Source organism: Malaclemys terrapin, chromosome 13, assembly GCF_027887155.1.
Source record: "Malaclemys terrapin pileata isolate rMalTer1 chromosome 13, rMalTer1.hap1, whole genome shotgun sequence".
NCBI classification, from domain to species: domain Eukaryota; kingdom Metazoa; phylum Chordata; order Testudines; family Emydidae; genus Malaclemys; species Malaclemys terrapin.
In genome coordinates this window covers 14,169,192-14,230,139 of record NC_071517.1, presented here as the reverse complement: position 1 = coordinate 14,230,139, position 60,948 = coordinate 14,169,192, and the positions used below count along the sequence as shown (strand labels likewise).

General features: G+C 48.2%; 2 protein-coding genes across 3 annotated transcripts; one reads left to right on the top strand and one right to left on the bottom strand.

Moving 5' to 3' along the window:
• Positions 1-230: 230 nt before the first annotated feature.
• HID1 (HID1 domain containing) lies at positions 231-44,435 on the top strand. 2 transcript variants are annotated; one of them, XM_054047112.1, is made up of 19 exons: positions 231-502; positions 11,795-11,944; positions 15,076-15,246; positions 18,812-18,925; positions 24,488-24,594; positions 25,159-25,275; positions 26,901-27,123; positions 27,862-27,918; positions 28,027-28,167; positions 29,070-29,160; positions 29,730-29,881; positions 31,242-31,320; positions 32,082-32,246; positions 34,149-34,376; positions 35,585-35,718; positions 40,349-40,429; positions 40,871-40,962; positions 41,419-41,577; positions 42,080-44,435. In XM_054047112.1, exons 1-19 carry the CDS (start codon positions 437-439, stop codon positions 42,141-42,143), a joined length of 2,391 nt encoding a protein of 796 aa, XP_053903087.1. In that variant the 5' UTR covers positions 231-436; the 3' UTR covers positions 42,144-44,435. The 2 variants fall into 2 exon arrangements, with proteins under 2 accessions (XP_053903087.1, XP_053903086.1); XM_054047111.1 differs by having other exon boundaries at positions 35,585-35,751.
• A 4,399-nt stretch (positions 44,436-48,834) lies between these two features.
• On the bottom strand, positions 48,835-60,265 carry OTOP3 (otopetrin 3). Its single transcript, XM_054047604.1, has 6 exons — positions 59,869-60,265; positions 56,100-56,236; positions 54,139-54,197; positions 53,054-53,151; positions 51,186-52,108; positions 48,835-49,005 (listed from the first exon to the last, which is right to left on the bottom strand). Exons 1-6 carry the CDS (start codon positions 60,263-60,265, stop codon positions 48,835-48,837), a joined length of 1,785 nt encoding a protein of 594 aa, XP_053903579.1.
• Positions 60,266-60,948: the final 683 nt, after the last annotated feature.

Sequence of the window (60,948 nt, the reverse complement as noted above, 5' to 3'; positions counted from 1 at the left end):
GTGGCGGGGGGGGAAGGAGGGATGAAGGGGGGAAGGAGAGGAAGAGGGGCTGTGTGGCTGGGAGGGAAGGAAGGATGAAGGGGAGGAGGAAGAGGAGGGGCTGTGTGTGGAGGGGGGAGGAGCGGCTGTGGGCGTGTGGCAGGCGGGAGGGAAGGAGGGATGAAGGAGAGGAGGGGCTGTGGCAGGAGGGAGGGAAGGAAGGAAGGAAGGAGGGAGGGATGCCGGGAGCATCTGCGAGGCTGGGTTTGACAGGCGGGGAGCGCCGCGGCAGCAGGTGAGGGACGGGGGCATGGAGGCAGCGTAGGGAGAGGAGGAGGGCGGCGAACGGCGCTGTTCGCGCTGACGGAGGGGAGGAGACGGCCCTGCCCGCCGCAGGGACTCGCCGGGAGGAGCGGAGCGGAGCCGGAGCCGGGCTCGGGCAGGTCCGGCCGGGAGGATGGGCAACGCCGACTCCAAGCTCAACTTCAGGAAGGCGGTGATCCAGCTCACCACCAAGACCCAGGTGAGCGGCCGGGCCGGGCGAACGGAGCGGGGTCAGGTGTCCCGGGGAAACCGGGCCGGGGCCGGCGTGTGCCTGGAGATCCAGGCCGGGGGGGCGGCTCATCGGGCCCCGCTCCCTTAGCGCCTGGGCGGGGGGAGGCACCGGCAGAAGCGGCCGCAGCGATCTCCGTGTCAGATGGGAAAATAGGGGGGCCGGGGCCGCCCTGATCCGTGTGGGAGCCGCCTGGCCAGGGGGGCAGCTGACGGCCGGGCGGGTGGAGGGTTATTAAGGGAGGTCCCGGTGAGGTCAGGCTGGGGGGTTGGTTTAGGGGAGGAGGCCCTTGGGGGGCTGGTTGGGACCCCGAGGCTCCTGGGTGTTGGGGTGGCTAGTGGGGGCGGCCCCTGGCGGGTGTTGGTTTCGGGGGAGATTCGTAGGAGGTTCCTCTGTGTATTTCCAGGATCCCCTAGAAGGAGGTAACCCTGCCCTTTAATAACAGCTGCTGGGTTTCCTCAGAGCCCTGCATGGTGGCACCCCTCCTCCCTATGCCTTTAAATAGCTCCCACCAGAAGGAAAGCCAGTTGGGTGTGCCCAGATTCTAAAGCTGTCCCCCTTTGGGGCTTAGACTGGCAAGGGTGGGGGTTAAGGCAGGATCCTTGGGGACTGGGCCTTGCAGGTAGAGGGGGCCTGGCTGGAGCAGAGGGTAGCAGGGGGCAGTGCCAAGGAAGCCACTGCCCATGTGCCTGAGCCATTCCCATCACACACCTTTCACAATATCCCTACATCTGTGCAACCCTGCCCGGCAGCCTGGATAAATAATACGAATTTTATAACCTCCCCTAGTGCTTCTCCCCATAATAACTGCCTTCCAGGCACAGGTGAGAGTGACTGTAGGTGTAACAGCTGTTGGATGTCAGCACCATCCCACACAGAGCCATTTAGCTTGCAGTACTGCTTATGGACAGAGGTGGAGAGTAGTAGTGCCATGGGATCTTTAACTTGAACCTGGGCAAGCATGAAAACCTGAGTAAAGGGAAATTCTCTGTGGGAGAAAGGCACATTCACCAATTCACTGCTCCTTGCTATGCTGTGTAGTTAGAGTGTCTCCATTTTCTGAAGATTAGGATTGGAATTTGGGACCCGTGGTTTTAATGTATTGGTGCTAATCTACAGCCCTGCTGCTTCATATCTGCCGACTTGTAACAGCTAGGGGATTCTAGTTCTGAGGACCTAGTAACTATAGTTACAACCAGGCTGTACAAGTTTCCCTATGTTGCTCTGTCAATGCATTTCAGTCCTGACCACCAGCAGCCCATACTATTCCACTGCTGAGCCTTCCCTGTATTGAGATTGGCAATTATGTGCTAAATTGTGTGATGACTTTGTGACATGGATTAACATCCAGTCAGGACCCAATTTTAGCTGTGATGAAATCTGTATATGAACTCATATCTTTAGATGTTAGATGCATTTATTAAAATAAGGGAAATCACTGCTAATCAAATCTTATGCTTCAGGGCACCAGGTCATCATCATAGGGGTCAGTAAGGATGTTCACCCTATGCAACATCGCACAATTACATAGGTGCATTATGGTTTTCTTCATTGTCCTCTGATGCATCAGGCTTTGGCTACTGCCAGAGGCAGGTTACTAAGCTTGGTGGACCAATTTTCTGATCTGATAAGGCAGGTTCTGTCTTCTTAAAGCATTCAGCTGCTCAAGGGTTTAAATCAACAGAGGATTCCCCCACTTTTTCTCATGTCTATGCATTTTCGTATAGCCCCTTCAGGAGAATCCTGTCTGTTGGACAGGAGGTAGCTGAATGAAACTGATGTAGCTGGTGTGATTGTTGTTAGTTTCATTCTAATCCTGACATGCTGCTGGGGAAGAGCTAAGAGCCACTTGTATCAGAGGAGGATCACACCTGTGATGCTTCAGTAGGTGCTGTGTCTCCGTAGCTTTAAGGGGGAGAAGGAAGTAAAACAAAAATCAGAAGTGTATATTATAAGGAAGGTGGCTGCCCGGTGAAGTAGCAGCCGTGGATCTTAGTTTGGGACTAAGCTGAAGTCTTCTTTTCTGAGGACAGCAGATAATGGGAGTCTAATGGAGGCAGCCCATGTTACTCTTTGGACTCTAGCATTTCTGAGCTACAAAGGCAGCTGCCACCCTGAAGGATCTCTGATGGCAGGGGGATGATGGATCCTCTAAGACTAATTGGAGGTGGTAGTGGAAGGAAAGGTGACTGGAGAAGAAGAGAAACGAGGGAAGGGTGGGGGAAGAGAAAGACTTAATAAAGGGGTGCAGAGTAAAGGGAAACATGGGGTATAGGGACAAAGATTTGGTTTGAGGAATGAATAACAAAGAGAGAATAGCTTCATTTTAGTGGGGAGTGCTAATACTGTCATAGATGCCAAATCCGTACAATTTTGGATTCTCCGTCCACCATTTGAAAGTGTGTTTGTAGCAGGAGAGATTCAAAATGAATGAAACCCTTGCCCCTCCATCACCTAATCTTGTCATGTCTGGAGCTTACAAAGAAAACTCTAAGCATGGCAATCATCTGTACTGTAGGCCCAGAAGGCTGCGTGGCTCCTCTGGTTTGTTGATTTATGTAATGAGATAAAGTTCACGGTGACACTGAATAAAACAATCTATGTTCTTGGCTGGATTTGCTAGAGGTGTTTGTAGAAATGTAGGTGAGACGTATGAGGGTGGGGTAGTGAAACGCCCATATTTACATACCTGAGAAGGGCACTGGTGTTTGCATGTGCAATACGCAACGCTGGGCTTTCTTGCAATCTTCTGACCTTATAGAGGCAATGATCTTCATTTAACCTCCCAGTCCACTGAGTTGCTGGAGTTAAAAACAAAATGTTGGTTTGGTTTGGATAGTTTTCCGCACAGGTATTTACCCAAACTAAGTAATGCTCTCTCAGCAGCATATCTACTCTTTCTACTTTCTCTTCTAACACTGGGCAGCAGGACAAATGGAAGTTTACAATTCATTAAATCACTCGTAATGTAAAACCTTTAGCTGAGCAAGCAGGAAAGCACAACTGTGGTTTTCGAAGGCTTTGATAGCAGGAAATGGTCCAGCTAAGAACAATGTTCAGTCACTGGTTAAAAAGAGTCCAGATTTGGCCCAAGTTTAGATTTTTGTAAAAACAAGCTCTTCTAAACTGGAAACATTTCCATTCATTATAATGAACTTCCCATGGAGTCAGTTTTTTAAAAATCAACAAATAAACATTTCCTTTCAACCCAAACAATGTGGGGTCCGGAACCTGGAAGTGAAATTGACTGTAAACAAAAATGAAATTGACTTAATCAATTTTAATGGCAAGAAAAATGCTAAAAGCCAATAAAAGCATAAAGGCTGAAAAATACATTGGATTTTCAAAGTACTTTCAGTTCTAATTATATAAATTAGAGGTAGTCACATAGGAAAGATATTTGTTTATAATGCAGGTATACCTGCATTATAATCAGATCTATCCCCTGAGCCGTTTGGATAATTGGTATTTATCTAGATATGATTTTTAAGTTGTTAATGCCCATTTAATAATACTACTTGTGCCTTTCATCTGAGGATCTTGGGATGCTTTATCATCATGAATGAACTATCCTTCCCTTTCCCTGCCCCCGCAACACTCATGTTACTTAGATGGTATTTTACAGATGGATACTGTGAAGCACAGAGTGGTTGCGACCTGCCAGGGTATCAAAACAAGTCAGTTGCAGAGCTGGGAATCAAACTTAGGAGTGCTTTAATCATTAGACAAATTAACTCTCCCTCTCCCTAAATAGATTAGTGATAAAATCATCTTTAAAGTTTCAGGAAGTGACCAGTCGATAATATAAAATTCATGATCTTCTGACATTTTCTTGTCATGTTTTAATGCCAGCCACATGAATGTTTTTTTTCTTCCCATTTGCTCCTTCTCATCTCTTTAAAAACAGTTGAGTCTTTCGCACACTAGTGTGCATCTGCCATATCTTGATAAGGTGTTAATCTGAGCCTGATAAGATAATGCCTTGTGTCTAAAGAGAGAGCAGTTTAGTAATCTATTTACCTGGCTCTGAAAATTTCCAAGCAACTCAGTCTTGGCTTCATCAAAAGAAAATCTTGAATGCATGGGTTAGTCTTTCATCTGTCAGGTGCACCTGTGCTTTTAGGACTATATTTTTATACAGCTGGTGTTTATCCTGAGGTTTCTCTGTGTCCCTGCCAAAGTTCCATGACACCCCATTCCTCCTCTTCAAGAGCCTGTATTATGGCCACCATTCTTCTGGTAGTGGAGAACTGGTAAAGGGCTTGCTGTGGAATCTCTCCATGCTGTTTGATTGTTGACTGAAGGGGGCACTGTTGTGAAGCTCAAGGTGCTCTTCCCCCCACACTTACCCCCCCCAAATGAATGTGCAGCCTCTGGCCTGGGCAGCTAAAATCAAAGTGGGCTCTCTTACTTGGGAGATTTAGCACTAGGTCCATCCATAGACCTGTTTTAACCTTGTGTGTGCACCCTGGGTATTCGTTGTCACAAATTAACCATCGGGCTGTCCAGGCTACAGCAGGGGTGGATGGGGTCTCTGGAGCCCTTTTTCATGGAGCGCAATTAGGTGCTCCAGGGTGACTTTAATAGTCTTCACATTGCAGTTCTCCTTCATTTAATCTCTATGGGGTTGCATAGACTGTCCTCTCTTCGGTGTTTTTGTGGGTATGAGAGGAGAGGGTGGTGTCTACCCTTAGCATAAACAAGGCAAGTTTCTTCTTGGGGCCCTGGATTTTTGATATCCCCTGTATCCCCATCATGTCATGGCCTTATCTATCTTTTTGACAGTGGGATTGATGGGGGAGACTGTTCATGGACTAATTCCCTTCAACCCACCTCTGGACTTGAGGGGGGCGGTCAATTATTATGATTTATTTTATTATTTGTATTGCTGTTGCACTAAGGAGCCCCAGTCATGGGAGAGGACCCCACTGTGCTAGGTGCTGGACAAACACAGAACAAAACCATGGTCCCTATCCCAAAAAAGTTTATAATCTAAATAGACTGGATATTTGCGGGGGTGAGAGAGGAGACAGTGGACAAGAGACAACAGGTGGATACAGAAGTCAAGCAAGTGGTTGACTGAGCTTTCAGAGTACCCTCTGTAAGGGCTTGTCTACCCAGGGATACTCAGGGAAATTAATCTGAATTGAATTTAAAGTAGATTAGTTAAACTGCATTAAACCCCTGTGTGGGGACACACATTCAGAATTAAATTTGTGAATTAAACTAAACCAGATTAAGGCCACTTTAATTCTGAATGAGTGTCCACACAAAAAGCATCTTAACGAAGCCACATTAAATTCACATCTTTAGTTAGCAAGTCCTATATTTCTGCCTTACTTCTTGCAAATTGTAAGGCCAGTCCTGAGCTAAGCTGAATGGATTCTTGGGGACAAACATTTTATTTAAAGGAATAACCCCCCAGCAGAGCTGAGTACTGGCATTTGGGATAAGATGGTAAATGTTGACTGTGACTGAGGTCATGTATGACTGTGTCTGAGTGACAGCAAATTAGTATGTTAGCCAAATCAACACAATGATGACAATAACAGATGAGTGGGGCAGTACCCCAGGGCTTTCCTGTTTATAGGCCATTATTCGCACAGCTTTATTCTTCTGTTTCCTGTGACGTGTCCTGTTTGTACAGGGATCCTTTTCAGAGCTGTGATTCTGTGTTTGATAACTGGCAAGATCACTGACATCCAAGCTGCTTCCTCTTTGAATTCCCGCATTAAAAAAAAACAAACCCAAACTTTTAATGCAAAACTAAGACTGAGAAATAAGACAGAAAACATGCAGGAAACTTTCAATTAAGGTATAATCGATGCTCTAACCCTGTGCATTCATTTCCCCTTTCCCTCTCGCCACACCCTTCGTAATCACATTCACCCTCTGTATCTGTGTTGGAGATAGGGATCCTCTCCACCCCACCCCCATGTGCCACATCAGCCTTAACTCTGCCCACTGTACTCTCAACAACCACTTCAGGCTCCAGCAACCCTCTCTTTAGCACTTTACCCCGGAAAGCTCAGCTCAGACAGCTGCATATTTGTTCTGTTAGCTGTCTCCTTTTAGAGAATTGCAGCGGGGGCAGCCTGTGTATTGACTTCAGGCCTTTTCTGTCTGGATGACCTAAGGTTGAGCTCTCAGAGGATAGACCTGGCTGTTAGTCCTGTAATACTAGGTTTTTGCTGCAATGTGACCCCACTGATAATCGCCTGCTGCTCTTTGTCTCCCAGGAGCAACACAGCTCATTTGCAATGTGTTGGAGGCAAGTCTGGCTCTCTGTTGTTTGGTGCACGCTACAATGCTGTGTTACTGTTTGGGACCAAGAATGGCTTGATTGTTTTGAGCTGTGTGCTCATTCGGAAGAGTTAAGGCTGCTGAAGTTTATAGCAGCGCCAATGGGGATGCTGAGCCTTGTGAAGCAGGACTGCCCAAACGTCCTTTTACGAGGCCCCGTGTGCACACACAGGCCACCTTTGTGAGCCTAGCTGCAATGGTATTTGTTACTACATTCTGTGCCTAAATGTTTCTAATCAGGATTTCAGATGCTCCTGACAGGTGAGTGTATCAGCTTTCTGATCCTCCTCACCTCCTGACTTTAGAAACCAGATAGCAGGACACCTGGTGAACTCAATCACAGTTTGGGCCAATTGCTATTTAATCCCCCCTGAGACTCTGTGTGAGAAAACCGAAGTCTTTGTAAAGATCCAGTAGTGCTCTGTCAAGGGGATGAGCATATATATATGAGGAGTATTTGGAGGGGAGGCCCCGAAGAAAAAGCCAGGGGCTGCAGGAAATGGTGTTAATGACTCAGTAAAGTGAACTCTTTCTCCTGAGTCAGTATTGAACCAACGTCCGAGGATTGTACTAGTGAGTGCTATGGTGCTGGTGCCACCTGTTTTGAGGTGATGTAAAATTGAGCTCTTGTGATCATGAAGGAACCAGGAAATGGTGTGTTAATGTAACCCATTGGGCACGTTACCATTAGTGCTTTGATCAAAATTCCAGCTGCTATTCCGCCTCCATAAGTTTCCCTTGTAGTTTCAGTTGAATATGTTATTTTTCACTTCCTGTCTTAAACTGATCTGCACTATTGTTGTGCACTGTAAAACAGCAGCTGTGTGCCACCCCAGAGATGGCTGCATTTCAGTGCTAGATGAAGAGATTATATAGTTTGGAAAAGGTTTGGGATCCTTCCGCATGGAAGGTGCTATAGAAGTGTAAGATATTATGTGTGTTACACAATTAGGGCTCGAGATATTCAAGAGTTCAGAGCCAGAATTTCAAGTGCTCAGCTCCCTTTTAGGCATGTAAATAAGGCTCAGATTTCTGCACCCAGCAGCTCCCACTGAGACACTTGTGGGCAAATTTTCAAAACAGCGCAGCACCCACTGTGCACCTAATGAGCTGAGTTTTTTTGCAGATCTGGCCCTAAACTCACGAGCATTTACAGCGATCTCCTATGGGAGGCAGCATGCTGGATTCATTGGAAAAATCCCTTGAAAGGGGTCTGATGGGGACTTGCTGGGCTGTCCATTTGGTAAAATGAAAAGGGTTTCCGTACTAGAGCAGTCGGTCACCTGTGTCTAAGCACCTTCTTTCCTAGGCTGGAGAGAGCCTGGGGGATTCATTTCATGGCTGGCAAGAGCAAGGCAAGGGTAGTGATAATAGGAAGGTTCTTGGCATCAGTGTGTTAAGGAACAAAACCACAATGAAATGAACCTGCTCTACCAGTTTGGGCTCAGCCCGCCTGCTCCTCTTGCTTTCTGGCCTTTGGATTTTAATGACACATCACCTGTACAGAGCTCTTAAGTGCCTCTGAGGTTAGGGCTGCTAGTTCAAAAGGTGCTCCCTCCTCATATCTGGCTAGAAGAGTGTGAAACTGAGTGCTTCCCTCTGTCTCAGTGTCAGAGCTGTGAAGAAGGCAGCCTCTAATTGAGGATCCTTGCATGCACTTAGCAGCTTGTTGCAAAGGCGGACAAATTAACAAAAGAATGGTAGCAGATGTTGGGAAAATGTTTTAAATTAAACTCACATTAATCTCTCCCCCCTGCACTCCCAACACAATGGAACCACTCACTGCACCTAACAAGCAAGGTTAGGCAAGAGCTGTTGTTTGTCTTTGAGTTTTTATTACGTCAATTGCATGGGGCACCAAGCACCCTCTATTCCTAACCTAAGGGTCAGGAATGTTGAGCCAACCAGGCGTTCTGACTGACTGAGCACTCCTTAGTGTGTTTTAATGCTGGAAATTCCCCTTGGCTTCTGGTGATCCAGTAATATTGTACACTTGCATAGCATCTCCTGTTCAAGGAGCTCCCAATGCTTTACAACCTCACAACACTTACTTGCCCAGCAAGGGGCAGAAAAATGTATATTATCTTAATTTGACAGATGGGGAAACTGAAGCCCATTGGTTAAGTGTGTTGCTTCAAGGCACACAGTAAGTTGGTAGCAAAGCCAGGCATAGAATCTTAGAAATGTAGGAGTGTAAGGGGCCTCAAGAGGTCATCTAGTCTAGTGCATCCCCCCCACACTGAGGCAGGATTAAGTATACCTAGAGCAGGACAACATAGACCCCAGGAGTCCTGACAGTACCAAAATCCTGGTACTGAGTTCTTATGTCCATTGGCTGCAGCCACTCACATGCCTCTTATAGCTGGCTTTTGGGCACTTTTAAATGAGATGTTCCCATTTCTTTTTCATAGTGTGGATCATGTCTTGATAGGGGTGGCGTCTCCTGATATCACTGTTCCAATCTCCAGTCCCATGGACCATCTCCAATCTCAGTTGTCATCACATAACATCTTTGCGGCAACAATGGCAGCCGCTTACGTGGAAGAATAACATTAGCAAAGTGGTCAGTGTAATTTCAGCTTCTCTAATGTGACTTAGAAGCTGGGGGCGAGAACAAGAGCGACTACCATGGACCAGCCACCTCTCTATGGACCACAGCAAGTGCTCTGCAGTGGTCCATGGAGCAGTTTGAAAACTGTTGCTTTGCATCAAATAGAAACATGCTTTCCCAGATGGAGGTTCAGCAATGAGGACTCTGTGTCCGAGAAATACCTAGGTTCTGATCATGCAATTGGATCCACATGGATGGATCCAGGCACCTTCATGGAGCCCCATAGACTTTGGTGTGTTTCCATGGGTCCATGTGGTTCCAGTTGTAGGATCCAGGGCCTTTGTGTGCATTGGTCATGATCGTCACAGTTTTATCAAAGACTAACCCTGAATGGGGAGCAGGTTTGGGTGGGAGCCATCCATGGAGCCTCAAAACAATGGTGATGGTGCCATGTCAGGCAACAGGTACAACTGACTTATTTTTGGCTCATTTATTTGAATGTTTCTGTTGGGGTGTGGAGAGGTGGATATTTTTTTAAAGAATATTTTTAACCGAGTAAACCTTGACCAACCTCTTTCACACTGCGCAGTATAAATACACAAGTAGGTGAACATCGCATTTGTATTTAAACCTTGGAAGCATTGTTGAATTGGACGATCACTCCCAGGCCATGGGTTAGTTAAGGATGCCTGCACTTGTGGCGAGGCGTCTCTGCAGTGAGTGGCAGGGCTTCTGAGTGCTGAGCGATGTTTGGGTTTGAGGTGAATGAAATGTTGAGCCCTTTCTGAGCTCTTCAGAGCTCTGTGCTCACTTGCTTCCGATGCTCAGAAGAGTCCTGTGTAACGGTGGCACCTTCTTGCTCTACATATAATGCCTGCTCCCTGCAGGTCCAACCTTTCCACAGCTTGGTGAGTTCCTACAGACAAGACCTTGCACTGATTGCAGTGGGAAGGGCTGCACATCTGGGCCCAGTGCCGGCTCTAACTTTTTTGCCGCCCCAGGCAAAAAAGAAGAAAGCCGCCCTGCCGTTCCCCGCCCCCCCAGCACCACGCCACCCGAAGCCCTGCCCCCACAGCGCCGCACCGCCCGAAGCCCTTCCCCCCCCTCCGAGCACCGCACCGCGTCAGCCCCCACCCCCCCAAGACCCCGCCCCCCCGAGCACCATGCTGCCCGAAGCCCCGCCCCCTCGAGCACCGCCGGAAGCCCCCGCCCTCCCCTCCGAGCACCACACTGCCGGAAGCCCACACCTCCCCTACGGGCACCGTGCCGCCCGAAGCCCCTGGTCTGAGCACCACGCTGCCCGAAGTCCCCGCCCCCGCTCCAAGCGCCATGCCGCCGAATCTAAATAAATAAATAAATAAAAAATCGAGCGCTGCCCTGCCCCAAGGTGCCGTCCCAAGCACGTGCTTGGTCGGCTGGTGCCTGGAGCCGGCCCTGTCTGGGCCATGTCTCTCTGGTTCACTATTGAAAAACACGGCAGTTGTTTCACTGTTGACAATTATCCCCGTTAGCCCTGTAGATCCAGTACAGCTACAAGAGAGAGAAGTGGAGTCTAATCTGCTTTGTTCATCATCACTTAACCTGATCTGCAAATTTTAGCATCTCTATTAGTGGTAATGATGCAAGCGGCAGAGAGAACGCAGCTGGAAGAATCATTGTTCTGACTTATAAATTGAGGACACTTGGTTTGTAAGTGATTGGGAGGGAATAACATTGGAGCCCAACACTATCAGTTGCACAGAGTCACTTTTCTGGGTATAGATGGACATTAAGGGGAAACCTGACAAACTGCTCTTGTTTCCAAGGACGAGAACTCCTGTTCTAACCTCTGTAAAAGGACTTGGAGAAAAATATGTGCTCCCATCCTCTGAAAGGGAGACGACAGTGCTGGGAAGAGAGGAATGTCTCCCCCTTATAGAGCCTACAGACTGGATAAAGAGAAGTGTGTTTCCTCTTGGGGCAGGGAGCCATCAGACTGTGATAACTTGATTGTTTTGTACAGTAGTTTTACCCTCTTTACTGTTGCCGTATCCTTCCCCTCTCAGCCCCAGTGTCTCATCCACTTGTTGCACCTTGGTGTGACATAGATTGTAAGCTCTTTGGGGTGGGGGCTCTTGTTTTACCCTGTGTTTCTAGCCCAAAGGGCCCTGATCCCGCCCCTGAGGCATTACTGCAATACAGACAATAGCAGGTGAGTTCTCAGAGCTTCCTCTATACGTCCAGAAACTGGCAAAGTGCAAAGAGGCAGCTCCGCTCTCATGCTGTGAAAGTCATGGAACCTGCCATGTGCATCGTAGGTTGCAGATGCGCCGTTCTGTGCATGGACTCACGCTTGTGTACGGTAGAGTGATCTCTTCCTCTGTTGCCCTGCTATCCACATCTGTAACTCTGGGTTTGTCTCTTCACAGCCTGTGGAGGCAACGGATGATGCCTTCTGGGACCAGTTCTGGGCAGACACTGCAACTTCGGTGCAGGATGTCTTTGCCCTTGTGCCAGCTGCAGAAATCCGAGCAGTGAGGGAAGAATCTCCTTCTAACTTGGCCACTCTGTGTTATAAGGTAAGGTGCCGTCTTCTCACCTGGAATTAGTGAGAGCCATCCCTATGCAGAGTCCCAATGCTGAAGTGAATCATAGGCGTTGAGCTGATCTGCACAGGGGTTAGTTTCACCAATAGGCGCCTCTCGCTTGTATTACCGTCATGCTTAGGAATCACGGTCAAGAACCCCATTGTACTGGGCGCTGTACAAACACAGGACAACAAGACAGTCCATGGTGCTGCTTTCTATGATTAGCAGCTCCCCATATGCTTGCCAAGTCCAGACTTGGCATTTGTGAGTATCGGCCATATGAACAAGTAAATGGTTGCAGCAGAAATGCTTGTTGATTTTTGGAGAAGATACAAAAGCGATCCAAGTCCTTGCAAATTCCATTCCTTGCCCTACTCGCTGGGATCCTTTTCAGGGCTGCTTGCCCCTGTATCCTGCTGAGGTTTAACTGCAGCTCCCCTCTCTGCCCTGCAGGACATGGGTGGTTTGCTCACATTTCCTCTTTTGGTTTACCACAAACCACAGCTGGCATTTGATCAGTTCAGTCATCACTCATCACCTCCCCAACTCTTGGTTTAAACATGGGCTGCCATATACTTAAGGATCCTGGCATGCAAGCGTTGTGTATCCTTGGTAGAGCCAGTGCTCCTGTTTCCTCATCAGAGCATCTGATTGCTCCTCAAGGTTCAACAACAATCTTGGCTTCTAGAACACAGAAAGACCCCAAGGGCCTGAGCCAGCTATGGCGTTGGTCACCCTAAAAATGCCACAGATGGATAGATATGGGAAAGAGTCTTAAGCCTATTTCCCCATTTGACTGCCCTGTCTCCTTAGTGCTAATGCCAAGAGTTGGAGTGTTTTTTTTATTGGAAAACGCTGATTTGTCAAAACTGAAACCGTTCACGGGAAAGGGTCTGGAAAAAAAAGTTCTGAAATTGTCAAAGTGTCCCGGTTTTGACACTTTCAAAACAAAGTTTAGTTTTGCATAGATTCTAAAGCCAGAAGGGACCACTGGGATCCTGTAGTTTGACCTTCTACATAACACAGACCATGGAGGCCTTCCCTGAATCAATTCCTGTTTGAATTAGAGCAGATCTTTTACAAAACATCCAATCTGGATTTGAAAATTGTCTGCTTTGATTCCAAATGACTATTTGTTTTGAAATTTCAGTTAATTTACACTAAAAGTTCAAAAACAATAAGAAGATCAAAATTGATATGAAACATTTTGAATGACCCAGAATGAATTTTTATTTTCCTTCATTTTTCCCCCCAAAGATTTTGACTTTTCCCATCCCAAAATGGGACAACAAATTTTGAAATAGCAAATTCTTGCTGGACGGGAAAACCGTTTCCCACGCAGCTCCGATTAGCACTTCCCTTGATGCTTTTCTGTTGACCTTGCCCTCTTGGTGTGTGCAACACAAGGGACATCTATTCATATTTCTTTCAGTGCCAGAGCTTGTCAATTGTCAAGCCAGTAGGACATGGCTGGCTGCTGCTGCTTGGGGAACAGTCTGGTCAGCAAGACTTAGCCTGCCTAGCAAGGCCTTGGCACTAATAATGCTTCCAGCTCTTGCTGCACTATGGTGTGCACCATGCAAACAACCACCATGTTCAGAAATAATTGAATGTAGATCTAGCAGAGCAGCGCTCGGCAGACATTTCCCACCATGTCTGTTGCTAGCATGGTTTCCTTTTCCAGTGTAGACAGACTATAGACTTCTGAGAGAACCAAGCTGTGCTTTTGACGCCACACTTCGTTCCCCACAAAGCAACTCTATGGCCTCTTCTACCCAATAGAGGCTAATGTGTTGGGAGACCTGGTTCCAGCATGGTTGTCCCTCCAGATGGTTAAAGGATGGTTAGCTCTTGTGATGCAAATGGGAGCTAAGTGCATTATTTTAACCATGTTTCTGATCTACGCAACAGCGTGAATGTGGGTAGGGCTGTATCACAATTTGGGACTATGGTTTAGTGCTGCGAGGTAGAACCTATCTTACGCGTGGTGTTAGTGGATTTTGCAACACTATTGTTTCTTTGGTTTAGATGGGGCTATGGCACAATTGTAATGTCCTTTGCAGCTGTTGGTGCAGACTAGGGTTGTGTTACAACAGAACTGAGCGGTAACTGTACCTGGCAATAGAGTCAAACGCAGTCCCAAGGCGGAGCACAGTCAGGCCCCAGGTAGCACAAATATGCCCAATGAGGCAGTGATGCAAACTGACAAAGTCAGTGAACCAGAGACACCGCTGGGAACCTCAACAGAGAGGCACAGTCTGAGAATTAAAACCTACAAGTCAAATCCTTAGTAAATGTCCCCAGCTTTCATGCTGAGAGGGGAGGGGAAGGTCCAGGACAGGAGACCCAGGTAGGAGAGAAAAAGGGCTTCACCTTCTGTCATGCAAATAGTGGTTTGCCTTCGGCCCCAGTAAGCTGCAGTGGCTGTTTGGCAAGACAAGCGTCCCCATCCCAGAAAAACCAGCAGCGCAGTGTGACTGACGCCAATGCCCCCGTCGTCGGTGGTCTCAGCAGAGAAGCCAAGCACTGGATGGCCCTGGGGATTGAACCCCCCTCTTAGCCTGTGTCAGTGCTAAAGCACATGGGGGGTGGAGCTTGGGCTGCTTGGCCGCTGCCCTTGTCCTGTAAATACCAGAGGACTTTCAGTCTCCAGGGCTTTCAATCCAGCACCATCTACCAGCGCTAAATTCACTTCTTCTGGGAGAGGGCAGAGGAGGCGGGAGGCTCCATTTTGGAGATCTACACTTTCCAATTGGCAGATTCTAAGAAAGTGACTTCTTAGCATAGAAGCTTTTTGGGGCTAGCACAATGTTGCTCTGGGCTATGGCGGGGGCTCCCAAGTGCTATGCCAATATACATAATTAATAATAACAGGCATTCTCTTGGTTTCCACATCCCGCACAAGGAGAGATGCCTGCTGCGCTCACAGGAGCGTTTAGAATAATCGTACATTTCTGCTGCTTGTTTCTAACTGCAACATAGAGAGAGATTTTTCCCCAGAGGAACCATAGCGAGCCCTTGGGAAGTGGAACCAAATGCTGTTTGTAATTCTGTGGCAGTGGGGCCTGTGTGTCTGCAAACCATACGACTCCAGATTAATGCCGTTGTTTTGTTGCCATCAGGCCGTAGAGAAGCTGGTTCAGGGAGCGGAGAGCGGCTGCCACTCGGAGAAGGAGAAGCAAATCATCCTGAACTGCAGCCGGCTCCTCACCCGCATCCTGCCCTATATCTTTGAGGATCCTGACTGGAGAGGCTTCTTCTGGTCCACTGTCCCTGGGGCCGGCCGTGGAGGGGTCTGTATCTACTGGGTTAGACTGTTCCTCTTTGGGAGGGAGGGAGAAGCTGCAGGAGGCAGAGACCATGTAGGCCCAACATTAATCAATTGGGAACAACCTTGTTTCAGTGGGTTCAAACTTTGTGGGAAGGCTTGTAATGGAGTAAGGGATAGGATATAGCCTTGAAACATAAACGTGCTGATGGCAAAGCCCCCCCGCTTTCTCCACTGCCCCCAGCAAGCGGCAGCTTTGCGCTAGCTGCCTCCATACTGAGCATGCTGGGATGGGCTGAAATTAACAACACAGCCCATCTGTAGCGCCAGTTCTATTGCCTTCCTTCCCTTCTCAGCTCTGTTTGTTTAGCGCAGGCTGATGGGTTTATTGGAGCATTTCAATCACTTGGGTGTAGCTGTGGGTAAGGACTTGTTCATACAAGAAAGTTGCTCTGAAGTAACCTAAGTTGTCAATTTAAACGGAAAGAGCTTCACACGTGCAAAAGGCTGTGTGGACATTCTTATTTCACCTGAAGAGAGGCTTCTTTGGTTTAGCTTAAACTGATTGGAAACAGGTTCAATTAAAATGGACCTACGCCACTCTTAAATCAAAATAAGAGTGTCCCAGGCAGCCTTTTGCAGCGGCTTAACTGTATTGCTTTAAAAACAGATTCCAGCTTTACCAGCGCAACTTAATTGTGTAGAGAAGCCATAGGAGTCGTGGTCAGTGGCCCATTCATGAACTGAGCTTTACAGTTTTAAGCTGGGAGGATGGTCTAGTGGTTGGAACCAAGGACTGAGAATCGGATCCTAGCTTCTATTTCTGGCTCTGCCGCTGACTTGTTATGGAACTTTAGGCAAGTCACTGAACCTCCTGGTGTGCTTCTGTTTGTCCCTATCTGTAAAATAGGAATAATAACGTTTCCCTTCATCACAGGGGGAGTTGAGGTGGAATGTTTATGAAGCACTTTGGGATCCTTGGCTGAAGTGCGAAGTATCATTACTGCTGTGAAAATTGACATGTCCGGAGGGGAACAGTTACTGTGCCTTGCCCACTTGCTGGTACAGCAGCCGGTTCTTAACGTATCAGCAGCGCTGTCCTTGTGGACTCTGCATCTGCAGACTAGTCCTTTTGTGTTCAGCTGCTCCCACCATAAGCGGAGTGTTCTGCAGCGCTTTTCGTTGAGGTTTAACAGAGACTGGCAAAGGGTGGCGGGGGGGGGCGCGATATTGGTGCAGCCGGAACTTTGCACTGTCTCAGCCTGTCCCGTCTAATCTTTTTTGCCTATGGCCACTTCAGTGGGAAGTTCTGGGCAGCAGGAGGAGGCAGGTTTGATGCCCTTTTTCTCTGCTGTGGGTCTGGGCAGGTGTCTGGGGATCCAGTCTCCCCTATGGGGGCCTGAGTCTGCGTGTGCTGGGTGATTAGACTTACTTTTGGAAGGACAACACAATGTGCTGCATGTGGGGATACAGCCAGGCCATTGTTAGGAACTGAATTTGCACCTTACTCAGCAGCTGCCTGGGCTAGCAGTGATTGACCCTAGGCATTCTGGCTTCTTGGGAGGGTGGGGACTGGGTATGGCAAGGACTGACTGTACAGTTGACCTTTTCCTGGCCCATTTGTCATGTGCTCGTGCCTCATGCATACTGCGTTTGGGCCCCTCCAGTGAGTCAAGGCCCCTCAATGGTGAATGAACTAACACTGTAGTTTTAGCAGTTCAAACCGATCTAATCTTACCCCGCAGCAGCTGAATAAGGCTGGCCAGAGCGTGAGGCAGGAGATCCTTGTTCAAGGCTGGGACGCTGTGGGGAAGCCAACAACTTGATCTAGTAGTCATACCTCATCTCCACCTCACCCACCAATTTGGGAGCAGCCCCGATGCATGTCGAAGGGCGGCTCCACCCTCTCAACTGGGGGGAAGGAGGGGAGAGGAGTTGCTGGGATGCTTGGCTCATTACCAGAGAGGACAGAAATGAACATGTCCCCCACCTTTTCATTGAGGTGAAGGTCATCAACATGTGGTGGAGAAAGCCCCTTTACCTGGGCCCCGAGTACTGTCCTCCTGGCCAGCCTTGCCACCTGGAAGGGGCTATGGTCTGTGTGTGGCTGAGGCAGAAGGGGTGGCAGAGATCAGTTTTGGGAGGAGGGAGTGGATGGTAGACCCCCAGTTTGTTGGGGTTGTGATTGGAAGTAGGGAAGATCCCGGAGGGGTTGTGGATGACAGATATAAGTTCTGGGGGTTAGGGGGAGGGGATGGGGAAGGAGGCAGACCACAGTTTTGTGGAGGTGATAAGAGACTCCTGGAGATCTCTTTGGGAGCCAGGGAGCTTCCCCCGCTTCCAGGGTGGGTGGGAACTCCTGGCTTGTTCTATTTTGTCTGAATCACAGCTGCCTGCAGGGCAGATACCCCCAGTGGGGAGGTGATTTGTCTGGAAGCCCAGGCTGAGGTGGTGCAGATTGTCCTTTTTATATCCATTTTGACCTCAAGGCTCCTCTGTTTCATCTCTGATTTCAAAGCCGGAATAGAAGCGTCTCTGCTGATTGCTGGCTCCCCACCCCCGGCCTTGTTCCTGCGTCTGGGATCCTGTTATTGGCCTCCCCAATGTCGCATTAAAAGACGTCAATGCAGTGCAGGCTATTATCTCCCTTCGGCTTGCCTGCTGTTATTTAAGGGCTTTGTGTATCTGCGCACTGACGGCGGCCTGGCTGTCACCGATAAGCTGCCGTTGCGCCTCGCCCCCTCCTGGCAGAAGCCTGGATTTAGCCATACCGGGGAAGACATGACATCCAGGATGCTCTTTGAATGGCAGGGCTGGTGGCTTACTGGAGACGTTCCCCTGGCAACGGCTGCAGAGGAGTAACCACGTGTGATGCTAGCAGCTGTCTCTGGATAGACTGGGGTTTGCTTTGAATGCCAGAGAGAGCAAAATCCACTCTGCAGGCAGCTGCTCGCTCTGCCATGGCTGACTGAGACGCCCCCCTAGCTGAGTGTTAGTGTCTCCATAGCAGCCCCTCAGTTCTGGACAGGACATGCTGCTCTGAAAGGCTTTTGTTGCCTGCTAGGTGACTCCAATCCCTGCGCCCCATTGTACATGATCTGATCACCTGCCTGGTCATGGTGGGGTGACTCCTTGCTCCCCTAACAGCTGTGGTCCCTCTTCTAGGTAAATGGTTCCCTTTCCTCTGTATTAACTGGAGCATCCCAAGAAGACGAATAGCTCTCTGATGACTTCTTGTAACCCCCAACAAAGCCCAAAGAAGCAACTCCATGTCCCCCATCATCTGTAGGCCTTGAGTCCTTTTCCTTCCCACAGTTGTTTGATTGGCCCATCCTCACTGAAACCGCTCCCTCTCCGACTACATCTGTCACCTGCCTGCTCTCAGGAGTGGCTTCTCACTCCTCCTTACCATGCCCTCCCAACGGGTGGGTTGCCTACCTCTCCCTGTTTCCTTTCCCTCGCCCCATCTCTCTTTCCTGCCTGCTCTTGGGGAAAGTGCTCCTTCCCCTGCTGCCATGTTCTATTAATATTACTGTGCACTGACTCTCAAGCTTGGGCTGAGAATATTCTACCATATTTATCATTTTCAGGGTGATGAAGAGGATGAAAATGCCCGGCCCCTGGCTGAGTCATTGCTCCTGGCAATCGCAGACCTACTCTTCTGTCCAGATTTCACTGTCCAGAGCCACCGGAAGAGCACTGTGGTAAGCTGGGGGATTTGCTATTTAGCTCCAGGTTGCTGAGCAGGGGGCCTGGCTTTGGTTCAGTTTCTAATAAGGCAGCCATCTTTTCTCTATACCAGTCCAGGTTATGTTTCCCTCCTGTCCATCTGGGTAAAGCTGGATAGCCCTTCCCTTGCACACGGTGGGGATGGGCTGACGAGATGCAGAGGAAAGGTGCCAAGCTGAAGATCCCCCAGTTAAAATTGAAATGGAATGGATTCTGAGAAATGAGGAGATGGTTCTTAACTAGGCATGTCGACCTGATTACTCTGTGAGGGAGGCGTGACAGAATGCCAGTGTGCTGGTACCTGACAGGGATGAATTGTGAAACATGCTGCTCTGTAAAGAGCTCTGAAGAAAAGCTAACTGGTTTATTGCCCTGTGGCCAGTGACGTATTGCCCTGTAGTCTGAAATAAGTCTACTCTGGGCAGCATTGTCCTGTTAAACAAGAGGAGCTCACACATGACATTGGTGGGAGCCATATAAGAACTTAGATCATGGAGCACCAGCAACGATACAACTGAGCTAGGCCTGAGGTTGAGGCCTCTTCCACTGAAATCCACAAAACGTCATAGTGGTCTCCAAATTGGTGAGCAACATCTGGGGCTAAGGTGGGATTACACTACAACATTTAAATAGAATTGGATAAGGAGTTCCTGATTCTGCCAACCTAAAAATAGAGGTGCTCACCCAAGGGGCCAAATGTCTTCTCATATCTTTGCCACTTTGTAACAAAAATCCCTCTGAAAAATAAAAGGGCATTTCCTGGGTTTCCCTAGCTGAGATCTAGTGAGCAGCCCCACATTTCTGAAGTTGAAATCTTATTTCAAAAGGAACTCCTTTCTTAACTTTAGTATTTCCTGGGTTTCTAACATTTGAAGTTTTATTTGAATGGTAACATTCTTGAAAGGCCACTGATCTGTGCTTGTAACCTTCATTCCACCTCCACAATGTGTTCTGTGTGGCAATAATGCTACTGACCTTCATTGTAAAGCACTTTGACATCTAAAGATGAAAAGCTTTATGTAAGAGCTAAGGATTATTATTATTATGTTACCCAGTGGAGGCCATTAGGACTGTGACATTCAAACTTTGCCCCATTGAGGTCTGCATTGTCATCTTGTCAGGAGCCAAACGAATGGAGCAAATTGCAGATGCTGTTATCTCTGATACAGATGAGAGAGCCTGTGGAGATTACTGTTTCATTTGCTAATGTTTGTACAGCGCTTTGAAAACATAAAGCAGTACATAAGCACTGAGCATTACAAATCCGGCCTTGCAGCGTGCAGGCATGATCCAAGCCACCTTCATAAATCACATGTAATGCTCCATCCTAATTCAACCATCTCTATCATTAAGATGGAGTCTTACAACCTGGACCTATAGTATCCACGAACCCTGCTGCCATGTTAAAGAGGGATGCAGTTGTGTCTGGGAATTCGGAGATACCTCTGAAGTAGGATATCCAGGAAAACCGAGACCAAATCTGTATGAGATGGGCTGGGATGAAAGGGCTCTTGTGTCACTTGCTAAGTCATCCTGAAGGGTCTCAGGGCTGTTCTGCACAGCTGTAGGCAGCAGAATGGTGCGCCACTGTGAAATGAACTTGCTGTGACTAATGATGGAACTGCCCTGTGTGTCCTTCTGCAGTACTCAGCACTCACTCCACGGTGTCCATTTGTTATAAAGGGGCATTGATTAAAACAACCCATCATGATATCTTAAAAGATCAACCTGGTGTTGTCCCAGGGTAGTAGTCAGCTAGAAGCCACTGGATGGGATCCAGAAATAATGGAATTGTATACCTAACCATGTAGCCAACTTGCAGTGCTGGGGGGTTCAGTTCTTTGGTATCCATAACATTTTTTGTAACCTCATTCTCATGGTTCAACTTTTAAAATCAGACGAATCTATGAAATTCCAAGTGATCCTGCCAGGCCCCTCTGGAACTGGAGGTAAATATGAGGCTGAAATAAGGGACTCCTGAGTGGAATGTGAGGTACTGGAGTAGTAAAAGCAGCTGGAACCTTGGTGCTATACACTTCCACATTTGGAGCCTGATTTTCAAAGGTGCTAGATAGCAGGAGGTACCACTGAGTTTCACTGGAGTTGGGTGAACTCAGCATCTCTTAGAATTAGGCCCTTGGCTTGGAGGCCAATGTTAGACACTGTTGTAATTAGCTGGTATTAATTTAATCCCTACCTTTTCCACGCTTCCTAGATCACAAAAGGTGTTATTGCATCATTTGTGCCTGGCTTGGTTTGTGCTCACATACTAGATCTTGCTAAGATCCTATTCCTTCCCCCATCAGACTAGATACAACAGTCAATTCATTTTCTGGGTCAGTGTCAGTGGAGTGATGAGATCCAAGAGCCTTGATTTTCTAAGAAGCCCTACTCTGAAAAGGGAGGAGTTGACTTGCATATCTCTTCATTTTGCCTTGAAGGAGCACCTGAGCAGCATGTTGACTCTGACATGCAGCTGGGGATATCTAATGTTGGCTTTTTGAGGAAATATCAGTGCAGTCTAGTAAGGTATAGAAGAAATTCTCATGTTTTTGGTCTCTGGATTCAGTACTGCCTGAATGGAGGAATGATGATCTTGTGCCTAAGATGATATAGGTCTGGGAGACAGGGACCCAGGGCTGGCACAACCCATTAGGTGACCTAGGTGGTTGCCTAGGGCGCTAACATTTGGGGGGCGGTGACCGCGGCGGCCGGATCTTCGGCTGCCCCGGTCGGAGGCGGCATTTTGGGGGCGGGACCTTCCGCTGCCTAGGGCGGCAAAAAAGCTGGCGGCGCTCCTGCAGGGACCTGGTTCTAGTCCTGGCTCTGCCACAGACCCTTGGACAAGTCACTCTTCCAGACCCACAAGTGGTGTACATCAGCAAAACTCCATTGAAATCAGTGAACCCGCACTCATTTAGAGCAGCTGAAGATCCCTTGTCTGTAAAGTAGGGATAAAGTAGGCCTGTGCCACAGAGGAGCTATAAATTACTGGATGTCCCTAAAGTGTGCTGAGGTCCTCACGTGGAAGGTGCTATAGAAATACTGTGAAATATTGTGAGTCTGCTTCTGCTTGATGCTGTGGCTGCAGAGGGATAACAGCACTGATCTTCTGCACTCTGGCTGGCAGCATGTTTAAGGGTTAACCCCTGAATTCTCTGCAGGTCCATCTTGGAAGTTTTCAGAGTAAGAAAACTCTAAAATTACTAACCCTCCCCTCTTCTCACTGGGTAACAAAGAAAGTCTGTGGCATGAAGAAGGAGATAGACTTCAAGCTGCAGGCCAAGTATGTATAATGACACCGGAAGTTTCTCTCCTATATGATTGGCCTGTGATACCATTACTGAGCTCAGAGCTGAGTTGCCTGGTACAGGGTTGTGAAGAGCAGCAATAGCCGAGTGGTCTGATACGGCTGGGTAAGTACCAGCTAGAACGGCTGGCACCATTCCATCGTTACAGATCAACCCCTCCAGAAAATGCAGTCATCCTGGCAAACGCACACTCTTCCATTGTTCCCTCAAGAGTGGAGAACTTTAGTATCTTGTTCCTTTCACCAGCATGTGTTACAAACCGGGAACAGCATTAACCCCGTGTTAGCACAACCGCAGGGCTCTTTCATTGGGATTGTAACTCCAGTGAGGAGAAGGAGCCTGTCAAGTCTCAGCTTCCTCTTCATAAAGTTGTATTGTCGCAGCAATTGAGCTGCAGGCCCGATGGCCTGACCGTCAGAGCACCTGCAGCTTCCATGAAATTCAAAGGCATGTATAGGTGCTCTTCATTGTTGGAAGTCCGACCTTGGGCTACTATGTTTGGTTTTAGCCTCTCCCATGTTGAATATTTTTTCTAAAAACTGCAGTATTTATTCCAGGCTCTGCCTGTAAAGACAGCAAAGTGGAACCCTCCTTTAAAAATATACCTACGAAGGAGCATCAACATCACATCAAACTAGGGTGTGTTTGATGACTGCAAAATTCACTGAGAGATGGGGGTTTCCAAAGAACCCATGACTTGCACTTCGTGCTGTCTCTTGTTAGAATAACGACAGTAATGGGGCAATAATATCACTTAAAACGTCCCAAAATGTTAAACAGCAAACAGTGTAGCATGGACTCAGATGAATAGGCAGAGGCGTGAAATAACCCCTGGGGTTTAGATCCCCACTGGGCCTAAGTGCGGGGAGAATTCTTTATGGCTGGGTGGTTGTCTGTGTGGCCTCTCTCACTGCATATGGCTCCTGTGCTCAACTCCCCAACTGACTGCAGTTTAATCATCAGAGGGCAGGGATGGAATTCTCTGTCTCTCACATCCACACGCACATGAGATTGTATGTGCAGGGGATCGCAGGGGAGCTCATGACTGTTCCAGTCCCAGCAGGAGTTGTTGTGAGGGGTCATGCAGGAATTCCGGCAGCAAGGGAGTTCCAGTCTGTGTCAGCAGGAGGCGCCGAAGGGGTGGTACAGGAGTCGTGGCGGCACGGGGAGCTTGCAGTTGCTCCAGTCCTAGCAGGAGCAGGTGTCTGTGCGCTAGCTTTGTGGGAGCTCGTGGTTGGGAATGAAGGGATGGTGGTTTGATTGCACTTGAACTTCTCCGTACTGAGAGCAGTCCTGGTGTGTGGGAGAGAATGTTGCATAATGGATCGCTTGATGATTACCAGTTCTGTTAATTCCCTCTGAAGCACCTGGCATTGGCCACCGTCAGAAGACAGGATGCTGGGATAGATGGACCTTTGGTCTGAGCCAGTATGGCCGTTCTTAAGGGAATCCAGAGTAATTAGGCAAGAGTTGTCCTGTGAACTGAACTCCTGCTCCTGCGTGGACCAGGAAGAAGGCAGCACAGAGAATTTGCTTAATTAAAGCACTGAAAGGGACAGTTTAAATGTGCCAAAAGCCCTTGATGTAAATGCATTCATCTGGGCCCTTTTACCCTGGCTCCTACTTTTACCCTACTCCTGAAGAGTAAACATGCTCCTTTCAATGGCCGTTTGTCTCCACAAAGTTCCTGTGTGGGGGATCCAGTTTGATCCAGTTCTGAACAAACAACTGACTACAGCAAAGAAAGATGGGCCGGGGCTGCTACCAGGGGGCTCGGAGTTCATCCCCTAGTGTTACAAGAGTGCCTGTGGGGGAGGGCAGAGGCTGTAGATCCATGCTGGGAACAATACCAGGAGCTGCCAGTGGGGGAGAAGTTGCTTGGATAATAGTGATGTTATTTGTATTGTGATAGGGCCTATGGGCCCAAGCAGGGATTGGGGCCCCATTGTGCCCGGTGCTGTACATGCACATAATGAAAAGACAGTCCCTGCCCCAAGGAGCTAACAGTGCTGGAAGCTGGACTGTGCACTGTTGGGTTTTGGGGGGGGGTGAGACGGTGGGAGCGTGTGTTGGGGAGGGGATAATACTTCAAACAATTAAGAGTAACGTATGTTTTGACTCGTTAGCACCATGGCTCCCCCAGTACAGGCATCTTACAGCATTCCCCAGTGGGCTGTTGACTCAAGCCTCTGCATGCTGGAGCTCTGACCTCTCTCCTCTCCACAGGACACGGCGGAGGATATCCACTCTATTGACAGCTGTGAGTACATCTGGGAGGCTGGGGTGGGCTTTGCTCACTCCCCCCAGCCCAACTACAACCATGATTTAAACCGGTAAGACAGTCCAGAGGTTCAGGGCAATGTGCTAAGGCTGTGTGTGGTGGGGCCCTGATGGAGATTCTCATGGAATTGGGATCTGCTCATTCACTTCCCAGGTGTTCAGGGTTGTCATTTGCTATGGCAAGGGGGGCAGTTGTCCCACCAGAGCTCGGTTTGCCCATGCCCTAGACTTTTCATAAGTTTATGTCTTCCACTCTCTCCCTCCCCCGCCACTCCCCTCTGCGACTGGGGCTGCTGAGTGGCGTAAAGCTGTTGAGGGGAGTTGGTGGGGATGCATGGAGGGCAGGGGCAGGTTCTGTTCTGTGCAGTGGGGGCGGTTACCTGGATTCCAGTGTGTTAGCTGCTGGGTGGCCCAATTCACTGCAGACCCACCGAGAAGGGTTCTGTGTTGCTGAGGATGAGACTCCCTTAAGTGTCTGTTGCTGGTGAGAATGGTGGTTGTGTGTCTGGGGTCTTAAAAGGGTGTTTCCGCCTGACTTGGAAATAGCTGTCCAAGGATGCAACTGAGGACTCTCTACCCAAAGGACTCCAGGACTTGTCCTGCTTTTCCTCTTTCAGGACAGAGCTGCTGAAACTCCTGCTGACATGTTTCTCGGAGGCCATGTACCTCCCCCCCTCCTCGGACAGCAGCAATGCCAATCCCTGGGTGCAGTTCTTTTGCTCCACAGAGAACAGGTGAGAGGGAGAGAGGGCAGGTAGCAGATGCTTTGGGGTGGGGGAAGGGGATGTGTTCTGCTCCCGGCTCCTCTCCCCAATACACAGGGTAGTTTAAGCCTGCTACGCTGCATAGAATTTGCTCCCCTAGGCTGGGCAGATGGTGGCTGTTTTCATGGCACATCCTTGTCATGTGACTCTGTTCCCTACCTCCTTCTCCATACTTGGCCCGCTTCATCTACCTTGCACACAATCACCAGTGTGAGTTAGGTCAGTATTATCCCTGTGTTACAAGTGGAGAAACGGAGGCACAGAGGGGTGATGTGCCTTGCCCCAGACCCTGGAGGGAGTCTGTTGCAGAGCTGATTGGGTAGGACTCAAGCATCCTTGGTTCTCAAGCCTGTCGCCAATGACTAAGCTGTCCTTTTCCCTGCCTTGATTCCCCACTTCCCCTCTTTGTTAATATGGGCACCTTGTTAGTTGTAATGAGTATAGTGCCTGGCTTGCTGCATTTGGTTGTAGGGGAACACTGCCCCCTACTGGCTGAGCAATGAATCTCTTGTGTGATTATCAATCCGCAAAATGACAGTTGGCTGTTTCTTTGATGCTACATTTCACAGGCCGAAGGAGTCCAGCTTCATCCCTCTGTCTGGAGTTCTTCAAGAGTTTCTTATGCTTTGTGTGTGTATTGCTTTAATTGGAGAAGGGTGCTGCATTGACAGCCCTGGAGGCTGAAGTCCTTTACTGGGCTACAGAACAGGCAACCCCCCTCCCGCCCCAGACAGGACCACCGCAAAAGTCCACCATCCAACACCACAGCTCTGACCTGGGAGGCCATTTAGGAATCAGACTGGAGATCAGTTTCCATGGCCTATTAAATCCTCAGCCTCTGCTGAAACTGACAACCCAGTTGTCAAATGCGGGGTGGAGGTGGGGGGTGATTGTTGTGATGTACACACTTGTCTCTGGGAACTAGACTGAGACCTCCAAACTCACTCCACATAGGCCTCCAAACAGCCATCAGTAATACCTTTTTATTTGCTGTGGTCTTGAGATGGATTTGAACCAATAATCTGCTGTAGAGGTGAAAGGCTCAGTAAGTCATGGCCAGATCTCTGAGCCAGTTGTCCTGCATGATAAGGACTTAAATTGAGAGCCTGCCCTGTCTTTCTTACCCACGCTCTGTCTGTGAGGCCCATATTCTGACTGCTGTGTATACACTGTTATAAGTGACTCCTCCCCCACCCCACACACCTGAATATGGCGGTGTAGATTCTCAAGCTAAGCTGGTGGTTGTGCTCCGCATAAGAAGCCTGCTTCCTTTTGGAAGGGCATTGATCAGGGTATTGTGTGTGCAGAGTAAGTACCTCCTGCAACCTCTCTCTGAGGCTATGTCTACACTACAGCAGCTACAGCGGCGTTGCTGTAGCACTTCTGGTGAAGACACTCTCCCATCGGTTTAATAACTCCAGCCTCTGTGAGAGGCAGTGGCTGTGTTGGTGGGAGAAGCTCTCCTGCTGACATAGCGCTGTCCACACCTGCGCTTAGGTCAGTGTAACTTGCGTTGCTCAGGGGTGTGGCTCATACGTTATACTGGAGTAGTTTGTAGTGTAGACGTAGCCTAAATCTCTGGAGTTCTCTTGCAGGCATGCATTGCCGCTCTTCACCTCTCTCTTGAATATCGTCTGTGCCTACGACCCAGTGGGTTATGGGATCCCCTACAACCACCTGCTCTTCTCCGACTACCGGGAACCCCTTGTGGAGGAGGCGGCCCAGGTGCTGATCGTCACTTTGGACTACGACACCTCCACCAGCTCAAGCCCCACAGTGGATGGCACCACTACCGGCACCGCCATGGATGATGTGGATGTAAGTTACACCAGGTTCCTCTCTTGCCCTTGCCCCCCGGCTTTAGTGTCTTTGCAGCAGATCTTTTTTCTAGGTCTTTCTGATGCTGCCTCCTCTCTACCAAGGGCTTCTCTAGACCCATGTTTGTGTCTCATCCCAGCTAGGACACTCTTTCTCATATCCTACAGTGCAGGTGTGTGGATGGGTAATGCTGGTGAGTGATGCCAGCAGCCTCAAGTCCCTGAAGGCTGCAGTCCTCTCTTTATATACAGTACAGGTCTCCCCATGCTGACCTGAAGAGGCCCTCTTTAAGGCTACAGAGAAGTCCAGTCCCTCCCCATGACCCCGTTTGGCCTTTCTGCTCCTCTCTGGGGCCAATTGAGGTGGGGTTTATGCTGTGCACACTTATCTACTAGGGCCCAGTCTGACACAGTCCAACCTATTTCCCATAGGTCACTGAACAGCCATCAGGTGGGAATGACTTTGGTCACAGTGGCTTGTAGGTGAAAGTCCTTTGCCCCGTTCCCAATCCCATGAGCCATCCGGTCTCCTGGCATTTAGAAATGGAAGTATTTGAGTCACTCACTGAGAAGCTGACAATTGGAGAGCTGATGCAAGTGTCACTAGCCCATGGCCCCAGTTGGTGGTGGTGGTTTGGCTGGTGGTGATGGTGAGCATCCACTTGCTGTGTGCTTACACTTGGCTTCCCGAGGAAATTCTGTTACTAATACAGGGTTCTTAAATTTTCTTTTAATGCAGCCTCCAGGGCCAGACAACCTGTTTGTGAATTATTTGTCTAGGATACACAGAGAGGAGGTAAGGAGCTCGTTCATTAAGACCCTTCCTGATTGATTTCCTCTATATTAGACTAATCCAGGCCACCACACATTGGTGTTTCTTTACCCTCTTGGTTGTGTGTCCCAGGACTTCCAGTTCATCCTCAAAGGAGTGGCACGTCTGCTTTCGAACCCACTGGTCCAGACCTACCTGCCAAACTCAGCCAAGAAAATCCAATTCCATCAGGAGCTCCTTGTTCTCTTCTGGAAACTCTGCGACTTTAATAAGGTGCAGATAAATTAGCATTGTGTGGGGAGGGAGACAGACATCATGAGTCAGTTTTGGAATCAGGAGGTGGGGATAGAAATGGGAGAGGGGCTTGGTGACCTCGGAATACAGAGGGTTTCCGGGGAGCCCCGAGCTTGTGCCCAAAGATGGGTCTTTTTACTAATGAAATTTCAAGTGTTTAGGAGTGAGCATGTGATGTACGTGATTGGTTGAGCTGGCCCCTGCTGAGAGATTAGGGGTGATCACGTGACACAGGAGCTCTGGCTGTGCTGACACCTGGAAAGTGGCTAGAGGTGATTACATGAAGCATGACCTCTGGTTGCATTTGCCCCTGCCCAGCAGTTAGTGGTGACTACATGGAGCTCTGGCTGCATTGGTCCCTGATGAGGAGGAAGACGTGAACATGTGGCTTGTTGTGCCGGTTTCTCTGAGGGGTTAAGGGTGATCTTATGACAGCTGGGCTCTGACTCCTCTGACCCAGGACTAGGGTGAAACCCAGAGCAGTGCGTAAAAAAATTCTAACAAGATTTTAAAAGTAAAAGGATTAAATCCCCATGAGACGGAAGGGCTGGATTGCTCCCACAGAAGCAGGACACATGCAGGCCTGGATGGCTCGACCCAGCAGAGAGGCTGCTCTGTTCCTTTCCTTTCTCATTAACTGGTGGCTGGGATCAGCGACTAAAGAGTCACATTTTAAAAAGCAGCCACTGATTTAGATGCCTCAGATTTTAGGTGCTCATCTTGAGACACCTAGAGCCTCCCAGTGGGACCTACAGATCCTCAGTCCCTCTGAAAATCAGGCCCTAGATAACTCAAACGAACAGCCACTTCTGGATACCAGGACCTCCTACAGCACAGTTTCTGGAGTCTGAGATCCTCTTACCTCCTTCCCTCTCTTTCAGAAATTCCTCTTCTTCGTGCTGAAGAGCAGCGATGTGCTTGACATCCTGGTTCCGATCCTCTACTTTCTCAATGATGCCAGAGCAGATCAATGTAAGTTCTATATCGGCTGTTCCAACGCCTTGGGCTGCAGATTCAAGTCTGGAAGGGTATCCCTGATCCTCTGGAGAGAGAGAGACAGACAGTGGGTCCCACTTCTGCTCTCACCCCCCAGTAAATCAAGAGTTTCTCCACTAAAATTACTATGGTTAAACTGGTGTAAGTGAGAGGAGGATGAGGGCAGGTGTCTGCAATTCAGAGACTTTAGGCCTCACACAAGAATTTTGTGGAGGAAAAAATGGGTCCATGCGAATCCTTCGCTATCCTGGGGTCGACCTCAGAAATGTTCTGGACCCCAGGCTGGTGGAAGCAGGAGAGATTTGTTACCTTCCTCTTCCAGCTCCATTCCTGAAGGCAGCAGGAGTTTCTGACAATAGGTTGTTTCCTTGCCCTCCTGTGCTGCTGCGGGAGATGGAGATAGGGTCCTCCCATGCAGAGCCCCTGTATGGGCAGTTCTGTTACGTTGTGGTTTCTCCTTTGGTCTCGCTCTGTTTCTTTTCTCTTCTCCCTGCCCTTCCTTCTCCATTGGCCAGCTGGCTTCAGCATTGTGCTTCTTTCTGCAGCTCGAGTGGGATTGATGCACATCGGCGTCTTCATTCTATTGCTGCTCAGTGGGGAACGTAACTTTGGTGTCCGCCTGAACAAGCCGTACTCCGTGCGAGTGCCCATGGACATCCCCGTCTTCACAGGGACGCACGCGGATCTTCTCATCATAGTGAGTATGGCTCTGGCTGGCACTGCCTGCCTCTGGTAGCTCCTGCTTCATCCAGCCACACTTCATCAATCCCCTTCCTGCTTTTACCCTCCGAATGCTGGTACACCCTAGGCTGCCAGCCAGTGAGGAGCCAGAAAGACCTGGATGCCTGTCACTGAAGTGTCTGAGCATTAGTGGGATCCTTGCATCCCACTAAGTAGGCAGATAAGTCTTGCAAGGAGCATGAGAGGAGAGGTTTTGCTAGAGGATGGTTATTCCAAAGGGCCGGGTACTGATGTGGCGGTGGACAGGCATCCCAAAGAAGTGGTGGGGTGGGGTTAGCACCACTGGGGCAGAACTGGTCCTTAGGAAAGGGAAGGATGGTCTTGTGTTTTAAAACAAATGACCTGGAACAAGTCATTTCACTGCTCCGTGCCTCAGTTTCCCCAGCTGTAAAAATGGGGACAATAATACTTACCCCCACCTCATAGGGCTATTGCGAGGTTCAATTCACTCATTGATGTGTACGAGGTGCTGAGCACCATAGAAATGCCTGTGAACAAAGCCTGTGTACTCTGACAGCTGGGACTGAAATCTGCTGCAAAGCCCCATGGTTTCTGTTGTGCTCTAGTACAGCAGAGCGGAGTTTCTGCAGCCGCTTCAGGTAGACTTAAAAAATGGAGGTCTGTACTGAATGAAATATGAAGTGAATAACCCCATCAGTAAAGTGTCCCCCTTGCTATTTATTTTATATTAAATTACATTTATTTTATACTGCATCTAAATTTTCAGTGGGCTGCAGACTCTTGTGTTGACAATGCATTACTGTAATGGAGTCAGGTGGGGGGCAAGATGAAGTTTCTCGCAGCTGGTTAGGGGGCAGTTGAGGCTTTTGGCACCTAGGGAGGCACGGGAGTCAGTTTGAGATTGTGGGATAAGCACATTAACTGGATGTTTCTGCTAAAATTGGCAGTGAAATTGTTAGCTCATATTGGTGTTTAAATGCCATCACTAGGTTTCAGGGTTAACACCTTATTGAGATTACTAGGACAGGTCACACCTCTCTTATTTCAGGTTGTCTGCAGACTTCAGGAAGATGGCACTGCGTCAACTTGCGCTCAGTTTCTGTTTTTAATGTGCCCTTAACCGTAAGGGCTGGAAAGGAGTCTGTATAAATGAAAGCTTAGACTCTTGGAGCACAAGTCTACAGCAAGGGCTGCATTCCATGCCTGTGTAATTGCAGAGTACACGGGCCCAGCCTAGGAATGAATGTTGTCAGGAAGCTATTAGCATGGGGGTGGGACTGGTATTTGTGGGGATAGTTGTTTCAACAGTGCAGCTGTGCTGGCTCTCCCATTGCTCAAGTCCTTCCTTGCTGTAGGTCTTTCACAAGATCATAACCAGCGGGCACCAGCGACTGCAGCCCCTCTTCGACTGCCTGCTCACCATCATCGTGAATGGTAAGCAGCTCGACTCAGAGTAAAACAGCCTCCGGAGGGAGGGATCTGGGTTTTCCTGGTAATTTGAGTGTAGGAACCTAACTTGCCTAGGTTTGGTAGCATTTGCTGTTCCAGTTTAACTTGTAGCCAGCATAGAAGGTGGCAGCAGTGGTCAGGGCGGGAAGGTGCTGCAGGGGGATTAACCTGTGCAGCTTGGGGTAAAGCCATTCTGGAAATTCCCCGCTTCACTGGAGAGGGACCTGTGGAAATGGGGCTGGGTGGAAGGAGTGCTGGCTGGGGTTGGATGGCTGTTGAATTAGACCCCCTCCCCCTGGAGTTTCCCTGCAGAGGAGGGTGGGAACAAGGCGCCAGAGGGGTAACCTGAACAAGGGCAAAAAGAGCTAAATGCAGTGTTTGGGTCAGGACTGAAGAGGTGTAATACTAACTCTTCTTCAGCAGGTGGCGCCAGTGGTTTTCCGATGAAGTTACTGTATCTGGGTCTGAATTATAGCCAATGATGTCTCTTCTATAGGATGATTTTTTAAAAAAACCTATAGAGAGAATCTCTCTCTCTCTCTCTCGTAAATTCTGTAGGTTTTTAGAGTGATTTCTATAGGACCCTGTTGGGTTCATCCCTTTTATATCCCATGAGACTTGTCAATAAGGAGTATGTGGGCAGATCAGTGAGGGCTTACAGCAGGACTTTCTTACCAATTAACCTGCTCTCGCTGATCAGCCTTCTCTCTCCACTCTGCCCATTCCTCCCTCTTCCCTTCCCGTAGTGTCTCCCTACCTGAAATCTCTTTCCATGGTTGCTGCCAACAAGCTGCTGCACCTCCTGGAGGCCTTTTCCACCACCTGGTTCCTCTTCTCCACGGTCCAGAACCACCATCTCATCTTCTTCCTGCTGGAGGTTTTCAATAACATCATCCAGTACCAGTTTGATGGTAAGTGGCTAAAGGTGAGCCAGCCGTGACTTCATTCTGCTGTCTCAGCCCAAGGAGCCTGGGGAGGAATTTCAGAGAAAATGTTGCTCTGAGATACAAACTGTTCACTCTCCTTTGCCCAAGAAAGATGGTGCAGAAACCAGCTAGCAGCAGGCTTGTCTAGATTAGAGAAGTTTGCACTGATGTAGCTACTCTGGTGCTAAGCCCTAATGTAGACACGCCACATTGGTGCAAAATGGGGCTTTGCTAGTTACCAGTACAAAGAAAACCCCTGTACAGACAGGGCCTGAGATGGATGATAGGGTGAGGCAGGATATCTCCCTTGAAGTGTAAGACACAAATGATGGGTACAGTGAGTGTGTGTGTGTGGGGGGTGGGAATACCCACAAACACATGGCTTAGTGATGGAATCAAACTGATTAAATTGTTCAGCTTTGTAGGGGAGGGAGGAAAACAGCCTCCCACGTTTCTGTTGAGTTTTTAAATGTGCCTCCTAGCTCTGCAGCTCCGGGTGTTTGAAATGTTCCTCAGTTAGAAGAGAAACTCCTCATTGCTTGGAGGAGGTTGAATATTTACTGAACAAGTTCCAGCCCCGTCCACTATTCTGACTTGTGCAGAAATGGAATGAGATCTGACAGTCTCCTAGGGGCTCCTGGCTCTCCTGTTCAGAGTTAATGCAGTGATTTCAAAAATAAAAAAGAACTGGAAAAGGGAGCGCCATTTTTCTACAAGTGACTGTTTTAACTGATGGAGCTGTGCCCTTTTATAGTGCTTTGTGGTAGGTAAAAACAGTCCAGGATGGGGGTGTATGTGTGTGGCTTTTTTTTTTTTTTTAATTATTTTATTTTCCCCTTAGGAATATCAGGCATCTTGACTTTGGTCTTCCCTGTGGTGTTCTGGTTTATTTATTTAATTTTTTTTGGAGGTCACATGTTGTGAGCGCTTAATCGAAGAGGAAGGGATGTGGGGTCATTAACAAAGACATCCTTTCTCCAAAATGTTAACTAGGCACTTGAATTAAATTTGTGTTAGCAGAAAACAGTTTTAAACAGTCTGACCAAAAATCCCTTCTGCTCTCAGTTATTGAAATGTCACTTTCTTGACTCTTGTGATGTCCTCATTTCATTAGTTCTCCAGTCGTCACAGTGAAGGTAAAGATTGTGTCATAGGTCATGGACAGGTTGCGGGCAATAAACAAAAATTCACTGAAACCCATGACCTGTCTGTGACTTTTACTAAAAATAATAGAGGGGATTCTGAGGGGGGATGACTGAAGCCCGAGCCCTGGGGGGGGAAGAGAGCCTGAGCCCTGTTGTGGTGGTGTAGGTCCAGCACCCACTGCCACAGCGGCTGATGGCTCTGAGGTCCCTGCTGAAGCCCCAGCAGCTGACAGCTCCAGGGTCCCCACTGCAGCCCCAGTGGTTGATGGCTCCAGAGTCCCCACCACCCGCGATGGCTCAGAGCTCCGGATGCCCGCGACTCTGCCCACGGCGGCTGGGAGCTCCAAGTGCCCCTCACCAGCTGACAGCTCTGCCCCCACCACCCTGGGGCTGAAGCTGAAAATGTCATGGCGGTCTCTGGAAGTTATGGAATCCATGATCTCCATGACATAACCTTCATCCAGCCTAGACAGGATCATCCTGTCATGTCATTCATGACATCCAGCCTAGACAGGATCTGAATTTCTCAGATCTTTATATGTCACAAAGGGCGCAAGTCCAGTTTTCCTCTTGTGCAGGTTGCCTTTATTGGTGGAGGTGAGGCTTTCTGAACTGCCAGGTGCCCTGCTAATGCATGTTGGGTTACTGTGTTCCCTTTGGGAGGCCCAGATTCCTGGTGGTAGATCATGTTAGAGATCTTGGGACCTTTTCTCTCTGCTCATTTTGTTGCTGTGATTCCCAGGGAACTCCAACTTGGTCTATGCCATCATCCGCAAGCGGAACGTGTTTCACCAGCTGGCCAACTTGCCCACGGATGCTCAGTCCATCCAGAAAGCTCTGCAGCGCAAGAAGAAGACGCCAGAGCCCATTTCTCGCACCAACTCCCAAGATGGGCTCTCCATGGAAGGGTCCCGCCCTGCTGCTCCTGCTGAACCAGGGACACTGAAGACTAGTCTGGTGGCAACTCCAGGTCCGCCGTGGCTCACTTTTACAGTGGGGGGTTGATGAGGAGGGCCTAGAGGCCTTCTCTACAAGATGTGGCCAGGACTCAGCCTTCGCCTGGGTTTTGGAGAAGTCTAAGGGCTTGTCTATGGGAGCAAGTTGCACCAGGGTAACTATATCGGTTTAAAAATTATTCAAATCTGCTCAATGTGCAGCGGCAGTCAAAAAAGCTAAGCGAATGTTGGGAATCATCAAGAAAGGGATAGATAATAAGACCGAAAATATTGTATTGCCTTTATATAAATTAATGGTACGCCCACATCTTAAATACCGCAATCAAATGTGGTCTCCCCATCTCAGAAAAGATATATTGGAATTGGGAAAGGTTCAGAAAAGGGAAACAAATGATTAGGGGTATGGAACAGCTTCCATATGAGGAGAGATTAATAAGACTGGGACTTTCAGCTAGGAAAAGAGAGGACTAAGGGGGTATATGATAGAGGTCTATAAAATCATGGCTGGTGTGAAGGAAGTAAATAAGGAAGTGTTATTGAAATTAATAGGCAGCAGGTTTAAAATAAACAAAAAGAAGTATTTCTTCACACAATGCACAGTCAACCTGTGGAACTCCTCACCAGAGGATGTTGTGAAGGCCAAGACTATAACAGGGTTCAATAAAGCACTAGATACATTCATGGAGGATAGGTCTGTCAATGGCTATTAGCCAGGATGGGCAGAGGTGGTGTCCCTAGCCTTTGTTTGCCAGAAGCTGTTCTGTTCATTCCCTCTGGAGCACCTGGCATTGGCCACTGTTGGAAGACAGGATTTTGGGCTAGATGGACATTTGGTCTGACCCAGTATGGTTATTCTTATGTTCTAATGGGGCAGAAAGCTGTGGGCACTCCTCTCTCAGGGTAAGAGTGGCTTAATGCAGTTTAGCCTAATTCACTTAGGAACAGGTTTAACTAATCTGAAATAAGCCACTCTTAGGCTGAACGGAGGCTCCACACAGCCTTGGGCCCCAGTTTATTGGTTTGGATTCATGCCTGATGTTATACCAGTGACTCTTGCTCCTGTAGACACAGTCACTCCTTTACCTATATGGGGTGAGGGTTATGGCAAAGGGAGAGCATTTCAGATGGAAACAGAAGTGCAGGGAATTTGTTTTTGTAGACCTAAAGGATAGGCCAATTCAGAGCTCTTGCTTAGACTTTCTAACTCTCCCTCTGAATTCAGGCATTGACAAGCTGACAGAGAAATCGCAGGTATCGGAAGACGGGACCATGCGCTCCTTAGAGCCAGAGTCTTCACAGTCTCCTTCGGAGGGTAGCCCGGCTGCGGTCATTAGTGACACAGAGTCCTGGAGCGGGGTAAGGCCCTGTGCTCCTCTCCTGCATGGAAAGGTCTGTAAAACAGCACCGAATGGGTGAAAGTCTATGAACCCCGAAGGAGAGGCCCTGATAGGACGGCCTTCGCCCAAGGGGTAAAGTCTATGGTCCTAAGGCAGATTGCAAAGCTATAGAATTTAAAAACCTCGTAGCCCAAGGACACTGTGGCATAGAAGCTGCCAGCCTTGCTTTCTCTCCTGACAGGGCTTGACTGAGACTTTCATCTAACGCAGCAGCAGTTCCACTGTTTGTGCTGAGGAGACACTTCACGCTCTGTGAATCACCGTAGTTAGTGCTGGGCTCCCAGGTCTTTGTCACAGTGTCGGCCTGCTACTTTCCCATCAAGAACCACCAAGCTGCACTATTCCAGTTCCAGCAGAGCCAGGCTGCTCTTTTATTGCATGCCATTAATTCTTCAGCCAGCCCTTTCCGTGCAATACTGCAAACCCGGAGGCTCTTTCTCAGGGCACACCTCGTGTGCCGTCATATGGGCCCTCTCCCTGATAGGGAAGGGATGTTTATAGACATGGCTCTGCGTAAGCACTCAGACCTAGAGCGGGAAATTCTTCTAAGTTTTGTTATAATCTTTCATTTTAGTTTTCAGGAATGTCTTGCTATTTCATTTTAGCCTGGCGTCCTGCCCTCTGGGGGTGTGAGGCGCTATGGGGGGTGAGGTGTAGAGCAAACCACCCCACACTCAAGCTGCAGTAGCAGTTCCTGTCCTGCAGGGCTGGGGCTGGCTCCCCGTTCTCGGTGGTGTGACCTGGCAGTGCCACGTTGCCATGCCTGGAGCAGGGAGCCGGGCCCAGCCCCACGGACAGGAGCTACAGGAGCCGCTGCAGTGGAGTTTTTGTTTTATGTCATTTGAATAGTTTTTCATTTTATTTTGTGTTTTGCATTTGAGAAAAACATGGTGCTCCTATTCATTATCCACCATGGTGTTTTGCTTCCCTATGGACATTGCGTCTCCGGCAACTGGAGGGCAAGACTATCCCTTGTGCAATATGTGACCTTTCCCCAGTTTCTCTTCTGGGTTCCCTGTGCCTTGTTTGGAATGGCTGGTCAATCGCACCCATATAAATTCACCCAGTGTAGAACAGAAGTGGGCAGGGGGCAGTGGTTTGGTTTGGTTTGGTATGTATGTGTTGGAACCTGCCTAGGGCGAACCTGGTTAAAGTAAAATTAGTATTTGTATTAATACCTAAGAGCTCTAGTCACGGACCAGTAGCCCTGGATTGTCTCAGCATTGTAATGTGCAGGCTGCTCTTTCAAACACAGGCAACCTCTGCTTAGAGTTCAGAGTAGCAGCCGTGTTAGTCTGTATCCGCAAAAAGAACAGGAGTACTTGTGGCACCTTAGAGACTAACCAATTTATTAGAGCATAAGCTTTCATGGACTACAGCCCACTTCTTCGGATGCATATAGAGTGGAACATATATTGAGGAGATATATATATATACACACATACAGAGAGCATGAACAGGTGGGAGTTGTCTTACCAACTCTGAGAGGCCAATTAAGTAAGAGGAAAAAAAATTTTTTTTTTGAAGTGATAATCAAGCTAGCCCAGTACAGACAGTTTGATAAGAAGTGTGAGAATACTTACAAGGGGAGATAGATTCAATGTTTGTAATGGCTCAGCCATTCCCAGTCCTTATTCAATCCTGAGTTGATTGTATCTAGTTTGCATATCAATTCCAGCTCAGCAGTCTCTCGTTGGAGTCTGTTTTTGAAGTTTTTCTGTTGTAAGAGAGCCACTCGCAGGTCTGTCATTGAATGGCCAGACAGGTTAAAGTGTTCTCCCATGGGACTGGGAATGGCTGAGCCATTACAAACATTTAATCTATCTCCCCTTGTAAGTATTCTCACACTTCTTATCAAACTGTCTGTACTGGGCTAGCTTGATTATCACTTCAAAAAAAAATTTTTTTTTTCCTCTTACTTAATTGGCCTCTCAGAGTTGGTAAGACAACTCCCACCTGTTCATGCTCTCTGTATGTGTGTATATATATCTCCTCAATATATGTTCCACTCTATATGCATCCGAAGAAGTGGGCTGTAGCCCACGAAAGCTTATGCTCTAATACATTTGTTAGTCTCTAAGGTGCCACAAGTCCTCCTGTTCTTTCTGCTTAGAGTGAAGCTGTCCAGGCCGATCTCAGCTCTCATTTAAAACAAATCCAGTTTCTTCCCTTTTCCCTTGAGAAATGTAAACTGCTTTCTCGGTCTGAAAGTTTGTCACAGATTTCCCTTAAAGATCACAGGTTATTCATGGCCCTTGTTCCCTCATCCCCACGGCTGCTTGGGACGGGACTTGGAGATGTGTGAAACCTTCCAACATGGGCACCTTGATGGTTGCATAAAACCCAGTCCAATGGCATTCCCTTTCCCTTGCCAGCTGGCTGCCTACCGCTGAACAACTCATGCATCACAAGATTTAGCAGCTCAAAGGCACCGTTGCGGTCTAATGCACTGAGCAAGTGACCCCTTCTCCTCTAATGACTCTCTCTCTGGCTTTAGTTATACACGAGCTTAGGGGGTCTGATCACATGTCTCAAAAGGCAGGACGGGGGCCATGGAGCCCAATCTTGCAGACACCTACACACGTGAGTAACTATGTGCATGAGTCCGTGGGGACTACTTGCATACCTAAGTGTTGGCAGGACTGAGGCCAAACAGTAGACTTGATGAGATGAGCAGCAAAACCTAGGGAGGGGTGGGGTGAGGAAGGGTCGGGGTTATAATAGTACAGTCACATGGTACTTTAGTTTAGGCACATGCCTATCTCCATGGATCCACATTGATCTAGTTGGTTCAGACTATCTAAACAAAGTGAGCAGGGAACACTTGCGTAAATCATGTCCCTTTTTTAAACTGGCTATTTCCACACTCTTTCCCCCCACTCCCAAGACCCTTAGCCCAGTAGTGTGAAGTTCAATCTCCTGCCCACACTGACTGAGTTAAAACACTCCATTGAGCTTACTGCAGTGATCTCCTCTTATCAGTGGGAACCATCTCGAAAGCATCTTTGTTTAACATATTGCAGCATAATTCCATCCAACGTCCCCTAAACATGTCAGCAGCAAGTCAGCTGCTAGGCGATGGCGGGAAGTGGGGAAGGACTAAGAGAGAGAGAGAGAGAAAGAGGAAGGGGGCCAGGGCAGGTCTGCTAAAACAGGTATTTTTATGAATTTATTTTTAGAAGCTTGATTGAAACAGGATACTGAAGCTGAACCATAAGGATGTTATAACTGCAAACATTGAAAAACTGCCTTATCATTCAGATGTTGACTAGACCAGAATAAATAGAATTCCAGAGAATTGAGATTCCCCCGACTTGTTTTCCTGATCCTTCTGATGCCCTCATCCTATAAGGTGTGGTGCTGGTTTTGGCCCCGAGTCACCAGGTTAGTTAAGTAAGTACCTGTCTTTAAGCACATCAGGAGTTCCATCAGAGTCAGCAGGACAAATCTAGGCCTTCATCTGCCAGGGTTCTGTGGAATAAGCTCTGTGCATGGTCACACCTCTGTGGAGGATCAGTGACATTCCCTCTGCCCAGCAGCAGAAGTGACCCATTCCTAAGTACCAGCACTTCTGTGATTCTGGTTGTGAAGATGACCTGCAGGAACCCACGTAGAGCTGGCTTACTGCCTCTGTGAGTATAGATGAGATAATGACCTTAGGAAGTGAGAACTGGTTTCATTAAACTCGGTGGGGAGTGTTGATGCTAAGCCATAACAATGACAATATAAAGGTGACTCGCAAAGGAAATTTGGGCTCCTTTTTACCCTATACAAAGAAGGCCTGAAATGATTTTATAAAGGGGGTATTTTTCCAGCTTTTTGAGTGAGAGATATTCAGGTCTAGTCTTCTAGGAAAACGTGGCAGACTCTCGAGTGACCACAGAACTAGGAGGATTATGACAGCACTAGAGTCTAGAGCGTAAAACCAGAGTAGTTGAGAGGGGAAGAGGTTTGTAATCAGACTATTTAAAACTCTTTGGTCAAGGCTCTCAAAAGTGACTAGTGATTTTTAGGGCCTATGTTTTGGTTTCTCTCTGAAGACACCCTAAAGAGGCCTGGCTTGTTTTTCACAAAGTGCTGCTAACCCAGTCTCAGAAAATTGGGCCCTGTTAAGGTGTTTCAAGTTGGGCACCAAAAAATGGCAACCCCTCCAAATCGCTAGTTGCTTTGGCTTCTCTTTTGTTTGCTTAATCCCTGTATGACTCAGACCTTCTTTCCGTATTGGAAAGAAGCAAAACACAGGCCCAAACTCACTTTCCCCCCTCATATAGGTCCCCTTAACTATTCCACTGCTCCTGGGCTTAGTAGCAACATCAAGGTTCGTGTCCAGAGTTGTAACCTTGCCACTTCCTCGTGCAATTTCAGCCCTGGCTAATCTCTCTTTGAACCCAGGCCATTTCACAGTTAAAGTCTAGTGCATTAGATCGAACAGTGGGTAATGAAATGCTGGTGGTGGTACCTTTTCCCCGAGGACCTGGCCAGGCATAGTGATTCTCCAGGATGGCCAGGAGGACGAGACGGTGTTCAGCAGAAAAACAGATACTGCTAACTATTCCATGCTCATACTGACTCTGATTGTACATTAATAGGAGACATTGCAGCCCAAACGGGATCGAAGGCGTCTGTCCAGTGCATCCTTGAGCGGGCAGTGGACACCGACTTCTGACTGGGTGAGAGGAGCTGGGACAGGGGAGATGCCCGAGGAAGGGGATTGGGTTCGAACTCCTGTTTCTAAAGCTGGGATGTCCCAGCTGCTGCAGATGAATCTCTCTGCAGAGATTTCCACTGATTTGGGGCCTGATCCAAAGCCAGTGGAATGGCTCCCATAGAGTGAGCTTTAGGTCAGGCCATTGGTGTGTATCCAGGCTTCTGTACTAATGTGATAGGCCTTAGAGAGAGACCCTAAGTGTGGACAATCCTCTCCAGGGATTCCCACTGACTCGCTGTTTAGCCCACTAGATACACATCCCTCTTCAGGGACTTCCAAATCTGAATACTCAACATACTGTAAGCAGAGATACTTGAAATGCTAAGCACTAACATAACCTGTGAGCTGTTCAGACCCTTCTCCATGGGGCACTGATCTCCTTGTGGGGGGGTTTCACCCACAGGTGCTGTCTTGGAAATCGAAGCTGCCTCTGCAGACAATCATGCGGCTCTTACAGGTGCTGGTTCCCCAGGTGGAGAAGATCTGCATTGATAAGTAAGTGTGTTGTGTTATGTAATAGGTGGGAGGCTGCAGGGGTTTGATTGGAGGCTGGTTGTGAGAGGCTAAAGGATATGATGTCATCTGGGAGACAATCTAAGATTTGACCAGGGGTGGACTTGAGTGTATGCTTAAAGCCCAGGAAATCAGGCCTTTAATTCAAGTTCATGTATGTCTTTACTCTGGCGGTGCGTTCAGCTAGATTTACAACTCCAGCAGATACCAGGTGCTAGAGCTCTCCTCAAGCTTTCTGTTTATCTCGTCACTTACACAAGCTCCTCTTTTCAGTGGGAGCAGCTCAGGAGTCAAGTCTGGGGGGGGGGGGGGGAGGGGAGGGGAAGGTGTGTGTGTGTGTGTGTGTGTGTGTGTTTGTTTGCCTGGGTCTGCTGCAGCAGATTTCACAAATGGCAATTGACGATGTCCTGGATGCTCCCGTTCTCGCTCTCTCTGCAGGGGCCTCACAGATGAATCTGAAATCCTCAAGTTCTTGCAGCATGGCACTCTAGTGGGACTGTTACCTGTCCCTCACCCCATCTTGATCCGCAAGTACCAGGCTAACTCGGGCACTGCCATGTGGTTCCGAACCTACATGTGGGGAGTTATTTATTTAAGGTAAACCAGCTAGATGCATTCTTAGCCCATCTCTGCCTAGCACTAGCAAGGTTTTGGTGCAAATCCCTAGTCTGTAGAATAGCCAGCTCTAGCCACTCCCTCCCTTAGCCGGTGTAGAGTGCTGGGAGAACGTGCAGCTACTCTAGGACTTTCCTTTTCCAGCAGCAGGTGCTATAGGGAATAGTGTAGTCATGCTGGCAGTGGGAGAGCACAACTGCTCCAATGCCTGCATCTCCAAGCAGGAGGTGTTGCAGGGAAATGATGGAGGAGTGCTGCCTGCCTGGGGTCTTGCAGCTCCTCCTGTCCCTGCCTCTGCTCACAGGAGACACTACAAGGCATTGGGCTAGGAGCGCCGGCTTTGCGGGAGCTCACAGCTGTTGCATTCTCCTCTTTGCCGTGCGGTAAATGTCTCCATTCTTGTTATCCCAGCTGGCAAGACTTGAGTGCCATCAACATTGGTTTGTTTCATAGTAAGTGACGTGACCGTCTCTTTCTCTTCCAGGAATGTGGATCCCCCCATCTGGTATGACACGGATGTGAAGCTATTTGAAATTCAGCGAGTCTAAGATGAGAGAAGGCACTTACCTCTGATCAGAGAGAAACACTGGAAACAAGGACCTCGCTGTGCGTTGCTCCATCACAGCTATTTCTGCATTTCACAGCCAGCTGAGAGACCAAAAGGACAATCACTTCCATTTACCTACCTGTCATTTGAAGCTTTAATCAGGATCTGCTCAGAGATACCTGCCCCTTAGCCCACCTCCCTTCCTATCCCTCCCCAGGAACCCTGAGTGAAAGATGCCTAGGGAGTGTCCATTGTGGTTGTTGCACTAGAAACCAGACCATTCTTAGCTCTTCTGTCGTTCTCTCACTCCTGGCTTTGGTCTGGAGACAAACCTGAACCTGACCAGCTGGAGGCTATGACCTCCGCTCCCTCACTCCCTGGTCAGATTCAGCATTTGATTAAAAGACTCTGAATGTAAAGAGTTAAACTGGGTCAGCGAGGGAAGCTGCTGCTGCTGCGGGAGGTGCGTGTTTTTTTTATTGTAGAAATACATAGCTTTTGTGGTTCTTTTCCAAAGAATTTATTCCAAGACTCCATCAGGTTGCAGGTCGTCTTGCTGCTGCCTCTCCTCACTGTCCATGGCAGGTCTGGAGGATCTTTATTTACCAGCTGAATTAAAAGGGAATGCTAAAGGGAATCTATTTGTTCATCCACCTCATGTCTGTGTTTTGAGTCCCTCTTTCCTTCCCCTTCGGTTGCTGTAAGCCAATGCTTCAATGCAAAGTCCAAAGCTCTGCCCTTTCCCTTTCTTCCCCACTTTGCCACTCACTGCCCTGGAGGTTTGCAGACCTGGAATGGTGCTGTGCCCTTAGAGATGGGCTCTTTAAATGACCAGAGTGTATGTGTCTAAAGCCACTTTGAATACCTTACTCAGACTAAGGGGGTCAGTGCAAAGGCTGGGAGAAAAGGGCTGGACCTGGAGGCATCAGCAGGCTTTTCCTTGCAAGGAGAAAGGAACAGTTTGTATCGCTGTCCAGCAGCCTTTTCCAATTGATTGAAGGGACAGCATTGTCTAGCCTTGGAAAAAGCTATATCCCACCTTCCTTGCTGGGCATATTGTCACGACATGTGGGGAATGGTGGAAGGGATCAGTTGTGCACTGCTTTTTCAGGGCAAGGGGTTGAACGAAGGTCTCAGGGAAGTCTTAAGCAGCAAGTTGAAGGCAGCAGGAGAAAAGCAGCTAGACACTGGTGGGAGTGTCCACTGGGGTGAAGTTGGATCCTTCAGAAGGCCTTGATGGCTTCTGGATTAAAAAAGCTAGACTGTATTGGATCTCAGGCATGGTAAGTGTGGGAATCTATAGTTTGCAGGGACATTAGGAGATCATCTGCCTCACTCACAACATATTGTGATGCCATGTTTGATGCAGCAGTGCAGGGTTGCAGTTCTGTAGATTAGGGCATGAGCCAGAGATGTTTCTGTTCCACTGGAAGGTCCTTATGTTGCAGAAGTGGGCCACAGGATGAGGGGGATCCTCTCATGGACCAAGTTCTAATTCCTCTACTGCTTAGTCCTTTAGTGTTTCATTCTGCAGACTGCCAACGACAGCCATTCTTGATCCTTAGCTTTAGAACCACTGCTGTAGATGACTCCATGTCAACCGTTCTCCCTACCTGTATGCAGGGGGCAGCCACCCAGTAGTACTTTCCCTTATGAGGAGCTCCATGCTGTGGTATGGGCAGCCACCGTGCAGTAGCCCTCTTTCCGGTTTAGTATGGGTAGCTCACTGATCTAGTATCAAAGCAGTCCCCCTCCTGTGGTGCTGGAACTGGACTAAAACCCCCAGCTCAGTTTGGTACTGGAGTATAGCCTGGAATATCCTTGAAGGACAAGGGATAGATGAAGGGAACCTTTTTTCTCTCCACCCCCAATGCATTTTGTCGTCATTTCCACCACCACCACCCCCCTTCTGTATAAAGACATTTACAGATTGAAGTCTATATTTTGCTTGGAAATCTCTCATTGGAAGAATGTGATTGATGGAGCCCTGGTGATGGGCCGACATCTGATTGTACCGCACCTGCACCTCACAGCTGGACAAGGGACTTCTGGTGTCCCGGATGCTTGCTTTTCCCCTGCCCGTCACGCACACTGGTTTTGTGGTATCTTCCGGCCTTTCAGTTTGCTTTGTATATCTTCTGTTCCTTTGTGAGTTCCTCTGCAGTTTTATGTTCCTTGATGTTTCAGGTTCATGTTCCTTGATGTTTCAAGTTCAGTCTTTGTTCCATGAAAATCAAATTGCACTGTAAACTATTTGCTCACCTATAGAGATATAAAAATTATCTTAAACATGGCACCTGCTTTGACTCTGTCTGTTCCAGAGGGGGTTTATGATCTTGTTTGTGTTACTTCTGGGGGCCTACTGCATGATTTATGTGACTGGAGGGTATGGTGTCCTGGTTTCCTTTGCAACGGGTGGCTTCCCACCTGGTTATCTCTGGTAAACTTACCTGACCTGTGCATTCCTGGCCTTTGATATGCTGCGATTAGGGTCTGTTAAAATGACTGAGGTCAAGGGCTTCACAGGATTCCAACAAAGGATTAGATACTTATATGAATAATGAGTACATAGAAATAATGAAATATAGGGCTAAAGGACCTTGAGATATCATCAAGTCCAGCCCCCCGTACTAAGCCAGGATCCAGTAAACCTAGACCAACCCTGACAGGTGTTTGTTCAACCTGTTCTTAAACACCTCCAGTGACGGGGATTCCACAGCCTCCCTTGGAAGCCTGTTCCAGAGCTTATCTCTCCTTAGAGTTAGAATTTTTTCCCTAATGTTTAACCTAAATCTCCTTTGCTGCAGATTAATTCTTCTTGACCTATTTTCGGTAGACATGGAGAACAATTGATCACTGTTCTCTTTGTAACAGCCCTTTACATGTTTGAAGACTTATCAGGTCCTTTCTGTTTTATTTTCTCAGGACTAAAAATGCTCTGTTTTTTTTAACTGTTCTTCACAGGTCAAGTTTTCTAAACCGTCTATCATTCTCTACTGAATTCTCTCCAATTTGTCCACATATTTCTTAAAATGTGGCACCCAGAACTGGACACAGCACTCCAGCAGAAGCCTCACTAGTGCTGAGTAGACCAGGACAGTTACCTCCTCTGTCTTACATACGACAGTCCTTTTAATACATCCCAGAATGATATTAGCCTTTTTCACAACTGCATCACAGTGTTGACTCATATTCAATTTGTGATCCACAGTAAAACCCCAGATCCTTTCCAGCTAGAGTTTTGATTTTTGTTGTCCTATCTACTTTGGGAGATATAAATTCTGTGCCTCAGGGCTTAACAAACTACCTATGGTTAGAGAGAGACCTTCCCTCTGGGCAGGGTATTCCAGCATTGTCCATTAGGGGGTTTCTTGTACCTTCTGAAGCAGCTGATGCTGGCCTCTGTAAGATGCAGGATACTGTTGTAGCTGGACCACTAGTCCAATCTGGTATGGCAGTTCCTATGTTCCAGAGCTGACTGGTTATTGGCCTCTTTATCATTGGTCAGTGAGACTTCATAGGTAAGTTCATGATGTTGCCACAAGAGACCACATCCCAGTTTCCCTCTCATGCTGTGTGTAGACATTCATTGTACATACAGGGTACATCTACACTGCTAACTCCCCCATGGCAGCGACCCTCAGAACTGGGTCTACAGACTCGGTTTACGGGGCTTGTGCTACGACACTAAAAATAGCCACTTACAAGTTCCCACTTGGGCTTTGAGGGGGATGCGTCTCAGAGCCCAAGCTCCAATCTGAGCAGGAACATCTACACAACACAGTGTGAGCCTCGCAGGCCTGAGTCTGTAGACGTGGGCTCTGAGACTCGCTGCCACGGGTGTGTTTTTGCTGTGTAGACATGCCTGCAAAGTGCTAGTATTTGTATCTCAGTGTTAGGCCTCCAGAACTTCCTGATCAGCTAGGCCCTATCAACTCAAGCGTGACCTTCTCAAGCAATTTTCCTCTTCCCCATGCACATACATCATTGCTCCAGTATCTTTTGCAAACAAGGGAGAAGGTTTGAGAGCTTGTTTTCATTTGAAAGGAAAAGACCTCCAGTGTGTTCCTTGGGTGAGATTCCTGGTGCAAACTGAAATGGAAGTAATAATTAACTTTATTGGTGCCTAATTTATTCAGCTGTAATTTCTCCTGACATTTCTTGTTGACATAAGGCTTAGTAAAAGTATTTGAGGCAAAGTCCATGCTCACTTGACCAGTCTCACTTGTAACTTCCAGACTAGTTGCAGTAATTGTGATCTGTACCCACTGGGATGCCAGTGTCAGGGGCTCTTCGGAGAGGCATTTCCGAGTGCCATTAGCTCTCTCTGCCCCTGACTGTGGCTTGTAGGGTGTTTGTTTTTATACAAGGCTGCAATTCTGAGAATCCAAGCTCTGAACCTAGCCAAACCCTTCTTTAGACTGATTTATGTTGGATGGGAGCAGTAAAGGTAGTGGTATTTGCACTTTAATCCATCAGCCTTGGTTAAGTGACATGAAGGATTTTGATAGCAAGAAAAGATGGATTGATTGTAAAATCGGGACCTGCCCTTAAATCTTTATATAATCTTTGTACTTGGGAAGGACTGGATCCGAAGCCTGTTGCAACCAATGGGGGGCTTTCCATTGATTTCAGAGGGCTTTAGGTCAGGCTCTGTGAGCAAAGGGCGAAACAAAGACTGCAATAGCAAACCGTGACTGTTCAAATTGTCTTTATTTCTATTCACTGAGCTCAGTGGGCCCTCGGTCACGAGGGCCACCGTTAGCCTCTGTGCATTCCAGTTCCCCACCGAAGTGCCTTTGGTAAATCAAACACCTGATGTGTTTCTCATCAAACACGGTGCGGTGCATTTTTACTCCCGGATTTGCACACAGGTTAACGCACATTGCTCCATTCTGTACAGACTGTGGAAAGCACAAAGGGGGGAGTCACAGTAGAATTATTATTAGCTTATTTTAGGGGTTTCGTAAATTCCAAGGCTAGAAGGGACCATGGTGATCATCTAGTCTGACCTCCTGTGTAACACAGGCCAGGGAACTGCCCCTAGCTAGGCTTTCAAAACGGCAGGCAATGGTGTGACCTTCACTAGCACAAAAGGATCAGCTGATTCCATGTCATGAGAGAACAAGAAACCCACTCAATAAAAAGCAGGACTGAAGAATGTCAAGTATAAGCTAAGTGGTAACTATAACGCTTCTCTAGCGCTTTTCACCGGCGGCGCGCCGAATGCCTGTCAGAACCTTCATTGAGCCCAGTTAAACGGGGTAAGTGGTTTCGTTCCCATTCTACAGACGGGGACATAGAGACACAGAGCTGTTCATGGCCTGATTTCCAGAGATGCTGAGTGCCCATACCTCCCTTTGACTTCAATTAGAGTTGTGGGTGCTCAGCACTTCTGAAAATTGATCCCCGAGGCCCACATCCTCCAGGGTATTCAGGCGCCCTAGGCTGTGTCTACACTTAAAACACTACAGCAGCACAGCTTTTGTGCTCCAGCTGTGCTGTGGTAGCACTTCTGCATAGACACTCGTACAGCGACGGGAAGGGTTCTCCAGTCGCTGTAATTAATCCGCCTCCCTGAGAGGTGGTCGCTAGGTCAACGGAAGAATTCTTCCATCCGCCCAATGTGATCTACACCGGGGTTAGGTCGGCAATGAAAAATTGACACCCCCCCCCCCCAGAGAGATGTAGCTATGCCGCTGTACGTTTTCTGTGTAGACCAGCCCTAAGTCTCATTGAATTCAATGAGAGTAAGGCCAGGTCTACACTAAAAAGTTAGGTTGACCCAGCTACATCACTCAAGGATGTGAGAAATCCACCCCCCTGAGTGGCAAAGTTAAATCGCCCTAGCCCCTGGTGTCGACAGCAGTAGTCTGGCAGAAGAATTCCGTCAACTTCGCTACCGCCTCTCAGGAAAGTGGATTACCCATGCCAACGGGGAAACCCTTCCTGCCAGCATAGGTGGCATCTACACTGAAGCCCTACAACAGCACAGATGCAGCTGCATTGCTGTAGCATTTCGAGTGTAGACACGTCCTTAACGAACTAAATATCTTTGAGCATCTGGCCCACGGATACATATAGAGTTAGTGTCAGAATCAGGAGCAGAACCCAGATCTGCTCTAACCACTACACCCCGCTCCATAGGTGCTCCTATGAACCTTGTACTTCCATACATCCATGTAAAAAGTGGGCATTTTTGTTCATTTTTGCTTGACCATGGGGCATGTACTTCAGGTATTTCTGTGGCCTCTTCCTCAGATTGCTGAGAGGGTTCCTGCCCTTGATTTCAGAGGTTCTGTGGAGTGCATTTCAGTCTGTGCATCATGATGCTGCTCTTCTGTTCAGAGGGTTGAAGGGGGAGTGTCCTGAGTGCAGTAACTATATTATCCCTATTATTCTGGCACTAGATTGTTTCCATTGAGCAGTGCAGTATTTTACAGACCAGTCCAGATTGTTTTGTTTTTCTATGGAGAAAGTTGACACCAGCATGTTCAAAACACAAAGCAACTTCCCTTTCATCTGGAACTCCTTGAGAAATAGGGCTCAGAGGAGCCAAAGTGAAAGTCAAAATGAAAGCGAGCTGGCAGTATCTGTGTCTTTGTTCCCAGGTCTCCCCCATCTGGCTACTGCTGTGTGACTTCAGCTCCATTTCTCCCTCCACCACTGGGCGAGGGAGGGTTGGGCCTGGTTCAGGATGACACATAAACCTCCAGGAGCCCCCCGACGGAGTGCATTCTGTAGAACACACCCAGGGGCAGGCCGAAGTTCACGATGGCAAACCAGGTGGAGTAACCGTAAAACGACTTCTCCAGTCCGTTCTCGAAGGCGGGGTGCATCCCGAATGTGGGCATGATCCACAGCTAGAAGGGTGGTTACAAAGAGTAGAGGTCAGAGGAGGTTAGGGTGTCCTGTATCAGGGGCTCTCGACCTTCCCAGACTACTGTTCCCCTTTCAGGAGTCTGATTTGTCCTGTGTACCCCCAAGTCTCACCTCGCTTAAAGACGGTCTGCTTACAAAATCAGATGTAAAAATACAAAAGTGTCACAGCACACTTCGAATGACAAATTGCTGACTTTCTCACGGCTACCATATAATTCCAATATAAATATTGTACGTACAGTTCAGTGTATAGTCTACAGAGCAGTATAAACAAGTCAGTGTCTGTAGGAAATGTTAGTTTGTACTGACTTCACTAGTGCTTTTTCTGTAGCCTGTTGTAGAACTAGGCAAATATCTAGAGGAGTTGTACCCCCTGGAAGATCTCTGTGTATCCCCAGGGGTATGCGTACCCCTGCTTGAAAACCATTGTCCTATATATATTCAGCATAGTCCATGGCACTGGGTATGCTCAAAAGCCTATGGTGCTGAGTGGACGCAGAGTTGGCTGAGGCAGTCACTGGGGTATCTCTGATTAACAGAGCAAGTCCTCTCCTTAACAGAAGACATCTCAGAGGGATGTTTCCTCCCCTTACACTACTGCAGTCTCTGCCAAGTAAAACCATGTCTCTAATATAACCCCGTCTGGAGACTCAGTAACAACACAGTTGCCCCCACAGCCTGGTTCAGCTTTTCTCGCGTGTCTGGCATGAGGAACTTGGAAAATGTAGCATTTTTATGACTATTTTGCGTGACTCGGTTTCCCTGTTGTATTGTGGCCTGACTGCGTGCATAGCGCTAACTCACAGGCGGCTGTGAAGGGGGAGTTATGGAACTGAGTAGGCCAGGTAAAACACGGACAGCCTCTCAGGTCCTCAGCTTCAATGGAGTTAAGATCGCAAAGGCTAGGCCAACAGCTGGGAGCAGAAGTTACCTCGCTGACTTCATCCAGGCTAGGATGTTTTACTCTTCCCTGGGATCCAAAGGGCTGTTAAAAAGGTGCCCATTGCCGAAAAGGAGGGATTTTTGCAAGGGGATGAGCTGAGAAAGGCTGGCCAGGATGTCTCACTGAAACAGCTGAGAGGACTTGGAGGCAGAGGAAGCGGGCTAGAAGCAATGAGCTGTTTCTCCCAACCCCGAGATGGGGAATCAGCCGGACCTGCCGGAGCTTTGGCTGGAGAGGTGGAACTTGGGTAAAGGACTATGCAAGTAGGTTTTTAAATCTACTTCTGTTAGCACTGTGTACCTTTGGGGGCAGAATAAATCACGCTTTGTTTTGAAGAAGCTGCTTCTGTTTCCCTGCAAATGCTCCCAACGCAACACTCCTGCACGGGCCAGCCCCAGTTGGACCTGCAGAATCAGTCACAGTTGGTAACCAGAGGATGTATCCCACACCCTGGTTTACAAGTGGGTGGACTGCAGAATTCCACCTGGGGAGTGGTAAAGGCCTGACACCCGTGGGTGTGCACTCAGAGACACTCTGATAAGGGACAGCAGAAACCGTGACAGATGGGAGCCACCTAAGTTTTAATCGCATCCTCAAGCCAATGTTATAGCTCTGTCCAAAGTTTTTATCACGGTTCAAGGATGTGGTTAAGGTCCTGCCTATTCTGTTCAATGGAAATGGGTTGTAACTAGCTGTGTGGGCACAGATGTCATTGCAGACATGTCCTAATACTGGAGACTCTTGATGACAAGGACCCACTGCTATCCGTTGTGCTTCCCACTTCCCTAGTTAGTCACTTTTTATTCAACACCAAATGTGTGTAATAACTTCTAATATACTTAAAATCAGGGCATCGGAGGAGTTTTTAGCTGCCTATGTTCCGTGAAAATCTCCCCCCGACCCATGTACAGAAAATCCAGCCATGCTGGAGTCATTCGCTTTAAAAAAGTATTTTAGGGTCAAGGAAGTGAGAGGTTAACAGGAAACCTTGTCTGCACTGTAGCATGAGCCTCAGTGCTGGTGTGTAAGTTTACTAGCAGGCCTAGGGAATGTGGATGAATGAAGTGGATGGCTCAAAGGAAAGAGAAGGTGGGGTGGGCAGGTGTGTGTGTGTGTGTGTGTGAGAGAGAGAGAATGTAGAACCAAGGTGTTCTCTGGTATACTTGTTCTCATTCCAGGTCCAGGATGTAGAGAAGGCAGCTTGAGAGAGATACTCACTATGATGTTGCACAAGACCAAGAAGATTGAGATCTCCTTTAGGGCTTTCCTCTTCCAGTTCAGGCGGCCATAGGTATGGCTGTAGGCATGCGAAACCCTCCTGATCTCCTGTCTTATCTCTAGTGGGTAAACTCTTCTCGGTTCACAGTCTTCACTCTTCTCACCTTCTTTTGCTTCAGTCTCTTTGTTGCCAGGGGGCGGCGCGGGCTCCTGGCTGGTGTGTGACATGGCTGTCTCTTCACTGGATGGACCCGAGTGCTGTATGTGGGGCCCAGCCAGGCTGGCATCAGGATCCTCCACCAAAGGCTGCCGGTGAAGCCCCTCGATAATGAAGATGTTTTGCGTTATGTGCTGAATGATGAGGCTGACCGCGTAGGTCAGGATGAGTCTGTTTAGCAGGTCTCCAGGGTTGGTGGCCACAATGGCGACAATGGAGAAGTAAGAAATGCCAATCTGGCCTAGGGCTGCTCCCATGAGCAAGATCACATCCAGGCTTCGGGTTGGGTTTTTCAGAGTGTCTAGCTCACGCTCTTCCAAGCCATGGATGACAGTCCCAGCCAAGGCACCCACAGTCATCATCGGCAGAAGCGCAACGTAGTAGGAATAATACAGCACAAGGGTCTCCTGCCTAGGCGCTGAGCTGGTAGCCTCGATCTGGTAGGTCATGAAGATGCAGATCCCAATGAACAATGTAGATATGCCCAGCACCAGCCCATAAATGACACCACGGAGCTTGAACTTGGGCTTGGCATGAATGGTGTGGTGGGGAGGGATGCGCCTGCCCACGTTCTTCCACATGACGTACAGCATGGAGCTGCCGATGAGGCAGTATTCCATTTTGAAGGGGTACAGCAAGATGTAGCCCTTCTGGAAGACGCGGCAGACTATTGTGTTTGGACACGTGCATGAGCTGGACTCGTTGCCTGGAGTGAGGGAAGAGGAAGGGGGTCATTTGGGAGGCACGAATAGCCTGGAAAGTTTTTTTTGTCTATTTTCTGGCTACCTGCAGTGAGGTGCTACATACCTGCCTGCCCCAGAAAGCCTAATGACCTGCATGAAGCCAATGAGCCTTTAAAACTGGTGGGGAGGGGGCAAAATGCTCTAAGCCCAGTACAAACACTAACTAATCAGCCCTCCCAGTCCACCCTGGAAGAGGGGAAATATTGGTTTCTCCATTTGTACAAGACACAGACAGATGAAGTCACCTGTCCAAGGCCACACAGCAAGCCAATGGCAAAGCCAGGATCAGTGCTAAGGCTTTTCTGGTTCCTATCTCCCTGCTCAATCCACTAAACTCTCTTCACATGCATCTGGGAGGTTAAGACCCCTGGTAAAGGTTTACAACATCATCCTGAGAGTTTGAGGTTTCTGCCGTGTCATGATGAACTAGTCACGTAGGGAACTGATGGGCATCTCTCTCTCTCTGGAAGGAGAGACCGGACCCAGTCCTGGACCATGACTATGTGTAGCCCTTGCCCTGTGTGTAATATGTATTCTTTTTCCTTCCCTACTAGACCTTCTCCCAGGAGACCTCTTTATCTCCAAAGTTTAGTGGCTAAATAGTTTTCCAGGCAAATCAGCATGTTCCAAACGACCCACAAACAGTAGTACGGATCATCCAAAAATCTAGATCTCTACGGGTGACCTCAACCTGCAGTTAAGAAAAACTTCCTCTTTCCCCGGAAAAATAGACACCAACTCCTTGTGCTTTAGTGAAGCCATGCATCCCAGTGGAGATGATCCTGAAAACTGAATGGCTGGGGCCAAGGGCTAGTGCTGACCTCGCGGATTCTCCATCCTACCTGTCTACCTGTTGCTATTAAGAAGCAGTGAAGAATGAGCCATGACTGGAAAATTTTGCACAAGACCTTTGAGTGCCGATTCAATTTCCCTGTGCATAGAGTCGTTGGTCACCGCTAACAGCCAGAGGAGGAGATCTGTGGCCATGGTCAGCATCAGCCCACATCTGTAAAAGGGGAAGAGCACTTTTACAACGTGTCACCTGAGAGCTTCTTTTATGGTCTTTTGCCTTTAGCTCCTCCTTGCTTTATGGCGCACACACATTCTCCAACCTGTGTGGTACTACCTGGACTCACATGGGCACACCCACCCACACCTGTGCTTATGCATACACTCAAGCATGCACACTCATATATTTGCACACATAAGCACACCCATTCCTGCACAGTCATAGCCATTCCCACTTGCAGTAATTTGCACAGGTTCTCACGTCCACTAGACTTACACCTGAACTCTTAAACCAGTTGCGAACTGTGCAAGGGGCCCATTGGGACTTGCAGCTGTCACAGGAACATGTGATGGCCAGAAGAAAGCTGACTAACCCATGTAGACGTAAGGAAAATGGGCGAGGTCAAGTCAAAACCTAGTGCCTCAGCAAGCACGTGCAGTAGAAAGATTCTTGAGGTTGGGGGTTGGTTTGTGAAGTCTCTCATCCTTTAAAGATGAATTTTCCTGCTTGGTGGAATTGGCAGTAATCCCGCTGGCCCCCAGCACTGGCATGGATGTCTGCTCTAATGTGAGTCCTGCAGTTTTATATGTCTACCTGCAAGGATTGTGCCTCTCCACTGTAATCCACAACCTCCTATTCATGTTGACTAGGTCATTATCCTCCATTGAGGAAATTCAAGTGGACTGGAGATGGGATTAGGAAATCAAACCGGTTGATGCCACACAGACCAAACAAGAAGATGGCTCAGAAGGCAAAGCCCATCCGAGGCCTGTTTGAAAGAGTGACAAATTGATCTGCCTTGCATTTAAATATAAAATCCTTCAGTTTTAAGAAACAAAGATCTTTAAAGCTGAAATGCAGATTATAAGGCGCCCCTGGGAGGGCTGCTGAGGAAGGGAAAGTGGAGTCAGAAAGGCCTGGTATGGGAGTGTTCAAAGTAATACGAAGGGCTATTAAACAAGGCCCCTCCTTCTCTCATCCTACCTGGTGAGGTTGTGCTGGACTTGGGTACAGTCCTTACAGTGGCGCCATAAAAGGTACGTCTGAAAGCAACAGAAACAATCAAATGAACCTATTGTCAACCTGGCAACAGGTGCGTGTGCAGATGTGTGTGAGCGGGAGCCTGTGCAAATGCAAGCGTCTGAGTGGGAACGGGCGCAGGAGTGCTTGAGCTCATGTGTGCATACGCATCCATTTTGCAGCATCTGCATGTGGGCAAACATGTATTGTCTAAAGTGCCACCAGCTGCTTGACTACACTTGCGGTTTGATATTGAAAATAATATTCAAGAGACCAAATAACCAAGCGGAGCCTTTTAATACCTACTGCTCTGCTCTTTCCAGGAAGCAGCTCTCTGACCGCCTGCAGTTCACCTTACACAGAAGGGGTGCTCCGAAGTAGGCATTTCAATTGGCCATATTTATCGTCTGGTTTACAAACTGAAAGCACTTTATACAGCACCCAAAACTAAAATCCACCAGTCAGCTTTTTACCCTGTTGTTCTGTATTAACATCTTCCTGCCTTATCTTTTGTTTTGGATCCCACATTCCAAAGGCTAGGAGGGGCCGTGGAGTCACGGTACAGCCTGTACTAGGACGCACCGTTCGGGTATCTTGTCCTTGACAGGTTTCCTATTTGCTAATGCCAAAAGCGACGTTTAGATTGGCAGAGCATTGTGGGGTAGATAGATGGATAGCATGACAGAAGTGAGCTGAATACGAGTCAGTTAGCAGAACTGCCCAACATTAATATTAAGAATAACATACACAGTATTAATACCATGTGCATAATACCTATTAATGCGGGGGGGGAACAGATCTGGCTACATCTACACTACACACCAGTGCTGGAGGTATGTGGTGTACGTGTAGCTACACGCACAGTGAAAAGCAGGGATGTGTCCACACTTGTAGTAGTGTGGAACAACATGCATCGGTGGAAGCCTCTGGCAGTGGAAGAAGGCTTCAGCAGCTCCCTGCTGCCAGAGCCTTTCACTGGGTGAGGAAAGGCTCTGGTGGGGAGGAAGCAACCTGGAAACCCCCTGGCTGGAGCCTTTCCCTGCAGTGGGGAAAGGCTCCAGCAGGAGGGAGGTTGCAGACACTCCACTGCTAAAAATAGCAATGTAAACAGGAAGGCAGACTAGAGAACGTGTAGGGTTTGCACTCTCAGGGTGTCTTTACTGGCCTAAGCTGTGCCTCACGGTCACCCTGCTATTTATACCCATGCTAGGGGGGCTACACAGGTATGTAACATGCCGCCAAAGGAAGCATGCAGCACAGATGTACCATAGGTCTGGCTAACGTGTAACTGTGTACGTGTGTGAATGTGAGGGCGCATGTACGTATGAATCTAATCCGAAAAGAGAGACTTGAAAATACATTTCCATTCGCTCTGCTAGGCACAGGAGTTTGCGTCTGATAGAATCTGGGGAATTTGCGTATATGGTTTTAGCTCACAGAGATGTCATAATTTATGAACTTCTGGTTGCAAAGCACATCTAAATAATTTAAATGGGCAATTGATTTTGCCATTAGGGTTTGGCAATTGCAAACAGAGAGAACTCCTGATTTCAAATGGAAAAGCTTCCTGGGGGACGTTAGTACAGAGACAGCTGTCTGGGCTGGTGAGGGGTAATGTACCAGATTTTCACTTATCTCTGTCTCTTTACTGACTTTGCACAAGGAAGCAGGAGAACTTCCGCTAAATTCCATGATCGATTTATTGTCTTTTATCACAGTAATGATTTTGTTTTATTTTTATGTCTTTGACTACTATTTGTGCTACATGTATTGGCACTGTATGTGGTTTGGTATTTAAAACAATAACTGATACTAAAAATACCTTTAACAAGAAACCCCCACCTCTGAGCTCTCTCTCCCTCCCTTCCCTGCCTCCTAGCTATATGGCAGAGTGACTGGATTCCAGAGAAGATGACGTTCCGTACCTGAATGCAAACGAAGATGATTTCTATGCACGGGAACAGGGTTTCCAGGTGGGATTTGCAATGGTTGTGGCTGACAATGTATCCGATCCTGAACACTTGCAGGATGATGGTGCAGGCTCCAAACAGCACTAGAGACCCTGTCCAAACAGTAAAACCATCAGCGAACCAAATGAGTAAGGGTCCATACATAGAGTAAGCTGAAAGTGGTGCAGGTTTAGTAACCATCACCACATCTCCTACTTTCATGCTTCCTGCGCTCGGTGGGGCTGGGAGAGTTCTAGTTTTGGAACTTCGGGGGTGGGCCTGAATTCAAATCCTGGATCCAGGTGCCCTGAAATTTGGGAAAATTTGAAAATTCCATGATTGTCTGCGGGGTGGGGTGGGGATCCCTGAATCACGATTTTTGAACATTTGGGTTTGGCAATACTGGCTCGGTCTCTAATTAAGCTACTTGAACAACGCACGCCATTCACCTGGATTACACATGTGTGGGAGGTGGAATTCATCCCGTTTTGCACAAGGTGTTGCACTAGAGACTAGGTCACTGGGCGTGAGGATTTCTGGGTAAAAATCTAGCTGTGCTGGATATCGCTCAGTAAAGCTTGGAGGGTCAATTTTCCAAAGCTGTTTAGGTGCTTAAGGCTGGAGAGAGGCACCTACTGGGCTTCCCAGCAGCTTAGGTGGAGAGCTGAGTGAAGAACTGAGTTTTCAGTTTGGTGGTTGAACCAAACATTTTTTTTTAAATGTTTTTGTTTCAATTTCACTTGGAACAAACAGTCTTTCATGTTGTCAAGTATCAGGGGGTAGCCGTGTTAGTCTGTATCTACAAAAACAACAAAGAGTCTGGTGGCACCTTAAAGACTAACAGATTTATTTGGGCATAAGCTTTCGTGAGTAAAAACCTCACTTCTTCGGATGCATAGAGTGAAAGCTACAGATGCAGGCATTATATACAGACACATGGAGAGCAGGGAGTTACTTCACAAGTGGCGAACCAGTGTTGACAAGGCCAATTCAATCAGGGTGGATGTAGTCCACTCCCAATAATAGATGAGGAGGTGTCAATTCCAGGAGAGGAAAAGCTGCTTCTGTAGTGAGCCAGCCACTCCCAATCCCTATTCAAGCCCAGATTAATGGTGTTGAATTTGCAAATGAATTTTAGTTCTGCTGTTTCTCTTTGAAGTCTGTTTCTGAAGTTTTTTTGTTCAATGACAGTGACTTTTAAATCTGTGATAGAATGACCAGGGAGATTGAAGTGTTCACTTACTGGCTTGTGTATGTTACCATTCCTGATGTCCGATTTGTGTCCATTTATTCTTTTGCGGAGGGACTGTCCGGTTTGGCCAATGTACATGGCAGAGGGGCATTGCTGGCACATGATGGCATATATGACATTAGTGGATGTGCAGGTGAATGAGCCCCTGATGGTGTGGCTGATGTGGTTGGGTCCTCTGATGCTGTTGCCAGAGTAGATATGGGGACAGAGTAGGCAACGAGGTTTGCTACAGGGATAGGTTCCTGGGTTGGTGTTTCTGTGGTGTGGTGTGTAGTTGCTGGTGAGTATTTGCTTCAGGTTGGGGGGTTGTCTGTAAGCAAGGACTGGCCTGCCTCCCAAGGTCTGTGAGAGTGAGGGATCATTTTCCAGGATAGGTTGTAGGTCGTGGATAATGCGCTGGAGAGGTTTTAGCTGGGGGCTGTATGTGATGGCCAGTGGTGTTCTGTTATTGTCCTTGTTGGGCCTGTCCTGTAGTAGGTGATTTCTGGGTACCCGTCTTGCTCTGTCAGTCCCTCCGCAAAAGAATAAATGGACACAAATCGGACATCAGGAATGGTAACATACACAAGCCAGTAAGTGAACACTTCAATCTCCCTGGTCATTCTATCACAGATTTAAAAGTCACTGTCATTGAACAAAAAAACTTCAGAAACAGACTTCAAAGAGAAACAGCAGAACTAAAATTCATTTGCAAATTCAACACCATTAATCTGGGCTTGAATAGGGATTGGGAGTGGCTGGCTCACTACAGAAGCAGCTTTTCCTCTCCTGGAATTGACACCTCCTCATCTATTATTGGGAGTGGACTACATCCACCCTGATTGAATTGGCCTTGTCAACACTGGTTCGCCACTTGTGAAGTAACTCCCTGCTCTCCATGTGTCTGTATATAATGCCTGCATCTGTAGCTTTCACTCTATGCATCCGAAGAAGTGAGGTTTTTACTCACGAAAGCTTATGCCCAAATAAATCTGTTAGTCTTTAAGGTGCCACCAGACTCTTTGTAGTCTTTCATGTGTTCATTTGGCTTTCAAGTGTTTGAACCCTTTTCTTTTGTTTTTTAAAAAACCTGGGTCAGCTTCCGAATGAAACGTCATTTGGAGACAAAAAAAAAAAATCAAAGTGGTTAGTTCTGAAAACGTTGCAACAAAACATCTGGACTTTTTGTTTTCCTTCCAGAACTACGTGTCAAATTCGACTCAATTTCATGAATAGCTTCAACCAACCCCGAAACCGCATTTTTTGGCCAAATAAATTAAATTATTTGGCCAAAAAATGTGTCTCAGCTCTAGCTTGGTCCCTTGCTCCCACTGATTTCAATCTAACTTGCTTAACTCCCATTGAAATCAAGAGGAGGTAGGTGTCTAACTCGGTTAGGGGCTTCTAAGGATCCCCCTAGGCACCTAACTGCATCGTTAAGTGCCTAAATACCCTTTGAAAATCTGGCCCTTAGAGCTTCGTTTTACTCCTGAGCCTGTGCAGTAATTAAAGGCCCTAATAAACCAAGGACAGAGCAATTTGGATGTGTCATCTCATCAACTAAAGCGGGCTGGGCTGGTCAGCACTTGGCTGGGAGCTCCACGAGGAAAACTCCGGTGCTGCAAGAAGGGGATTTGCTAAGCAGAAATCTTCCCTTTTGAATCAGTATGAGCCAGTATGCCAGCATGGCATGAAGGAGCGGACAGTACGCTGCTGTTAGCTATAACGGCGTCCGTCCCATTTGTGATCACTAAAGATAGATCTACACTGCAATTAAACACCTGCAGCTGATTCTGGTTCAAGCTGCGGGGCTATGAAATTGCAGCATAGACCCTGTGAAGGGGGAGAGTCCCAGACGCTGGGTTCCAGCCGGATCCTGAACATGGACATCACAATCTTACAGCCCTGTAGCCTGAACGCTGCTAGCCCAGTCAGCTGATGCGGGCCAGCCGCAGGTGTTGAATTGCAGTGTAGACCCCCGCGAGGTCCCCAGGCTCTCGCTTTGGAAGAGGAAGGATGATGTGGTTGGTTTCCTGGCTACATTCCAAGGTGGACAGTTACACCCTGCTGTCCTGAATTCCTCCCGGAGCTCCAGCTGCATGCAGGAGTCTTGGGCTCCTGGTCTTAGAACAACAGCCTGGTGCTTTCCTAGTGTCTTTTCATCAGAGGGTCTCAAAGCACTTGACAAACATCCAGGACCTGAAGCCTCCCAGCACCCTTGGGAGGCAGTGAAGTCGTATGACCCCAGTTATTCAGATGGAGAAACTGAGACATGGAGGTGAAGGGCGGGGGTGGGTGGGGGGAGAGATGAAGTGACTTGCCCAAGGTCACAGCTTGAGACAGTGGCAGACAGCCCAGATCGCCTCATTCCCTGTGCTCTAACCGGTAGGAAATGCTGGGTTGCCGTGCCAGAGGTGGCAGCATTTTGATGGTGGGTGAAGTGGTCCCTTGTGTGTAAAGTGGTCTGAGTGCGAGGCACTGAACAAAGGTAAGAGGGTTGTGTGCAGCACTTACCCTGCACCCAGACTGGCCCGGCATGGGAGTCCCTGTACAGCACAGCATGGGGCTTCCTGCTGGTACACAGCAAGTAGTAAATGATCCAGCAGAGAGACAGGATCTTGAGGATGGAGAGGAAGATCCAGACGTCGCGCAAGGTAATCGCCACCCTGTTGAAAATCATGCTGCTTATGAAGGCACAGCCCAGAAACACCACGTTCATGGCCAGCAGCCCTGAGAACAGCTGCCCGGCCTTCCGAGCCTGCCTGTCCTTGTGGAGCAGCGAGGAGCAGTGCCGGTGCAGCCAGCACTTCTCGTAGCGGATCTTCCAGGCTTCAGGCTCTGCTGACGCTGACTCTTCGCCATCAGTATCCTGGTTAAGGTGCCTCTGCCGTGTAGCTTCCTTGCCAGCCATCTCAGCAGCCACGATTTTCTGCGGTCTGGTGGGAAGAAGAGTTCACGCTGGGATCCCCTGTGTGGTTAAACAAATGGGGATTAATAAGAGCACTGATGGAAAGGATGTTAGGGGCTGCTGCTGTTTACATACTGAGCCACTTGGCTTCACATGGAGATAAAGTCACACGTGAGATGAGTTTGGTGGTCTCAGCTTAGCCCCTGGCACAATTTATCTACATAAATCCTCCCAAGACAAGCCTTGAGTGCAAGAAAAGCCAGTGCCCCTGGGGACCTTCCTCGTTTGGGGCCTCCACCCCTTGTGCATGATTTGCAACTCGCGGGAGGATTTCATCTTTCCTCTCTGGCAGCGGGATCAGAGAAGGAGGAAACGGCTCGCTGCCAGACCCTCTCAGCTGTAGGGTCAGATGTTAAAAGTGGCCTCACCCTTACCAGCAAAGATCCCCCCCAGAATGAAGGAAAGATGAAAACATAGACGGCGGGTTAAAGGCAGTTTGGCATGTTCCATGCATTATCCTTTACATTCTGCATGTGTGATCTTGGCCCTTTGTCAAGTCTGGATACTCCACGCTTGGAAGCACTGTGAGGCCAGCTGAAGTTTTTGTTGTTGGTTAAGGTACCTTGAGGTATTGGGGTGGGGTACCAAAGACAGGGAGCACTATTCACACCCTGCTCCCTAGACTT

Coding starts and splice junctions, on each gene's coding strand:
- HID1 (XM_054047111.1), top strand. CDS start 437: ATGGGCAACGCCGACTCCAAGCTCAACTTCAGGAAGGCGGTGATCCAG. Junction 29,161..29,729: donor TGATGCCAGAGCAGATCAAT/GTAAGTTCTATA, acceptor TTCTTTCTGCAG/CTCGAGTGGGATTGATGCAC. Junction 40,963..41,418: donor GAGAAGATCTGCATTGATAA/GTAAGTGTGTTG, acceptor CTCTCTCTGCAG/GGGCCTCACAGATGAATCTG.
- OTOP3 (XM_054047604.1), bottom strand. CDS start 60,265: ATGGCTGGCAAGGAAGCTACACGGCAGAGGCACCTTAACCAGGATACT. Junction 56,237..59,868: donor CGGGCCAGTCTGGGTGCAGG/GTAAGTGCTGCA, acceptor CTGTTTGGACAG/GGTCTCTAGTGCTGTTTGGA. Junction 54,198..56,099: donor TCATCTTCGTTTGCATTCAG/GTACGGAACGTC, acceptor TGTTGCTTTCAG/ACGTACCTTTTATGGCGCCA.